The sequence below is a fragment of the Heterocephalus glaber genome, unplaced genomic scaffold (assembly GCF_053883595.1).
Source record: "Heterocephalus glaber isolate CG9 unplaced genomic scaffold, H.glaber_assembly_v1.0 deba00000331, whole genome shotgun sequence".
NCBI lineage: Eukaryota > Metazoa > Chordata > Mammalia > Rodentia > Bathyergidae > Heterocephalus > Heterocephalus glaber.
Genome location: NW_028258142.1, coordinates 49303631 through 49375719, shown reverse-complemented (window position 1 = coordinate 49375719; position 72089 = coordinate 49303631). Strand labels below are relative to the sequence as shown.

The 72089-nt window shown below is 35.7% G+C and overlaps 1 protein-coding gene across 1 annotated transcript; it reads left to right on the top strand.

Annotated features, from left to right (window-relative positions):
• Positions 1–14105: 14105 nt before the first annotated feature.
• Dsg1 (desmoglein 1) lies at positions 14106–52334 on the top strand. Its single transcript, XM_004853125.3, has 15 exons — positions 14106–14295; positions 23271–23306; positions 23639–23770; positions 25205–25360; positions 27878–28022; positions 29908–30074; positions 31688–31822; positions 32118–32303; positions 34459–34718; positions 36186–36325; positions 39614–39946; positions 42333–42466; positions 42766–42838; positions 45036–45241; positions 47442–52334. The coding sequence occupies exons 1-15, from the start codon at positions 14251–14253 to the stop codon at positions 48525–48527; spliced, it is 3234 nt and encodes a 1077-aa protein (XP_004853182.1). The 5' UTR covers positions 14106–14250; the 3' UTR covers positions 48528–52334.
• Positions 52335–72089: the final 19755 nt, after the last annotated feature.

Genomic DNA, 72089 nt, shown 5'->3' with positions numbered 1-72089 from the left:
CAGAAGAACTATTTGGATATCTCTAACACAATAAAGTCCATGAGATGAAAAACTAGAATTTGAAAAACTAATATCATCAGGTTCAAATGACTCCCATTGGCTATAAGACCATTCATAACCATATCTTTGGTTTCATCTCTTACCACTTCCATTTGCATGTTTCATTTCATCTTGATTGTACTACCAGGAGTTATACAAACTTGTCGTGATTTTTCATTCCCCTCATTTATTTCCCATAAACATTTCCTTATCTAGTAAACATGCTATCATCTCCATTTTTGAGATAAGGAAACCCAAGGCATTAGGTTTACTTTTAGTAGTATCTCTCCTGACTCTGTGTCTCACTATTACCGCCATATAAACTCTCCTTCATCATTACTTCTTGGACATTAGTTGATTTGACCAAAGTCTAACAGTGGAAGACCCAAGATTTGATCTTGGCTTTGTCTGATTCCAAAGCTTATCTTATTTGTCTCTAAGCCAAGAAATTGCCTCTAATTAACAAAAACATTTGAATTCTTGAGACTGTCATAAACTGGCAAAAGCAGCTTAAATAAAAGAATACTTTCAGATTCACTGTGTCTCTCTTCAATTTGTGTAACAGTTATGATATATATACCGGGACAACTTTAGAGATCAAATCTTCCTAAACATGTTTCTATGCCAGAGGTTCTCAAATTGAAGGTACTTCCCAATCACTCCAGGAACTTACTATAAATATGACTTCTTGGTCTCCTTTCTCTAGAAATATGGATTTAATAACATAATATGAGACTTTATAATCCACATTTTAAGCACATTTTCAAAAATACTTTTATACATAATTTATTAAGTGGATATCTACTACCAACAAATTTGATACCTCCATATAGAAGTAAATATTTTGATGGTAAAAGATTTGTTAAGATCCTGCAATTAATCCTTTATATTAGTTTGAGTTACTTCAAGTTATTATTCCTCAGGTTAATTTGACCCAATATTCCTGATAGAATTAGCATTACCATTCTATTTATTCTCCATTAATATCTCTGATGTATGTAGATTTTTCTGGGTGTTCTTCACACTGGCTATAAGTCTACCATGTGACTCATGATATACAAGTTTGACTGCTTGGATGTGCATTTCCAGAGGTTAGTCATCAGCATTTCATAGCACCTACCTGATTGTATCATGGAATTTTGATGATGTTTGCAGTTACTTGAGTTGAAAAACCCTCCCAACAACCAGAAGCATGTTTTAAAAACCTGTTCCCTGGTTTCTTATTGTAACTTTTGTAATAATTGCCAAGATTAATTTGATGTTCCCTGACTGCAAGTTAATTTTTTGAAGTCACCAACAGTAGGACAAAATCACACACAGGCACACACACACACACACACACACAACTCACTGCTCAAGTGAGATAAAGTGAGGAAGAAATGGATGCTTTAACAATTACAAACACTTCAACAAATACAAAAACTTCAACAAATACGAACACTAATGATGAAGTAGAGTTTATATGGAAGTAACAGTGAGACACAGAGTCGAGAGATACTACTAAAAGTAAAGTGGCAGAATTTCTGAAAAATAAGACTTTAATTCAATTTATATTAAAATATTTATTGCAGACATACTGGATCCTCATGCTAGGGAGCAGAGGAAGGGAGACATGTTTCTCAACTTTAAGGACCTTTTAACTTCCCTGGGAACATATATACAGGAACATCAAATCATCCTATCATAAACACCTGTTCCCATGGCATATCCCATACCTTATGATATCATTCTATTTTAAGCAAGAAAAGTCTAATATGAAGATTTAAAAACCACAATCTACTGTCCCTCTTAGTAAGAAATCTCATTCTTTTTACCTCATTGAGATCTCATAGAAGTATATCCTGCATTTCTTCAGAATTAATCACTTAGTGGACCTAGACTTCATTTCCTTCGCTTTCCAGAACACACTGCATAGTCAGATGTTTGAGTATTTTTGCCAATACCAACCTTTATGTCACTCAAGGTGCTTTTGAAATTCATCAAGATTCATCTATTTTCACATTTGATGGCTGCTTCTTAGTATTTTTCACCCTCTCAAATCTCTCAACAAAGTTTGAAACATATATCCTTTATTCTTGAGACCATTTTGCTTTAATACATTTATCCATTAATTCAAAAATATTTACTGGGCAATATCATACACTAGGTCTCCAGAATATGTTCCTATTCCTATGGACATAACAGTCTAGTGATAAGGGTGGAGAGTAAACAATCACACAAACACAAACTTGCAACTACAATAACTGCAAAGGAGGAGGGCTTCAGGACCATGAAAGTATCTTTTGCATAGAACGTAGTACAGGATGAACCTGGAGAGTTGGGTCAGTGTGAGATAATTCAGGATCTTATAGCCCAGCCCAGACTGAGACCATTTGTTCACCTTCATCCTCAAGGTCATTGAAAAATATTTTAAAGAGACTGATAGGCTCAAGTTTTCCCTTTGAAATAATTTCCAAAGACTAGTGCAATCAATAGACTGTGGGCTGGCCAGAACGAATACAGCCCTGCCTGTTGGGAAGTTAAAATCACAATTCTAGTGAGGGACAATAATGACTTGGATAGGACCGTGGTGCTCAAGATGGAAAAAAGAGTGAACTTGGGAGACATTTTGAATGTAAAATCAATAGACCTTAGTGATGGAAAAATAAGAAGAAAATTATCTAGATAATAGTATTGGGCTTCTGTCTCACACAATTAGCTAGAAAGTGGTCTTACTGCCTGAGAAGTAAACACTGGTAAAGATGAAAGCATGAGTTTTCAGTACATTCAGTCTGAATTGTATTTGAAACTTCTAAGAGAAATATCAAGTGAGCATTTAGATGTAGAAGTCTGAAATTTGGAGGAAAAAATCTCTAAATGACTATCATTATTGCATAAGATCACTCTTGAAGAAACTACAGAAGGGAAAAGAGGTAGAAAATCAAGATTTATGAGACAAAACCCCCCTTCCACAGCTAAAGACTACAAGGAACTGAGCAAAAGAGAAAAAAAAATGCTGTAAGACAGTGGGAGACAGGGAAGAGAACCGGTGGGGAGAGCAAGCTAAGCAACAGAGAGACCTGTAAGACTCAGAACACGGTTGCTCCCACAATGACTGCACCAGACATAGAAAAGAGCCAACCTAGTGGTCCAAGAAATTAATTTTGGTAGCTGCTTGAATACATATTAAATTTTGCAAAGCCATCTTTGCCTCTGTAAATGAATAGGATTTGAACTAAGTACAGAACCAAGTTGTTTTGCTCTGGATAAAAAGCAAGTGATGCCAGAAATTGCATTATCAGTTTAATTTGGTGTACATCTGGTGAACATTAACACACCTAAAGCAAATCAAAAGTCATGAGAAAATCTCTAGGATAATCCAACACCTTAAGATCAGAAGTCTTGATCACACTGTGTCAATAATAAACTATGCTAATTTTAATTCAGAATATTATACTTTTTGAAAAATTCTTCTGAAAAAGACCAGCATTTAATGAATCAATACTTTGATTATGACACCTACTAAGTAAACTTTTACCAAATTCTAGGCACCCCGTAAAATCCATGATACTATGAAAAAAAAAAAGATTTACGAGACAAACACATTGAAGAGGTGGTTAAGGAAGAACATGGTAGCAAAGAAATAGAAAAGTAATAACCAGAAAGTGGAGAAGAAAATCAGGAAAATGTTTGTGCTCTTGCAATTTTTCTCTTATCTTTAGGACTCTTCTGGAAACTTTTCATCTTGAAGCTCTGCCTTTGATTTAAATCACACTGGACAGAACTGGTTCTCTGAAGTACCTTTTCTGTCTTCTTTGCTGCCTCCTTTTCATTTCTACTAAGCAAATGTAAACATGTAAATTTACCCTTCAGATATTTTAATCTTTCTCTTCATGCCTTCTATAGATGATTTCCTCCATTATTACAATTTCAATAAAATCTTTAAAACTTTCACATATATGTCCCTAATATTCATCTCTTTGTCATCAGATGGAATGTTATATTATGCATAATGCAATAGCATGACAATTATGAAGCTTAAAACACTAGCATTTCTTATTATAGAATAAAGGCCTACTAATGCTAAACTATAGAAGTAGATCAGAAGGATAGAAAATTAAACATGTAAGTTTGTGTCCCGTAAAGAGTTTCATGTGTATAATTCTAGAAGTTTTCTATTAATATATAAAATTAGGCACACACAAAATATTTTTACTTTTATACAAAAGTGTTCATGTTGTGCACATTATTTTGGTTTTCACACATACTATAACTTAGGCATCTTTCTCTGTCAGTATATAGAGATGTATCATTTTTTTGTTCCATTACAAAAATGTACTCCAATTTACTTACTCAATTCTGTTTTGACATTTGGAATGTTACCAATCTTTCACTCTAAACAGAAATAATCCAATGAACATCCTTGGATGTAATTTTTCAACTGTATATATATTTTTAACATATATATATTTTTTCATATATATATATATATATATATATATATATTTTTTTTTTTTTTTTTTTTTTTTTTTGTACCAGGGATCGAAATTGGGACTTTCCACTTAGGAGGCAGGCAGCAGAACCACTGAGCTAAATCCCCGGCCCTCATCCGTATATATTTTGACTAATATATCTTGGGCTAAATTCAGAGCATAGAAAATTTTGTACCAAAGTGTGTATATATTCAAATTCTTGCTACCTATCATTAAATTGCTATTGTAAAAACTATATCAACTTATGCTTCCAAAGAGATGACTTCTTGTTTTCCCATTTTCTCTCCAATACTATCTAATATTTCTGTTACCAAATATCAACCTGGTAGGTGAAATATTTTTCTCTTGTTTTGGGGTCTTTGCTCCTGAGGTTAATCATCTTTCCTGTCTACTAGCCATTTCATTATCATTTTATTTTATCTATTTTTTTTCTTTTTTTTTTTTTTTTTTGGTAGTAGGGATCAAACTCAGGTCCTTGCTCTTGTGAGGCAGGCAGCTGAACCACTGAGCTAAATCCCTGGCCCTTATTATCATTTTTGAATAACAGACCTACACATGTCCTTTGACTCTTTTTGAATCATCAGCTTACAGATTTGCAAGAGCTCATTACATATTATAAAGCAGATCTTTGTTTGTTACACATGTAAAAAATATTGATCTAGTTTACCATCTTTGTGCTTATGCTTACTTACCATACACATATAGATCGATAGATAGAGATAGATGCATAGATCGATCTTCATTTTTATGTAAAATTTTATGTTAAAATTTATCAATCTTTATACTGTACATAGTGGTGCCTACCTGTAATCCCACCCCTTAGGAGGCTAAGGCAGGAGGATTGCCACAAGTTCAAGGCCAGCCTGGGCTGTGTAGTGAGTTCAAGGCCAGACTGAATTGCATAGCAAGACCTTATTCCAAAAAAAAATTAAATTTTTTAAAAAATAAAATCTATTAAGCCTTTTAATTTATGAGTTCTGGATTTAGATAGGAATTCTTCACTTCAAGATATTTAAAATTTTGACTCAGTTCTCTTCTTCTACAATGGACTTCCTTTTCAGTAAAATATTTTCTCCACAGGAAATTTTTTGGGTATAAGGAACAGGCTAATTTTGTTCTAAGTGGCTAGCTACATGTCTCAAAACCATCTTTTGAATTATGTACATTTTTCTTAGTGATATAAAAAGCCATCTTCTTTCCAGATCCAAGATCTTTTCTGAATATATATATATATATATATATATATATATATATATAAAATCTATTCCTAAAATCCTAGATCTATTTCATTGGCTTTTAAATTTATTTTTCAGTGCCAAATTGTTTACTTACTACAGTGTTCTAATGGTTAGTACATCATTAGATTTTCCTTCACTCAGTAACGTGCTTTTCCAGAAATTTCATTTCTATTGTTGATTGTATGGTATTCCATATGAGATATGAAATAGTTTTGTCAAATTTCACACCAAAAAGATTTGAATGTCTCTATGATATTACATCATTTGTATAAAAACAAAGTATCTCTGTTACTCATATCTTTATTTCCCTCAGAAAAGTTTTAAGTTTTTTCACACAAGCTTTATACATTTCCTCTCCGTTTTCTTAGACCTATTTTACACTTGATAGCTGCTACTTTGAGGAAGATATATTTTTTGATTATTCTCAACTAGAAATTACTTAGATTACTAAATTTTGTTTATTAATTAAGCACTTAACCACCTGAAAAAACTTTAGGTTGTTTGCAATAATAAATTTTTATTCTCTTAGAATTTCCATGTAGAAAAATGCATGGTCTCTAAATGACCATAATTTTGACCTCTTATAACATTTTTTCTAAGCCATTATTTCCAGAAAATATTGAGTGGTACAGTAGTGAGATTTTTTTCCTCACTTTAATAAGTATGTGTTTACCTCTTTGACACTAAGTATAATATAGACTTTTGTATGCTGCAATGTTTATTAAGTTAGTGACCATTCAGTTTATTTGTATTTCAATCTTTTATTTAAAGATAGATGACAACAGGAGGGACTAAGGATAGAGCCGAGTGGTAGAATGCTTGCCTAATTTGCTCACTGCTCTGAGTTCAATTCTCAGCACCAACAACAAAAAAGCAAAAAAACAAATGAATTATATCCAGCCTTTTAAAACACTTATATAATTTATTTTTTAATTTGAGTTCTTACAATGGTTAACTAATATAATAGATTTTGGTAGATTAAACTACCTTAGATTTCATAAGAGAATTCCAATTGGTCATGACTTATTCTTTTAATGTGTTCTATGAAACCATATATAAATATATGATTTCAAACTTCAGCAAGTATATTAGTGAATGCAATTGTATCACCCAGTTTATTATTGTGTAGCTCTCTTTTTTTTTTTGCTGTTTAATTTGCTTTCAGGATAATGTTTTTGTAATATGTCAATAACTAAACATATAAATTATTTTCTTTAAACATATGGTGCTATTTTATTTGATTCAAAAATGCTCAAAGGATTGTATCTTCACCACGAACTGCAACTTACATATTTTCTCTTTTAAAAATTTTATCTTGAAATTATTTTATCAATAACATAACAATACTCCTGCATTTGTGCACATTTGGTGCTGAAAATATTTAGAGCAATGAACATTAAAAGCGTGATCTTTTCTAGTACATAGAATTCTTGAAGTGAACATTGATAATTATCCTATAAAACATCTGTGACTGCTGTTTTTTATTGCTGTGAATGTACTATGATCCAACCATGGATCACATATTGTGTTTAAGTTTTATGTCTCTTTAGTCTCATTTAATCTAGTATAATCCCCTATTATATTTTGTATACTGAAACTTTCACATTTTTGAACACTCCAGGTCATTCTTAAAAGAATATCCCAAAATAGATTTTTTTCTGATTGCTTTCTCATTTGAAGAGTCAGGTCCATATTTTGAGAATAATACTATCCATGTACCACTGTATAGTTTCCTTTGCATCATAAAAAGAGGTGCACATGGTCACTTTACCGCATTATGAAGAGTGGTAAGTTTTATTAGTTGATAAAATAGTGTAATACTTTGAGTCCATGTGAATTCCTGGTTTCCCAATAAACCTCCATTCAGCACTATTAATACCCATTGATGGACGACCTTTGGCTGAATCTGTTATTATGTGGCTGGATGCAGTATCAAAATTTTCTACTTCTATTTTTCTCTGTATTTACTACATTCAATCTTTTCTAAAGAAGAGAACTCATGCATTCTTTTTCATTAACTATGTTATCGCTCATTGGCATCATTATTCTTTTTGTCACTTCTTGATCAGAGACATTTAAGGTATGATCAAGTAGCAAAAGTCTCAGTTATCCGAAGATACATACTATAGTATTTAGAAATAAACCAACATGATGTTCTTCACTCACTTTCAATTATTCCACAGAAACAAACAGAAAAATTTATGTACATGGAAAGAGAGGTATAGCTACTGTGGCCAAACGTTAACATATTGTAAATCTGGATGAAGTTCTGAATTTATTAACATTAAGTAGCAAAGGAAGAAAGGGCACAAGCAAACTAAATGTTGAAAATTTCATACAGATTTCTTTTACCTACAGACTTCTTGTTCTTTGTTAAAAAGTCCAGTAATTTCCCTTTGCATTTAATTGTAGGAGAAAAAGTTTCCCCCAAACTCATCCTTCTATTTCTTCCTCCCGTCCACTGAATCTGCCGTCTGTACTGTTTTAATCCTACCATGCCTCTATCACCTTTCCCCTTCCACTAAAATCATTTATTCCAGGCTCACTATCTAAACTGTTACGGCTGCCTCTAAACACATCTTTCTCTCTCTAATGTTGCTTGTCTATTTATTACAAGGCTTTAAGGACAAACCACACAGCTCGACTTTAACAAAGATGATACCTTATTGGAAAACCCACGGTGATTCTGCGTCTGCCATTGCTCATTGAGTCCTCCACACTCTGTCCCTGTTGTTCGTCCCTTGACCCATCCACACTGCTGCCTCTCACAATATTATACTCAGGTTTCACACGGCTCTTTTTGGACCTGAGTAAATATGTATTTTTTTCTGCTTCCTTTCCCATCTGCATCTCCATTTGTTGCAAATGTAGTCATCCTGAAAATTTCAAAATCTACCTTCCAAGAAGGGTTCTCCAGTTCCCTGAGAATGGAAATTATTTCCCTTTTGCGGGCTCATGGAGTACCATAGGGCTTTCTTGCAGAACGTGTGTCAGTGGGCTGTGTAGCAGAAATGAGCCTCATTGCCCTTTTAACATCCAGTCATGATTGTAGCCTTCTCAAAAATAAGAACTTTCCATTATCTATTTTTATCTCTCCCAACATCCAGCACAGTCCTTGGTAGGGTTCAAGAAATACTGATAGAATTAAATATTTAAAAGTACAGCCAACAACAATTTCTGAAAATGATGGAGTAAGCTGTTTACTTTCTAATGGACTATATACATTCTACTAAATGGAAAATATTCTGAACAAACCTCAGTTATTACTGAATAATCTGGAACACATTGATATCATCCCTGTCAAAAATACAGTCCTCACAAATGAAAAGTAAGTTGGGTGTGCTGGCACATACCTGTAATCCCAGCGCTCTGGAAGGCTGAGGCAGGAGGCTCTCAAGTTTGAGGCCAGCCTGGTTAATTTAGCAACTTGGCAAGACCCTGCCTAAAAAGAAGAAATTTAAAAATGGGTTGTTGACATAGCTCAGTTAAAAAAAAAATCCTAGGTTCAATCCCCAGCATAGAAGAAGGGAAGGGAAGGGGAGGGGAGGGGAGAAGAGAGAGAAAGAAAGAGAAAGCAAATCAACACCAAGATTTGTCAAGACTGTGGAAGGTGATGGGATTTGTTTTCACCACATCCAGTCAATGACCTGTAAACATAAATGTATCACCAAGGGATTATAATACTAAAACATTTGGAACCAGGAGGAGATATATATAATTATTGTACTTTCTTAAGAGGAGCTGTTATGTAAGAAAAATAACATTTTAGAAACTATTCTGGAAAAGGAATACAAGATGGACAAAAAGATTGGCTGCAAAAAGTGCAATCAGAAGTCCAGCACAGCAATGCAAGTTAAAGAAAGTATGAAGATGATCAACACTAGCAGAAATAAAGAGACAAAGGCAAAGTTGGGACAAAAGAAGATATAAAACTTAAAGTACAAAATGAGGAGTAAGTGAGCTACAAAGAAAGGAAGAAATCAAGTACTTTAGATATCAGTTCTATTCTGTCAGAAATACTACAGAACAGAACGGTATAAGGTTTCTCGGATGCTTTTTCCCACAACACTGGGCTAAGGGCTCCCTAAGCATCTTCCATGTGCTTCTGTTTAATAAATTGGGGGAAAAAAATTGTTATCTTTCTCATCCAAGCTACCCTGGGGCCACTTTTCAATAAGGATCACTCTGTGTCCATGTTCATAACCCCAGAGCCTAGTAGAGCACCAGGCACACATGTAGTAAGCAAAAGAAAACATGTTGAAGAACTGAACTGGTGTAGGAAGAAGAGGAGGGACTGAGCTTGCACGTGAAGTTGAAATATCGCCCTGGGGAGGAGCTCATCCAGAGATGCGTGAGCACCACAGGCTTTTAGGTGAAAGTCCAAATTCTTCTGTTTCACTAACTTGTGGCTTCGATGGAACAAGCTAGAAGGCAGAGTATTCTGAATACCGGACATCACCTAGCTCAGTAACGAACATGGAGAGAGTGGGTGCTTAATTAGAATTATTGTTTTTTAATCTGTGAAAGCACAAGCGCCAATAGTCTATTCTATGTCACCACTCCTGCTTTATTAGAAATACTTAAGTTTTAAGAAAGTCTGAGGTTCTCAAAATTATCTCAGATACTTCTCTGCTCATGAACATTCCTTCTGCATAAATATATAAAGATGTGATGCTATTGAATGAGCATTCTAGAATTTACTTGAAAATTAAAATTAAGGTTTTTCTTAAGTCTGCTTAAAAGAAAGAAAGAAGTATTTACCTGTTGACTAGTTGTTATAAAATCTTTCTGAAAATATAAAACTGGAAACAGTATAATTATCAAGACATCATTTCCTCAGTGATTAAATTCTTTAACCCTTCAAGGCCTAGTGTTCCAGCTTTGGAACATCCATAACAGCAGAACAATAAAATTTTTTCTCTTCAAATTCTTGATCTTTAAATTTCTAGGTAACATATGCAAAAGTTTCATGCAGAAGTTTGAAAAATTGTAATCTTCAGCATAAATATTCCTGATCATTTTTAGTCATCATAACTTTTCTTCACATCCTTCAGAACAACCTTGTGAAACTTCCTAAAATCAGCTGATTTCCTAATGAGTTCTGTTTCATGCCACCGTCTATAATCTATTCATCCAGTCCAAGAGTAGGCAAGCTTTCTCTGGAAAGGGCCAGAGAAGGACTTATTTTAGGCTCTGCAGGCTGTACAGTCTCCGTCACACTATTCAGTTCTGCTTTTGTAGAGTGAAAGTAACCATAGACAACGTACATGCAAATAAGTACGTCTGCATATTTAAAAACAAAACAAAACAAAAAATAGGCAGTGAGCCAGACTTGGTTCATGGCTATAATTTTGCAACCCCTACTGTAGTCCAGTATCTTTATTTTATTATGAAAATTTTCAATTATGTAATTAAGCAAATTTCTAAAAATAAACACATAATCTAATGAAATTTATAATTTTTGAATTACCCTTAGTACACTTATTTTGATTTCTCCTCCATTTTTAAGATTTATTTTTATTTTTCATATATTTTTTAAAACAAATGGCAAGGCTGATTAGGATAATTTCGACAAATACATGAAACCATAGTTTTACATGGTATGGGTACCCAGTAATGATGTTGGCTACAACAATCAGTTACTTTCATTAGACTTAAAAAAAATTCTAAGTGAGTAAAATTTATCACTGTTTTCAACTTTCCAAAAACTGTTGCAGTTTTCCCAGCTGTAAATAAATATAAAAATGCGGACTCTTGGGATGATGTTCAAGAGTTTGCAATGCCTTATTAAAGAGAGGAAAACCATCTTCTCAGGAGAACTTTGATCACTATTGGAAACTTTGTCATTTTACCAGGGAAATTCCAATAGAAAAATTACGCCAGATTTTGTCAAATCTCCACAGAATGAGAACCGTTGGTATGTATAGAGAAGTACACATACTAACCAGTACTGAGAACAGAAGCAGGATGTGGGTGCATGGACAAAAGCAGCTGCATGGAGAGCCTCTTGTGCTGCAATGTGGTGTGAGCTCACTGATGAGCCAACTGCAAGAAAGAACTGAGAAAGAAGAAGAAAGAACTAACCATGGAACGTGAGCTCGTGTTCCCAGTGCCTTAAAGTATTTTAATTCACAGGTATCAGGAAAGAGGATCAATAAGGAGTCAGGAAAAGCAATTGGAGTCCACTGAGACAAGAGGATTACACAAAGGTAAGGATTTTCAAAGGTGTAAATTAGAAACTGGAATGAAGGTAGAGCTAAGAAAAGAAATAAGGTAGGTTTGATTGAAGGGAGTTGCATTTTTAAAAATCAGAGGGAATTGAGTAAGAGAGAAGATAACAAAAGTTTTAACCCCACTGAACTGTCCATCAGGGTGGCCACTAGCCACGTGTGCTTATTTAAATGTAATTTAACTTAAATAAAGTTACAAATTTAGTTCCTCAGTCATATTAGCCATAATTCAAATGCTCGATAGTCACAGGAGCAAGTGGCTACCATTTTGAAAAGCACAGAGAATATTTGTACCTTGCAGAAAGTTCTACTGGACAGCACTATAGTAAGGACATTAAAATGAGTAAGAAGAAAAATACAGGGAAAGAGAGAAAGAAAGAAGGATAATGTTTCATAATTTCCCTCTCTCACTGTGCTTAATGTCACTAGCTATTATGCGACAATCAGGACTGCCACTGCACTGACGCACTGGGGTTCTGCCACACTCCCTCTCCAGAAAGCTGCCCCACAAATCTCTCTATTTGGTTGGGATTATTGGAGTAAGGCATTAAGTTAGGAGTGGAGCCAGGGCTGGGCTTCAGGGAGATAGATGAAGAGGGACCGAGAATCCAAGGAGGGTAAAGCACTCACTTGCCACTAGAAGGCTACAAGAGTAGATTCTTCTGTCCCAGTGAATCTTCTGTCAGAAATCCTACTAATACATTGCTCAGCCAAACTCACAGGTCCACGCTCACATTCTATTTTACTTGACTAATGAGAAATTTGGCCTGCTCATCTCCTTTTATTTTATTTATTCACATCAACCAATCCTTACAATTTTTATTCATTGCAAGCAAACCCAGGCAGCCTTCTATCTTCTCTCTGCACTCTATCATGTAGGACAAGGCATTTCAAACCACCATCGATCTTTGCCTCATCTGTAGTAAAATGGCAGCATCCTGCGGACTATCTGACCTCAGAAACACTTTCTCCCTCTCTGGGGCACTTTCAGCATCCTTTGAGTATAATCAGCATCTTATCAGATAGCTCTGTTTTTCCAGTGTAGCATTTCCAACTATGAAGCCATCCAGCACCTATAGGCTTTCTGCCACTCGCGATGTTTGTATCGCCAGGTGAGGAGAAGATGCGCCAATGTTGTGTTCAAGCACTGCCTTGTAAGGGTCACTATTCTCGGAAGCCTCGGGCTGCGTTCAGCTTTCCATCTGCATGTGTGGGCAGCTGTTTCCTCAGAGTGCTCCTTATGTTCTAATTGGCTCACTATGTGGATTCTTGGCTCTGTGCTTGGGAATCGGCGCTGACTTTTAACACACCTCACTTGAAGAAGGGCTTTCGGTGACTCCATTAGTATTGCAGGCACTGCACTTCATTTTTAAAATTGTCAACAGGATTTCATTGGTCTTTTATATTGCTTAGTTTGGATCTAGTTTAGTGACTAAATATTTTAAGTTTATTTTACTGTGTTTGAAAAGGATAGGATTCTTTCAAGGAGAAAAATAACTGGAGAGAGAAAATATTCATTTAGAGAAAAAATGGAGGCTTCTATGAGAGTCAGGCTGGCCACTTAAAGTAAATTGTGACTTGGCGTAGAAGAGCTAATAATTGTAAGTACCATAGGGTTGTTTGAGTGAATTAATGCTTTCCACACACAAAAAAATTTTAAAACTCCTCAGTCTCAACATTAGCAATTTTTTTGTCTCTTAGAAAATAACTAAATCTTTCCTAACATCTACTAAAATGGAAATCTTATAATTGTCTACCATGTCTGGAGGGGTAAGGTTGAACATGAGCCGGATAATCCTCTGAATTACATGACCACCCAAACTATCCCTCCCTTTTTAATATGGAAAGAGTTAAACAACTAGTAAATAAAGCCCAGGATGAGAAGTCCCTATGAATTGCATAACTCCATGTTTTGGTCACTTGACATGCCTGCCACTGAAAACCTTCAGCAGAGCTATGAATCTTCCTCACCCTGTGGAAAGCTGCTTTCAACTGGAAGAAGGGTGTGTCCCTAAGCTTTTACCTGGGAGCAATGATGATCTTGTCAAGTATTTCAGTGAGACCAGCCCAAGTTTTTAGGGTGGGGATCCAGACTGGTTATACGTACCTCAGTCCTTCTCCCAGGGGAAGGCAGAAACACCTCAAAGCCTGCATGTAAGAACATCTACTGAGAAATCATTTTAATCAGACACCTGTTGAGTGGGAGAAAGAAAAAGGAGAAGAACAAACAAAACTCCCTTGGTCTTGGATGTAAGGGACGCCACGGCAGCGATGGACTGGCCACCCTTCACAGCAGCTGTCCTGCTCCTCTGCCTGGTAAGTGGATCCTGCAGGGAATTCCTTCCGACCCATCCTCATCCAAAGCAAGTGAGAACTTTGCAGACAATGTTATTTAGTGGTACTTCTAACCTAAACCCATTAAAAGTTTATGCTAATGACAAGGTGATTTTATGAAGTGGATTTTTAAATAGTGTTTCTTACCTTAATTGAAGACTCCAGATCATATTAACCACATCTATGTCCATTCATCATATCATAAACCTGACATTGAAGTCACTGCTAAGTCACGCTGAGAAAATATTGAACTGAGGACGTTCCTTAGTTTCCTGTTTCAGATCCTCATGTGCAGGTGGACTTTTAAACGAAATGTTACAGGTGTCTCCTGATATTCAACCTAAACATTATCCTATTCTTTTGGTATCTTTGGTGGCAGGGTCACTATAATTTTTAAGACATGAAAACAGAATTCATACAAATTAAAATCATAGCAATCTGTGACTGTCTTCAGAATCTGAGCCATCTCACTAATTTATGTGCTGTTAGAATCCATACTACTAATATCAAAAGCCCCACATTGGGTAATGATAATTTGATTTAAAACAATAGTTTTATTTTAAAGTGACATATAGGAGATTTATAAATAGCAGAGTAGGTAAAGGATGGCTGTAATTAAAAAATAAACATAGCTATCACTGTACTTATTCTCACCACAGAAAGTCAGTGGTGACTTTAGTAGGAAAGGTGTATTCCGTGGTCAATGTAGTGAAATGCCTTATTAATCCCCCTCTTTCACGTTGCTAGTTCTGTCTTTTCAGAGGTGATGAATACTAAGTGCAACATCAATATTTTGTATCAATTTCACATTCAGCCAAAAGTTTAAAGTCAGAGTCTCTCTCACAGTAAGGTTCATGTAACCCAGAGGTCTGTGCCAGGTAAATCGCCCTCTAGCTTTGGCAGGATGTGGTGTGGATCTGCCTCCACTTGCTTGAGTTCTGAACTGGAAAGTTGGGTTTGTATAATGACAAGTTAGGTCTTTGATTCACGGTATGCTGGTTAGTTGATTACCTACGAGGGATCAAAACCAGTTATATACAAGCATCAGTGCCATGATGGCTTTAGTTCTAATGTTGCCCTTCAACAATTGCTCCTATTCCATGGACGTTTTAATGGCCTTTTAAGATTAGTTGATGTCACAAGTTGGGTTATGACTGGGATCAGTGAGCATTATACAGCATGCTGCCCATAGAACATTGTGTATTGCCAAACAATTGAATGTTTTTATTTCTAATTTTATATAAGTTTGACTCATTGATGATTATTGTATAGTTTGAATTGATGAAAGTTCTTTCAGATACTTTTACACTAAATTTCGTTGAATCTATATTTGACATATTTTTTAATTTATATAATTATTTCTAATGAATTACACCCTATAAAACTTCTTTAAACAGCCATTTCTAATTAGTCATTCTTCAGTAAAATCTATCACTTTACCAAAATTGTGTATCCTCACAGAACTTTCTGCATTTGGAGAGAGTTTTCTGGGGATTTGCATTTTATTTTCTGAGCCAGGATATGTTGTTTTGTTTGTTTGTGGATTGGCTTTGGAAGAGGGGGGGCATATTTCACTTTGGAATCACCCATTAGTTTCTCATATGCCTTGTGAAAATTATTTCTTTAAAAAATACAATGAACTCAGATGTCTTATTTTCACATTGATATCATAACGTTTTGTTAAACATTACACTTTCTAAGGCTTTGAAGATCACAATTTATTTTTACTGTTGATTTTACCAGACAGTTTTTGTAACTGTCCTTTGGAGTTAAATGTCTGTGTTTTGTTTTAAAATATTTTTTCCCTGAAGACAACTAGGACTACAGCAAATTCTTCCAGTTTCCTTTCCTCTAGTCTCAATATGAATGTTTCCTTTTACCAGAAAAAGAAAAAATGGTCTTCATGAAGAAATTATATTCTTCTCTGCTCAAAGTGGATAAATGGAAATTCATGTTAGGAATATAGTTGAAAAATTCATAGTATCTTTAAGGCAAAACATGTGAGAACTGGGCAACTGTCTGCTGTGAAATCTGCTCAGTCTATGTGAAAGCTTTATATCTTGTTCAGATTAGTGGGTTAGATCAGAAAGCATGAAGCAGAGGAGCTGGTGCAGTGGCCAATGCCTGTCATCCTAATTTAATCAATCTGGACTCTGAGACAGGAATTTCACAAGTTGGAGCCCAGCCTAGGCAACTTACCAAGGCTGTGTCTCCAAACGAACAAAAAAAAGTACTGTGGATGCAGCTTAGTGTTAGAGCGCCCTGGATTTAATCCTCAGTACAGCAAACAAAAGAAAACAAAACAAAAACAAAAGCAGAGGTGCTGCTCCTAAAGTGACTGAGATTGCTACATGAATATCGCATTATTCAGACAAGTCTTCAGAAAAGACAATAGCTCACCCCCACTATAACGCTGCAAGATAAGAACGATCTTTCTTTCTTTCTTTCTTTCTTTCTTTCTTTTTCTCTCTATAAAGTCAATGTATGGAGTGGAGGGAGGAGTTAGAACGTATTTTCTTTTAGCCAGAGAATGATGTTATCTATGCACCAAATGTAAGAAATCTGTGTGGATGGTTATAACAACGGTAAAATAAAGAACATGGTCACTGTGGGAAAGTAAAACAGAACCAGTAGAATTTCTAGAGTTCTAATGATTTCTGAAAATTGCTTGCAACATTGCCAGGTCCAATTAATCTATTAACATGTATACAATCTGAAAAACTGATTTTTATTTTTGCAGTACAGATTTAACCTAAGCCTTTTGCACTGAGCAACATCCCTAGTCTCCACTGCCCCCCCCCCCCGCTTTTTGAGACAGGGTCTCCCTAAGTTGCTAAATTGCCCACACTGGACATGAATTTGCAACCCTCCTGCCTCAGCCTCACAGAGTGCTGGGAATACCTGTGTGCACCACCATGCTGGGGCCTGACAAGATCTTTTTCTATAAAGGCAAACCTCTGTAGCTTAAGCTCAAAGAACAGATAAAACTATTTTTATCTATCAGCACAAATGATCTGATTTTTTTCATTTTATCATACTATCTTCTCCTTTTTCTATAGGTTAATATTTTCATTCAAAAAAATCTCTACCTGATTAACAAACTCCATAATTTGAACTTGATTGAAATCCTTTAGGGAATGAGCAATAGTTTTTCTAGTATTTCTCAACACACAGGCTAAAATGCATTGAAAATAACATTTATTTTTATATCGCTCATTGATTTATTTGAACGAGACAACTTAAGTTCCCTTAATTGTGTTCACCATCCCTCAAATCAAAGACCAAAGAGAAGACAACCCAGGAAGTACTCTTTATGTTTTCTTATGCATATATTTTAGTGCTGTACATTACAGAGATTAGTATATCAGCAAAATATTTTATAAAAAATGGAAACAGTATTTTTGTTCCCCTGTTCAGTGAAACTTACAAATTATATTTAAGCAAAATCACTTCCATTTAAAGTTCTATTATTTTCAATGCAGATTCAGGATCAGCATCTTCTTTCACCTTCACAAACACAGAGAATAGAAATTCATCACTACTCAATTTATTGGAGTTGCCACAGAGTTAAAACCTTTTGCCCTCTCCAGTAATAGGAAAGAACACTGAGGAATACTGTCATGTTAAATCTGAAGGCCTAGCCCTAAGGGACAAGACTTGCCTACTTTGAAGAGGCTCATCAATTTAAAAAAAATGACTCTCAGGCCTCTGCCCAGAGTACTTCATGTCTGTTGACTCTCCACTCCTTGTTCACCGGAGCCCTGCTGATGCGAATCCTTGTGTCCTACAGGCACTGTCTCAGGTAGAAGCAGGAAGCCTGCTCCGCATGGCATTGCACTTGTATTTCTTTTGCTGCCTCAACTGAGGTAACACCCTTCCCGAGTGCTGGGTCATGCCACCCTCGCAGATCATGCTTGGCACTCAGATTTCTTTAATGGACTTAGACAGGTCAGACTTCTTAAAATGTCATTGGCAGCTGATCCATGCTCTTAATTGGTCTACAAGAGCAGACCACAGTCTTTTACACTTGTCCAACTCCACAAATTAGTAGCTGCCCATTGCTTATGAAACTACTTGACTGTAAGTTATTTGAAGGCAGGATCTGGGTCTGATTCACCTTTGTACCCACTCAGCACCTTGCACCATGCAAGATTGCCCAACAAGTGCCTCATCACACACAGCAGGGGGATTGGGGGCTGGTTTATATTTCTCTTCTCACACGCACTCCTGACAACTGTCAAGGCATTAGCATGGAAATAATCATGTTGGATTTTCTTAACACTTTTGTGGGATAGTATTACATTTACTTGACACTTCATCTAAGGCTTACCATAATATTTTTAGAGTTAGCCCTTAAAAAATCTTAATGCAGCCTTGGATCCATTAAACACATAAACAATACATATTTATCAAAGAAATAAACCAATGAATAAATATGAGAAATCAAGCCACTGGATTATGGTCAGACCCAGACTAATAGCCTGTGTCAGAGCAGTCAAAAAGAAAGGCAAAAGAGGAAGTTTCCAAAAAGAAATAAATTATATTTTACTTTTCTTTCAAGTGCCTCCCTGTGACTTCCATAAGAATTAACAAATACATTAGAATTTGATATTTAACAAATTGTGACTACTTCACAATATTAGATGCAATAATTTTCCTTATAAAAATTTTCTCCAGTTTATTTTTATTATAAACAAAATAAACTTCAACATCAAAAATCGCTAAAATTAACTGTAACTAGGGAATCATTAAATTAACACTTTTGCATCCTGTGGCTTTAATAAAATAAACAAATGGATTGGTTCCTAAAACAGAGTTGAAAGGAAGAAGTCATTGAAAATTCACTTCAAGTGAGTTATTCACTGCTTCACAGAATTCTAGGTGTACAAAGGGTTTTGGGTGTCATACACAGGTGAGGAAACTGAGGCACAGATTGGCTAAGTGACTTCCCCAGTCCCCAAATCAGTAGGCGGAGAGCTGATATACATTCAGCTTGACCCCCTCCCATTCCCTGCTGAGTAAATCTCCATTCCAGCCTCCTTACACAGATTCCCAAATTGTTTCTGAACTCCAACCACTCCCTTCATTGTCAGAAAACAGCCTCACCCATGGGCCAGCGCCACCTGACAGGATCTAGGTCACTCCCAACAACGTACTTCAGCTTTCCTTTCCCAGTCACTTTACTGCAATCCCCATCCTTTCCCTACCCTCTGTCACCCAAGTCCTTTCATTTCTTCCTTTTCCCCTCTTCCTCTCCCCATCAACACCCCTACTGAGTATCTTTGTTTTGAATCTCTTTTCTTTCAGATCAAACTATCCTGCTCTCCTTTGTCAACTTTCCAAAATCTACAGATCTTCCAGATCAAAATTTCCTTGATACCTTCTTCTAATTCTATCATTTTGTGTTCCAGTTTCTTTTATCACCAAAGTTTTTGAAAAATGACTGTCTTTGTCCCTCTTTTTATTCCTAATCCTTTGCACCCAAATACTTCTTCCATCCAACTGGAAAAATTCTCCTAAAGATTGCTGAAAACCTCAGGCTTTCCTGAGGATTCACTCAGCTCAATTGTTTTTTTTTTTTTGTATCATGTGATACTGATATTTATGCCCACTCCATCCATCTTTCGGTTTTCCCCTCCTTTAACAGCTCCTATAATGCATGATATTTTCTCATTGTTTCTCTAGCTTCTCTCTTTGTTTCTTCTTGGTTATACTTGTTTCCAGTTCTACAAGTGTAGGAATTCCCCTACTGTCCTCCTCAGCCACAGGCTGTTTCTTTGCTGTAACCCCTACCTTAGGAATTTCAAATTCTACCATGATTTCCACTACTACCCTCCCTGAGCAGATGTTTCAAATCTGCATATCCAGGCTGGACTTTTGTTCAAAGTGCTAATGCTCATTTCAAACTGCTTAGTATCTTTACCTGAGCATTTCTCCGGCATCTCAAATTCAGTATGTTCTCATCTAAATGCTGCAACCGCTTTGTTTCCAGTCCCATTCTTAAAAACTGTCACCAGCTGAGATTCCCACTTCCTCTCCTGACTACCCCATCCCATCTGTCTTCAATTCCTGTCTATGCTATCCATCCAGTATGTCACCTTGATCTTTTTCTGTGGTTCCCATTGCTTGTGCTTCTGTTTACCCCCTCCTCGACACCAGCCTGACTTGCTACAGAAGATTCACTGCTCTCAGCCTGTGATCACACCCTCTGCCCACCACTCCTACCTACCATTGTCTGAGGAATCTCTTAAACCCACAATTTTAGCGTACCTTTCCCATGATCAAAATACTTCAGTATTGTCCTACTGTACACAAGGATTTGGTGTTTGACTAGAAAAGAAACTTTGTACATAAGCTAGTCTAACCCATATTACACATGAGCAAACTAAAGCTCAGAGAATTTGGAAAATACATTGAAAGTTTTCTTACTCTACCCTGTAATCTTTTCATTTCATTTTGCATTTGAAGGTTTGTATCAGAGTTTATTCTGGACCCCAAGCAAAAGGAAATAAGCTTAGGTCAACTAGCCACATCTTTAAGCAGACGTGGCAGTTTTTTAATTACCCATGCAATTGAGAGTCTGACACTATGGTGAAACCTACTTGGCCTTCTGCCTAAATCGCCTCTCATGGGAAAAAGAATGACCCAGCTTCATAAAGTCAGAAAGACTTCTTAGTCATCCGGCGTAGTGATCCAAAGCAAACAGCAGGCTCTGACACTTCACTGCGGGAAGAGAAGCACAAAGCAGGTAACAGATGTGTACATTGTGCTGTGCACGTGACTTCCAACCAGACAAGTGAGGCTTCCCCGCGCCCCCGTCATGCACCCACAAACTACACAGAGGGAAAACTGCGCATGACTTCACAGGTAGCAGAGAGACTGCCTTTGCATTAATGTCCTTTCCTTCTGCACTCAAAATGGACTCTACGGACAACTCTGCAGTTACCCGTGCCACCATCTGGGCCATTTAGCATCCCTTAGTCTCCCCTTTTATTTCTATTGTTGTTGTTATATGTAAACATGACTAAGGCAAGGATAACTTGAAATTTAATTAAAACCAGAATTTTTTTAGTTCTTAAAAATCCAATATTTATTCTCCATAGAATGTTTTACTTAGTAATTTAATTGAGAGAATAGTTCAGAGCCCAGATCTAAGCTGAAATTCATGGGATTGTATGCAGCTATAAGTTAATATCCAAGCTTCAATTTCTTCATCTGTAAAATAGAGATAAGAATGTATTGCAAAAATATACCCATAATTTTACAAAATAAAATGGACATACTAATAGTGCATTTGGTATGAAGAGTAAATTCACATATTTTTCTGAAAACATTATCATTATCAGTGAATTATAACTGTGATAATTATAATGACTAGTATTATATCATGACTAAATAATTCTCTCTTTACACTGCTCACATTAGCCATAAATTCTTGGTTTCTCAAATTAACACTCATGACAATTTTTAAAAATATGTACTTGTAGACTAAAATGTTATATTTTCTTTAAGGGTAAAATTGAAACCAACCATAAAAAAAGTAATTTACTATATTTAAAAATTACCACTATTGGTATTTTTTAAATGCAACATAATTGTCTTGTGTTAGTGATGCAAATAAAGTCTGATTGTGAAAAAATTTTAATTACGAATTGAACATCTCTTAATTAGGAAGAAATAAAAAACTAAAGATATACTTTTTTAATAGATTCTGAAATTTGAAATTTTTAAAAATGCAAACTAGTTCAATTGAAATTTCAATACATGTGAACTAGGCTTCGAGTCCACTCTTAGTTTTCAAAATATACACTTTATATAGGCACTTTAGGCTCCATATGTGAAATCTGTGTTTTAAGAAAGGCCTGTGTTTTTGAAAGAAAAATAATTTAAATTATCCTTATGTTTCACTACAAGTCATATAAGAAGATCAAGGCCAGCTTAAAGTAGCCAGAGCTCTTCTTGACTAGCACACTTGTTTGACCAGGGAAATTGTTTAACACAGGAGAAAAGACTCCCTACACTCTGTGTTTTCCTCTCCTTGCTATGGTAGGATGAATTTATATCATCTATTTTGGTTTTAGTGCTCACAATAAAACACCAAACATGAATTCATTTTCACATAAAGGAAATTATTTAGTATCAGAACTTTTTTTTCATATTTCAAAGAAGGTGAAAAAAATATATCATCTTAAAATTTTCAAGAGTACTATGGGGCCGGGGATTTAGCTCAGTGGTTCTGCCACCTGCCTCACAAGCTCAAGGTGGGGAGTTCAATCCCGGGTATGAAAAAATAAATAAATAAAAATTTAAAAATATAAAAAAAAATTTTAAATAAATAAGTACGAGGTACTTATGCATAAGACCAATAAAAGATAGGGAATACTTTCAGGAAGAAAACTTTAAAAAAAATTTTAAAAAAAGAATACTAGAAAATCTTCCCTCTAGGATTGGCATGTGAAGGAACAATCATTCTGAAGTTTTCTGAATGTTTCCACTTCATATTCCTTCTTCACTCTGAACACTTTTTTCTATTTCCATGTACCCTTGTTCAGACCCTGAAACTAATGAAATGCTTTAGCATCACACCTGCAAATTACGGAAACCGCTGAATACCATCTGAGTAACTCGCACTTTCCAGACCAGGGTTTACTAGGAGAGCTTGAGTTTCTGACCTTAATTCTCTCTGAGTTGTAGCTTCAGATATGCTACCCATATGATTATGAGTATCAACACAGGCTAAGAATGAAATGGAAAAAGGAAAGCAAAACTGAGATGTAAAAACAAAAAAAATTCTTAACTTAGCATCAGGCCCAAGACATAAGCCAGATCCACTTGCTCTTCAGACTGATAAATAATTCTAATAACTCACAAGAATGTTGTTTGATTTTTAAATGATTTAATAATTTCAAACCATCCAATTAAAAATTAACTATTGTGATTATCTTGTTTTTTTATAGGTCATGGCTGAAGTTAACAGTGAATTTCGAATCCAGGTAATGTATAACAAATCCATTTACTCCAAATTTTAAAAAAATAATGGTTTGGGGGCTGAGGATTTAGCTTAGTGGTGCCACCACCTGCCTCACAAGCACAAGGTCCCAAGTTTGATCCCTGGTACCCAACTGCCCCCCCAAAAAAGGTTTGGGAATAACATGTTTTACAAAGGAAATTCATTCTTATAAATAAAGTTAATAGACTATCAAAATTATCAATTTTCCTACTTAAATATCCTCTCTGATATAATTATTCCATCTCCAAAATATCCAGTGGAATATGAATCATAAATAAAATTAATACATATTATTACTTTACCGTACTTATCAAGGTAAGAGATCATAATGCTAAAAATGGCACCATCAAGTGGCATTCAATCAGAAGACAAAAGCGTGAATGGATCAAGTTTGCTGCAGCCTGCCGCGAAGGCGAAGACAACTCCAAGAGAAACCCAATTGCCAAAGTAAGTGATAGCCCCAAAGCCTAGATGTGATACTTAAATTGGGTGGGTTGAAGTTCCAAAAGAACCAGTCTTTGAAATAATTTGTGAGCATATCTTATTGAGAAGTTACGATATAGAGCTATAATCATTTAAATTATGAAAATTAAAGTTCCAAAAAAGACAAATTTTTAAAAATTATATATTCAGATAAACAGTTAAACATCAGCTCACCTTACTGGCAAAACTAATAAACATGAGCATATGTCACCCTGAATGCTGAATGAAAAAAAAAATGAATTAAAGAATGAATTTAGCACTTAGCATACACAGAGGAATTTCAACATGTACCATTTCTGCTTCATAATCTGTTAGGATTGAGCGTTACTTCTGTGCTTACTTATGAACATTCATACTGTACCCCTTTCATACTGACTTTTTACTTTTATTTTCCTATCTTCCTCTAAAAACACACGTGCACACATACACACACACATATAGTTAGTTATGAACACAAATACAGACATTCACACAGATATACACACTTCCCAGTAAGATTTGCTTAGTCATATAACACTGTATTTCAAGAAAAGTGGACTGACCTCTTTCCTTTTCTGCTAATACATCACCCCTATCTTCAGAATTAAAACCTTCCACATAGAGTCAAGTAACTTTTGTTACCTATATAAATTCACTTAAAATTTTGTGCTAACACTTTATACTTTTTTAAGTTTTTTAAGCTGAAGACTAAGTGAGTTCTGCTCCTGCAACCAAGTCGTTAAATGATTGGTTGCTGAATAAGGTATTGTATGTAGTAGTATGCATATTACAAAATTCAGAGTAAAAAAATGGTCAAAAGATGACTTTGCTTTTATTTGCATAACTCTCACATGCAGTGCTGTAATGTATACAGAACATAAAACTACAGTACTGTACTATATAATGCAATCAGCAAAAAATTACAGTTTTGCATAAACAAGATGTACTGTACAAAAATGACACTGAGGCTTTATAAACAAGATGTGTCCAACTGTGCAAAAAAAAAGAAGGGCTATAAGTCCAAGCAGCAAGTCATAAGTCCGAACAGTCTTTAAACAGGGATGTCATTAAATGAGGAATGTCTGAAAACAGACTGAAATTATAAATGTTGAGTGAATGATGACTGCATGGACTTAGATTTGTTAGGGTGATAGCTTATATTTTTATTGTTTGGGAGAAATAGAAATTGAACTTCTTTTATTACATTGCCAATTACTGTTAAAAATACTGCACTTTTTATACAGTCATTACTGAAAATTCTATAATTATTATACACATCTAACAAAACAATGCTTTGTTTTCAATGTTTCCCAAATAACAAGGACAGCACATTGAACAATTCTCAAGAAAGATACCTATTATCTATAAGATGTAGGGTTATTTCCTTTCTGTAATATTTCTACTGTGTTCCTTCTGCAGATTCATTCAGATTGTGCTGCAAACCAGCAAGTTACCTACCGCATCTCTGGAGTAGGAATTGATCAGCCACCTTATGGAATCTTTGTAATTAATCAAAAAACTGGTGAAATTAATATAACATCTATAGTTGATCGAGAGGTCACTCCTTATTTCATTGTAAGTGGGTTTCATGTCAGCATATATGTTCTTGGGAAAATCTTGGAATTTTTCTTGGAAAATCTTAAACTCATATCATGCTTGATTGATTTCAAGAGTCATAATATGGGCATTTTTGCTTGTCTCAATTTAGAATCATCTCAATAGATAGATACAAAGAAAATTAAGAGAAAGGGGAATATTTTTTTCTGAGGTGTTAGCAAAAATATCACTCAACCCTCATAGGACACCAGAATATTTGTTTGGAAAGACAAGTGACCAACTCTTAATATTTTATTTTAATTTTTTTTCAAATTGAAAATGCCGCTTCCTTTGAACTTGATTGCCTAGCTATGATTCTGGAACTACCACAGGATTCTTTTCTGACTGAACATACTTTATTATAACTTTGCTTGGGCTCACCTGAGCTCTAAATGAGCCTTGGAAATGCATCTGTCCTTCTCTGCATCTCCCTCCATTCTTCACAGGAACTGTCACACAGCCTAAACACCCTCTGCCTTCCAACCCCCAACCCCATTTCACTTTAAGGCACTTCATTTGAAAGGCTGAGGCCACTTATCACAAATTCCCACAATACTCTCTCCTCCAGAAGTGTTATTCATTCAGTCTAGAAGCATATTCAGTTTTTCACTGTTTCCCACAGTGTACCTCAAGACATTCTCATTGTCCCTTAATTACTTATTTCTTCAGGAACCTTATTCCCTCAACTTTGTTTTATCATCTCTCTTCTGCTTACCCCATTGACTGCTTCCATTTCCACCCATCGTGGTGGCCAACACTTCTTAATACTTAAAAGAAAAAAAGAAAAAGAAAGGAATAAAAATCCCTTCTTTGATCTTGTATTCTCTTCTATTAAAACTACTTCTAGTCTCCTGATAGCTTTTACCGTGAACAGCTATAGAATTTAGTCCAATACTTTTTCTCCAACTAGTGACAGGATCATATGGCTTTTTCCTTTCCTCTGTTAACATGATGACTTTTAGGGGTGGATCTTCCAATGCTGAACCAACACTGCTATCCCTATAACAAAACCACTTTCTACATACTGCCAGGTCTGACTTCTAATAGTTTGTTTTGTTAAACAAATTTCTATTTACATTCATACTTTTTTCTGCTATAATCTTTATCCAGTTTTAGGATTAGCACAATGTTGATTTCCTAAAATGAGGGGAGAAGTCTTCCTTCTTTTTTCTGCTGTAATTGTTTGATATAATTTATCAGTTAAAATGTATATGAGCCTGCTTTTGTCATATAGGTAGGTTTTCAAGCTAGGAATATACTTTCTTTAATAGGTGCTATTCAAATTTTATATTTCCTCCAGAGTCAGTTTCATTAATTTGTCTTCCAAGGTACTTCTTAGAAGCTGTCAAATTTATTTCAAAACAGATTTTTTGAAATATGCTTTTATATCCTTTTAAATTCTGTAAAATCTGTGGTAATGTCTCCTAGATCTTGATATTGTAATTTTAAAAATGTATAATTGATATTGTGTAACAGGAAGAAAAGGTCTAAAGGTGCAGGGGAAGTGGGAGGGGTAGGGGAAAGGAAAAAAAGGAAAAGAAAAAATATGAGAAAAGAAAAAAATGGAAACAAAGTCTTTGCAAATAGGGAAGGGTAGAGTGGGTGAAGGGAGGGCAGGGGAAGGGGGGAAAAAAAGAACCAAGAAACTCATGTAATGGTACAAGATCCCAATGATGAATGTAACTGTATTTTATACCTAAAATGTACCAATAAACTTAATTGGGAAAAAAAACCCCAAGCAATCCATATCCCAAAACACCTTCAAATAGTAAACTGCATTTGCTGCTCTTGCACATACTTCTCATTCCTGGGACTACTTTAATTCCCTAGATTTTAATTCCTTTTAATTTATCTACAGTTCTACCTTTTACTCCATATGTTTCCCCACAATCTCTCCAAATCAGCCACCCAATCTATTGGCTTTTATTAAAGCATAATATTTTTATACAAAATATACAATATATGTGAAATAGTACACATGGTACTTATGCACACTTCAGATAATAATAATAAACACCCACAAAGGCACTACGTAGTTTAAGAGTGCTACATTTCTTTGAAGTTCCCATGGGACCCTCCTTTACAACATTTTCACCACTCCCACCATAACCCTTATTCCTATTTTCTAATGCAACTTTTGCATCATTCCATTTCTTTCCTGATAAGAACCCCTTTGCTTGGAACACCTTGCCAATTTCCAGATCTATCTATTGAAATTCTCTTTCAAGATTTATTTCAATCATTATATTCTGCTACAAAATCAGAATACTTTTGTTCTTCCTAGTACAGCTTATCATGTGTTGCCTTTTTAAAAATCACTTTGCATTTATGTTTGCCCTCCCTCATTGATTATATATATTACTTGTGCCTATATTCTAATAGGAAATAATAATATGTATTATTTCTCTTTTAATTTCCCACATCGCAAAATACCGCTCCAAAAGTGGAACTTAATAAATATGTGTTTCACCATATAACCATTTTTTTCTCTCCTAGATTGTTTGCCGGGCTTTGAATTCACAAGGTCAAGATTTAGAGAGGCCACTTGAGCTCAGAGTCAGGGTTTTGGATATAAATGACAACCCTCCAGTGTTTTCCATGGCTACATTTATAGGACAAATAGAAGAAAATTCTAATGCAAGTACGTAATCTATTTTTTTAGGTAAACAAGAATATATAGGCCTCAAGATCATTCTTAACACCCAGGCAACTACAGACTAAATTGTGTCAAACATCATGAATGTTAAAACATACGCTGCAGGAAAACATTCCAATCAGAAAGTCTATCCCTTCAGCTATGGAAGTAGCTCCAATGTGTCATATACAATGAACAAAAGAAACAAGGACAATTTACTCATGTGACTCATATACTCGCTCTTAGGGAGATTCCTAACTAGAAATTCCAAGAGTATTTTGCACAGTAGTGGCAGGGGCATAAGGTGAGAAGTAGCCTCCCAGCCTTGCTGCATTGCTGCCCACTTATTTCTGATCATGTGGCTTTCAGTCAGCCTTTTTATTGAGAGTTAACATCTGTACATTTTTATGAAGTACATCATGACAGTTCAATGCATGTAACAATATGTGATAATCAAATCAGAATAAGCATGTTCACCTCATTAACCATTAATCTATTCATCTTTTCTAGTTATTTTGAAATATATCTCTCTTTTTTTGTACTGGGAATTGAACTCAGGACCTTGCACTTGTGAGGCAGGCATGGTGACGGAGCTAAATCTCCAGCCCTAACATGGATTGTTTTAACCAATAATCCTGCTATGCTAACCAGAACTAACTCATCCACTCTGAATTTTTGTTGCCCCTTATTGAACTTCTTGGAGGTCGTTGTTGTTAAGGGAAACCAACCACAGAGAGATAAATACCACATGTTCTCATTCATGTGTGGAAACCAGTGAGAACAGAAGAGGATAAGGTCACTAAAATCTGGGAGAAGAAAAGAAGGAAGGGACAGAAAGAAGTTATATATCTTAAAGTCTCTCATAGAAATCAGCTCCACACTATCTATGTTGCAGCAGATGCCTTTGTTGGCAGCAAACAAATGTAAAATATTTCCTGTTTTCCCCCTTTCTTAAATATGATTTAATAAAGAGAGAAAGAGAATGAGGAGAGGGAAGAAGAAAGGAGGAAGAGGAGAAAGACAAAGAGAAGACAAGATGCCCTGGCTCACGTATAGAAAGACTGATTGTACTTAAAACATTTTGGAGGGTAGAAAAGAATTCTACTTTATGAATGAATACTGGCAACTTTTCTCCTTCTCCGGTATCCTTCAACAAAACTACTTATAAAATTAGTTGAAAATAAAGGGGGCCGGGGATTTAGCTCAGTGGTTCCTTCGCCTGCTTCACAAGCGCAAGGTGCCAAGTTCGATCCCCGATACCAAAAAAAACAAAAGAAAGAAAAGAAAAGAAAGGATAGGATAGTGTATATGGTCAAAACAAACATTTCTTTAAATTTACTAGCTACTCAGCATTTAAATAGGGACCACCTGAAACAAAACAATAATATATATTTATTAAAAGTCCATTATTCTAAAGAACTTTTATATATGCTTCTCTTACAAGCTATTTAACTGTTGCATGAACTTAATGAAGATGGTATTATCATCCCCAGTTAGAGATATGGACAAAATCATACATCTAAAAAGTGTTAAAGTCAGGAAAAAATTGATCTGGCCTTAATATAATTAAGTTTTATTGAAAGTATCCTGAACAAACAAAAGAACAAATTATACAAAAATAAGAAATAGAAAGCCAGAGTAATAAATTTCCTTTGATTCCTAACTATAGTAATGTCTAGGTTCCTAGGAAAATGTGATCTTTTGATGAAGACAAAGGTAAAGAAAGGAGCTAAGATAGCCATATGGTGAAGAAATAGAGAGGGAAGATAGTAAAATACACATTCCATGGACCAACTGACTTTAACATTTTGCTAGAAAGGTAGTATGCCATAATGTATGATTCACAGAAATATAAATTATTCATTTGCAACAAATTTGCTTTGATTCCTAGATACTTTGGTGATGAAACTCAATGCTACTGATGCCGATGAACCAAACAACTTGAATTCAAAAATCGCCTTCAAGATTATAAGACAGGAACCTTCTGACTCTCCAATGTTCATCATCAACCGATATACTGGAGAAATTCGAACAATGAACAATTTTCTAGACAGAGAGGTTAATTTTTTCTTTAAGTGGGTTTTTTACTTGAAGTGACTGATTCTGAAATCAAGGTTTTAAAATTTTAATTATATAAACATTTCACAAAATGTTAATGATAAGAAATATTTCAAATGAGAAAATGCAGATTATTAAGTTACATTTTATTCCTACATCTTTCATTTAATCAACTGATTAGGATTTGCTTCAAGTTGAGAAAACTATATTGGGAATGCACATTAAAATTTGCAGAGGGCAGAGACAAAAATTCCATTTTTTAAAAGGTGTGTTCTGTAAGGAAATAAATATAGAAATATTTGCTATTATTTCCCAATCTTGATGAATCATAACACATGTGAACATGGTGGAGGCTCCAAGAATATTTACAGTTCTTTTGACAGCAAAACTATTTTCTGTATCCTTTTTATGTAACTCTTATTAACAAGTCAATGACTGATACTTTTGGAATCAGAAAAATAGATAGTCACTAACATTCAGACCAAATTTACAAATGATAACTAGTGATTGTTAAAGTATTAGAAATAGCATTATATGGCTTCTATCATGTTATGGGGTCCCATTTCTTTATTTTAAAATCCCTATTTTTTCTTTTTTTTAATAAAGAAAATATCTTTAAATATAAAGTAGAAAACCTATACGCACATTAGGGATATGAGAGAGGATGTTTTACTTTCTAACTGATATTCAATGAAATTTTATTTTAATTATTATAGTCATTTTAAAATGGCAATTTCTCTATTAATGACTCATAGGTTTAAATAAATCAGATTATTTTTATATTTTTAATGGTCCAAGTGTGATTGGCTTCTAAGTTAGCTAAACATTCTTTTTTACTTGTTCGAGGGTTCCTATTAGAAGAAAATGATTATTTAGCTTTTTCAATCTTTCTTAAGCAGACCAGTAAGATTCCTTTAATACTCTTTAATACTCAAGGTTCAAAGTGGGGGGGCGGTATCTGAACTAAAGGAACTTTGCTGTTATTGGGAACCCTGGAGCCATAAAGCAATCTCAAGGTTTCTTTAAATATGAATGCCCAAAATTTACACTGATAATTTTGAATGAGTGTACACTTACGCATGAGCCTTGGAAAGGCTCCAAAGCTTTTGCCAGCTTTTAAAAAGGTCGGCACCATTGAAGAGAATAAAAAATAGACACATCATCAATTACCTCAATTGTTACAACTCTGCACTTCCCCAAAATACAAACCAGTTGTGATCTCTATTTTTCTGGCACACTCAGGGACGGGCTTATATTAAGTATGGAATTTTCGTGCCATAAACCTTTGGTAAAATGATGTCTCCTTGATCATTCTGATCCATTTCATATATTATAAACTTTTCCAACCTATGCACATGTTATGCTTAATAAGAAATGAGGCCTTGAAGAAATACTTTTGCTTTTAAATGATGCTGGATAAACATTGTTGGAAATGCAAGTGATAACTTCAGTTGTGATTTGAAAGAGATGTGTGGATTTTCAAGAATCTGTGTTACCCTGACTCCATCATAGATTTATATAAATATTGAGCCCATATTCTCAAAGAACTTTACATAGGACAGAGTGAAGTTGTCTGTGTCAAGCGTGATATTGTTTCTGATGTGTTTTTGCAGCAATATGGCCAGTATTCTCTTGCTGTAAAAGGCTCAGACCGAGATGGTGGGGCAGACGGCATGTCAGCGGAGTGCGACTGTAACATTAAAATCCTTGATGTCAATGATAACATCCCCTACCTGGAGAAATCTTCAGTAAGTATTTGTTCTTGAAATTTTAAATTTAGTAACTTTTAAGTTCATTACACTTTAAAATGTATACAAACAATTGTGTTTGCTGATGTACTTTTTATGTTTGCTGACATCCAAGTGAAGTATAGAAACTTTTTTTGTTTACACAAAAGGAAAAAAATGGATTTAAGCAAAGAAAAGTGAGATTATAAGCATAGATATCATTTCTAAATGGTAAATAACTGTTAGCATTTCAGTTTTATCCTAGTACAGTTCTTCTCTCAAACTATTTTCATTTTATTTTTACTTCTCATTTCAGTACAGCATAGAAATTGAAGAAAATGCTCTACACTCAGACTTGGACCAGATTAGAGTCATTGATTTGGATGAAGAGTACACAGATAACTGGGTGGCAGTAATTTTCTTCATCTCCGGAAATGAGGGAAATTGGTTTGAGATAGAAATGAATGAAAAAACGAATGTGGGAATTCTGAAAGTTGTTAAGGTATGCTGTCATTATCTTAAATTCTGTTGCTTTGTTTCTTGGTCTTTTTTTCAAAATGTTAAGTTTTAAATAATATGAGAGTAACATTTTAAAAACTTGAATCAGTGAGAGGATAAACGTTACTATGTTTTAAAATTATATATGACATAAAACTTTATCACATGAAATCCTTCTGCTTTTATCATTCCAGGAAAATAGGTATCTAACTTTAACTTCAAACTTTTCCCCAGTACAGTACTTCCAAAAGACAATACAAATTGAAAACATTTTTAAAATCTTATTTTATGCTTACAATAAAGTAAGCTTAATCCTTGAGGTGAATGTTTTATGTGTATTTTAAAGCAAATTTTTAAAATGTGCATGTCAGCATTATATGTCAACTGCATGCACTAAGAATATTTGTCACATAAATTGAAAGTTTATTCCTCCAATGTGTTTTTATATAATTAAAATTAAGTTATTGTAATTGTTGAATTACCATATTCACTTTTCACTGTGGCTACTGACCAAGGTTTATTAGAAAAATATACTAGAGATTTAGTCCTAATGATCCACCACTCTTACCCACAGAAGAATTACCTCTGAGATGTGAGGGGGAAATAGCTAACTCCTAACAAACAGATAGCACAGGCTTCACCCTAATCTATAGACTCAGACTTAATATTTTAAATCTATAATAGCTGTCCACAGATTATACGTAATGCACACAATATGTGTTCTTCACAGTAAAATAAAATCCCTCTTTGACTAGTTCTTTCTTTCAGAATAGCCCTGGGAAATTGACTTTCAAAAAATTCTGTTCCTATAGGAATGTGTGGGCTTTTGCCTCCTTTATTTTCATGAAGTGTCACCATGCTGACAGCTTCCGTTTACTTCAAACGGTACAGATGTGTTAGTTTCTCTCACAAAGCACTCCAAAACATTAGGCTTTATCACACCCCTATTGCAATAAAGAGATGGAGGTTCAAGGAGAGATGTAAATCACTCAAGTTCCCATAGCTATTCATTAAGTGGAACAATCACCATTCACATCTAGGCTTCCCAGCTATGAAATTCACATTCTTTCATTACTAGGGCAATTGGATCTTACTCTTCTTCTCCCCATATCATAATATTATTTTAATAAGTTACTTAATCCAGTAGTTCTCAGTATCTCTGTCTGTAAAATGGGATGATAATCATTCTCAGATGTAATGCCATATATTCAATCATTTGTTAGAATTATAAAGAGATGTTTGGAATATGTATGCTAATATAGCCAGCTATTCTTTAAACTATAAATAAAACCAACATTACAGCAAAGATTCAAAATTTTAGCTAAATAAGAGAGGTCAATGTGTAAATCTCTGTTTGTATCTAAATTACTGTACTCTCATGTGAAAATTCAGAAAAATATAGTAGGTACCTAAGGGCATAATGGGATAGTTGTTTTGTAGATTTTCTGAGTTATGATTTTTTTGTGTGTGCCAGGGATGGAACTCAGGACCTTGTGCTTGCGAGGCAGGCACCAGAACCAGTGAGCTAAATCCCCTACCCCTGAGTTATGATTTTTGACATCACCTTTCATAATGAAAATCATTACTTAATTATTTTATAATGTAAAATCAGTTTTTTTCTAGAATAGGTTGAAGAAAAAGAGGATTTCTTCATACTGTATGTATAATAACATTCTATTACCTAACATTCAAAAAGTCACATTTACAAAAGCAAAATCTCTTCTAAATAATTCTTTATGGATAAAACTAGTCAAATGATCAAACCTCAAATGTCATTGACCCAGTCTTTGTTATAAATAGAGCTACTTTCTGAGAAACATGAAATGATAAATGCTAACATAAATTGTGCACTACAAAATTCATGAGTTTGATCATCTGTGCTTTTTTAAGTTTTTAGTTTGGTGGGCAATTAGAGCTCATGTCACATATTTTCTTCAAATTTTTCAACAATGGATATAGCACAACTGGATTTTTTTCTTCTTATGTTGCATTTGCATGTATTACATTGAACTGAAGATTAAGAAGGTAATAAATTGGATATTTGTATGCTTTTATCTTTAATTATAAAAAATATAAGAAATTATTTTTACTATTCTGAAAAGAATCATTCGTCCAGAATGTTTTCTTGTAGTAAAACTATTTCACTCTGTGTTTTCTAGCCCCTAGATTACGAAACGATGAACAATCTGCAACTCAGTATTGGTGTTAGAAATAAAGCTGAATTTCATCATTCAATTATGGCTCAATATAAACTCACAGCTACTGTAATCTCTGTGTCTGTGAAAAATGTAGTTGAAGGCTCAGTGTTTCGCCCAGGTTCAAAGACATACGTGGTAACAAGTAACATGGGAGCAAATTCTAAAGTGGGAGACTTCATAGCTACTGACCTGGACACAGGTTTAGCTTCAACAACTGTTAGGTAAGAGTGATAGTTTTCAACTTTCACCACATATTGAACTTAAATACACATGTTGTTTTTAGGAATTTTACATATCTGAATTAAAACATTTTCCATTATTTTTGGCACCATCATTCAATTTGCAAAAAAGCATTGACTACTGAATTGCTACTTACAGTGTTTTCTTTTTAAATATAAAAATGTGTGCAAGATGTAAGATGTGAAACTGTGAAGATATAATATATGAAAAATATTCTAGAAAGTTTGGGCACAGCTGTGTTTATGTATCTCATTGATCAATTAGCTGATTACCATATGCTACAGTCTTCCCCATCTCCCACCCCAACCCCATCCACCTCCCAGCCAGAGAAAATTTTATAGGACTGATTTTCCCATTGCAAAGTTGCTTGGCTTGAAATTGACTAGACCTAGTTAACTCACTTTGGTTGTTTTCTTCATTTTAATCAGCACCAAATATTGGTCAGCAATTTTACTTTGAAAAACTAGTTATCTTGAAAAAATAGGCTGTGCCATTTTAAAAATCCTTTATGTCCAAGTCTTTCACTTAATATGAAGTATATTTGTGCCCTCATGTATGTGTGTGTGCGCCTGTGTGCGTGCATTTACCGTCACCTGCGACTGTGATCATGAACAATAGGAAAAAGACCTCACCAACGAGGTCACCAACAATGGGAGTTCTTTCTTCACAGTCTCTTCATCCAGTGTATGTTTGTCCTCACTGTTGTCCCACTGGATCACTGTTGTTAATTGGCCTCCTTGTAACCCAAGCAGTGAGTTCACTGAGGGTAGGCTCACCCTCACCCTAGGTTCTTCTCAAAGTTCTGCTCTCTGTGCTTAGCACAATGCCTGAGACAGACAGTTACCTATCCGTGTTTGTTTCACAAGTATGTGGATGAGAAGGGAAACAGCGAGGTCAAAGATGAGAGAAGAATAGGATGGATTCACAAGTCAAGAACAGAGTTTGCAATTGGAGAAGAATCTTGCAAAGTCACTGTGCAAGGGAGGAGGCGCAAACACAGGGAGGGAATACAGGCTAAGGTGATGAAGATGAAGGCATAGTAATCGTTGTTGCTGTTGTTGTTGTTGTTGTTGTTGTTGTTGTTATAAGAGAATAGTTTAGATTAGGCCCAGCCCAGGAAATCCCAGGGTCTAGATCTTCTGGGATAGTTCTGCTGCCACCAAACATCAATGAGAGTGAAAACATAAAAGGAGTATTCTGCCACCCAGGTGGATATAAAAAGATATTCCATCAGAAATGATGGTTCAGTAATTATTCTTTCTTAGATCGTTCATCTGCTTCTGAATAGATGCATATAAGTGGTACTGCTTTCAAAAAGTAATCCTTTAATAATTAATTAAAAAGTATATCTACAGTTTATATCTACTGACCTGAGGAATGCAATTTATAATTCAGAAGTCTTTTTTAGATAGTTGACATTAATTTGTACTGTTTTCTTTCAAATACAGATATGTAATGGGAAATAATCCAGCTGACCTGCTAGCTGTTGACTCAAAAACAGGCATACTCACTTTAAGAAATAGAGTTACCATGGAACAGTATCAAATGCTTAACAAAAGATACCAAGGAACAATTTTATCTATAGATGGTAAGACATCAGTTTAACTTCTTTTTCTTCTAGAGGATGCTATATGGAAATATACTCATATATTAAAATTTTCATTGTTGCATTTTAAAGAAACTTTTTTCCTGTAAAAGTTATCATATTGGGCATTATAAATTCAAAATTTTAATGCTATTAGACAGTGTAATTTAGTGGCTAAAATCTGAAATGAGACTGGACTGGTATCTTGTACCATCATTTATAGTTATAGAATCTTAGTGAAGTTATTTAACTCATCTATAGATCAGTCTTCTGTTAAATGGGACAATATAAATTTAGAAGGAAGGATGATAGTGATAAAAATAACAAAAACAATAACAATAGTATGACTGAAACATCACAGGATTTTATATCATATAGATTGGGTTTAAACCTACCACTGTTGGAGACATCTGGAGATTTTTTATTCAGACAATACAAAATCTTAATAAAATATCAGTCATTGCACCAAGTCCTAGTGTTATATTAATGAAAAGTCAGACAACTGAACTTACATCTGTGTAACAGCACTAACCAAAATAACCTTAAACAAATGATATTTTTACCCAATAATTACATTTCCAAAAATCTTAGGAAGCATGCTAAATATAAAAGGCTTAATGTACAAAGATGCTAACTACAGCACTATCTTTAATAATTAAATATTGCCAGCAATTCCAGTAAGTAACTGAGCAGGTGAACCATGGCCCACTTAATATAAGGTCATGTTCCTTGAGAAAACAATCCAAAAATTCATTTGGAACAAGAAGAGACCTAGAATAGCAAAACCAATTCTAGGTAACAGAGACATGGCAGGGGGTATCACAATCCCCAACCTGCAACTCTACTACAAAGCTACTGTGATAAAAACAGCATGGTACTGGCAAAGAAACAGACCTGAGGACCAGTGGAACAGATTAGAAGATGCAGAAACAACGCCAGACTCACTCAGCCATCTCATCTTCGACAAAAGAGCCAAACACCCTCACTGGAGGAAAGATAGCCTCTTTAATAAATGGTGCTGGAAAAATTGGGCTTCAACTTGTCAAAGATTAAAACTAGACCTATATCTCTCACCATGCACTAAACTAAAATCAAAATGGATTAAAGATCTAAATATTAAAATAGAAACTCTGAACCAGTTGGAATAGAGGTTAGGTAGAACCCTTGAAGACATTGGTGTAGGAAAAGATTTTATGAACAAAACCTCAGTTGCCTGTGACCTAGCACAAACAATCAACAAATGGGATCTCTTCTTATTAAAAGGCTTCTGCACAGCAAGAGAAACCACCAGCAGTGTGAAGAGATAACCCACAATGTGGGGAAAAAATCTTCACCTGCTCTTCCTCAGACAAAGGACTACTATCTCAAATCTATAAAGAATTTTAAAAGATCAGACCTCCCAAATTTAAAGACCCAATCGAAAAATGGGCATCTGAAATGAATAGACATTTCTCAGACAAAGAAGTAGAAATAGCAAATAAATACATGAAAAAATGTTCAACATCACTGGTCATTTGAGAGATGCAAATGAAAACAACACTGAGATTCCACTTCACTCCAGAAAGAATGGCTGCTATCATGAAATCAACCAATAACAAATGCTGGTGGGGCTGTGGGGAAAGAGGAACCCTGCTCCACTGCTGGTGGGAGTGTAGACTGGGGCAAGCACTGTGGAAATCAGTATGGAGATACCTCAAAGAACTAGGACTGGAAGTCCCATTTGACCCTGCTATTCCACTGCTGGGGATCTTCCCCAAAGAATTAAAAGGATCATACCACAGTGATATATGTGCACCCATGTTCATAGCAGCACAGTTTGTAATAGCTAAAACCTGGTAACAGTCCAAATGCCCATCAACCGGAGACTGGATAAAGAAAATGTGGCTTTTTATAAAATGGAGTACTACTCAGCCACAAAAAATGAGAAATTAGAGACATTTATAGCTAAGTGGATGCACATTGAGGCGATAATCTTAAGTGAAATAAATAGGACACAGATGTGTAAATACTGAATAGTTTCTCTGGTGTGAGAAACTGAAAGTGTAAATAAGGACTAAATGTATAATAGGTAATGTGGAATAGGAAGAAAAGGGGCAAAGGGGAAGGAAGTGGGAGGGCTAGGGGAAAGGATAGAAGGGAATGGGATTAATATGAGAAAATGGAAAAATAGGAACAAAATCTTTGTAAATAGAGAGGACTGGAGGGGTTGAAGGGAGGGCTGGGCAAAGGTGAAAAATAAGAACCAAGAGAGACTATGTAAAGGTGCAAATTTCCAATGATGAATGTCATTAGATTGTATACCTAAAATGTACCATTGATTAGAATGAATAATCGATAATGTAAAATAGGAAGAAAAGGTCCAAAGGGGTAGGGGTAGTGGGAGGGGCAGGGGAAAGGAAAGAAGGGAAAGGAAAAAATGCTGAGAAATGGAACAAATGGAAATAAAGTCTTTGTAAATAGGGAAGGGTGGAGGGGGTGAAGGGAGGGCTAGAAATGGGGAAAAAATAAGAACCAAGATGCATTATGTAAAGGTACAATTCCCAATGAGAAATGTAATTGTGTTGTATACCTACAATGCACCAATAAAAGAATTATAAAAAAATAAGGTCATGTAGCCATTAGAAAATATGTTAATGAAAACTGTATTAAAATATGAAAGAATGCTTACAGCTTTATAGTTAAAAAATATAATACGGAATGAACCATATGGTCATATCAATGTAACATAAATAATAAACAACCTTTAGAAATTATAATTAAGGGCAAAAGATTATCCCCCCCAAAAAATCAATAGAAGTTGTCCTTGGTTTTCCTTGCCTATGATGGTTTGTGGTTTTAGTTTGCCTCTTCTTATAATTTTCAACTTATATGTACTGTCCAACTACTTAAAATGTAAAGAAATAATCGAATAATGTTACTAACAATAATAATGTTAGTTATAACAACATAATAATTGATTGACTTTAAAAACGGAATAAACTGGGCACGGTGGCGCACATCTGTAATCCCAGTACTGGAGAGGCTGAGGCAGGAGGATCGCTGCAAGTTCAAATTCAACCTGGGCTAAATAGCAAGGTCAGCGTGAACTGCATAGCAAGATCCTGTCTCAAAAAAAAAAACAAAAAACAAAAAACTGAGTCATAGATAAGGGATAATTTCAGACATTACTGAATCAATGGGAATAAAAACATTGAAGTCAGTATTGATGCAAGAAGAAAATAGTTCTGTATTACTCGGCAACCATTACACTACATGTATAAAACATTTCTTCCCTTTTAAACCTTGTTACAGATTCTCTTCATAGAACTTGTACTGGTACAATTATTATTGACCTTGAAGGTTCTGGCTGGGTAACAGAAGATAGCAGCAGTACACAGGGTGGCAGCAGCAACACAGGCACTACTTCAGAAAACACTACCGAAGACAGCAGTGGAGGTGGCACTAGTACCAACACCGGTGGACAATCTTCCAGTGATGATACTGATGTCAACAACGAAGAAAATGGTGACAAAAATGGTGGTGCATATAATGGTGGTGAAGCATTTGAAAATGGAATTGCAGATAATGTGCACTTTGGCCCTGCGGGCATTGGACTACTCATCATGGGATTCCTAGTCCTGGGATGTAAGTACTTTAATAATTCTAGTTGTATGTGGAGGAAATACGCCTTCTGATTCTTCGATGAAATATATCTTACAAATTCTTAATTTGAGCAGTTATGAAGACAATTCTATTCTTGGTACTGGGTTCATAAAATGAAAAAATGGAGCTTCTTGACCCCCTGTAGAACAGTGCGGGGTCAAACCTTGTTTGTAATCTATCTCAGTGTAAGAGGAAAGTCCCATGGCAAGCAAGCTCAAATTGCTATGTGAGTGAAGACAACCAGAGATAACTTATTGAAACAATCAGAAAAGGCTACTTAGAGAAAGTAAACTCTAAGTTGAGTTTTAACACATGAGAAAGAGGCTGCCGGACAAGAGAAAGGGAACACACTATAAAGAGAAAAAAATCTATGCAAAAGCCTCAACAAATGAGAAAGCAAGGTACTACAATAAAAGCTACCCGTGTGAAGAGAAGAAAGGATGCACTTGACTAGAAAGACGGAGGCTGGATACTTTGAAGTGGTAGAAGGGAGCACCACATAGACCTAGGGTTGAAATCCGTTCCTAAAAACTTCATCGTCTGAACCTCTTTGAGCCTTGCTTTTGTCATCTATTAAACAATACTATTTATATCTCACAAAATCGCTATGATGAGGGGGAAAAAACCAGAAAAAGTATTGTACATGAAGCATTGAGCACATCTTAAGGCCACGAGAGTAGCCTGAGCCAAGGATCGAGTCATGGGGTAGAATCCAGGGAATTCTCCAGGTGGTCTCTCATTGGCTGGGATGATAATGGAAATAAGCTGGTGATGAGTCACATGCCTCAGTCTGAGGAATGAAAAGGGAACTGGGAAGTAAGTAGGGTGGTATGTGGAAGCAAACATTGCATAACAATTTCATAAAATCTTGGTGTCAGAATTAAAACACATCAAATCTCAGTCCAGAGCCATTAGATATGAAACATTTTTTTTCTTATCTTCATTTCTCTTAATACACGAATGGCTATCAATACACACAATACTAAATTTATCTGAAAAACAGATTTTCCCTCACTAAATAACTCATCTTCTTGAACATTTCAATCAATATTAATTCACCTAAACCACTGAGTTTCAACATGCTGATGGCACAGTTGGGGCTCTTTCCCCTAATCTAAAAATGCTCCAAAAGTGAAAGTTCTATATTAAGTAATAGGAGTTCTTATTGCCCCATAAAAAGTTGAAATAATGACCAGGAAATGTTCTGTGAAAGGAGGGACAAGTTTCAAACAAAAATATTCTCATCAAAATGAACAAAGCCAAGAAAAATACAAAAACTCCAGCAAACTGACAGAATGTAACATAAAATATATAGGAGAACATATAATTCTTTAATTGTTTAGCTGTATTGATTATCAATCAACATTAAAAAACTAAAACTTATTACTTTATGAAAGTAACTTAAATACCCAGGTACTAATTATTATAACTATCAATTATATCTAACTTTAACTTTGAGTTAGTTTTTATATTGGTGACTCACATTTTAAAATTATATATGGGACTTAAAGTTAATATTGCTAAATTTAAAGTTTTATTTTAGTCTAGCAGATTTTCAAAAATGCAAAAGACAAGTGGCTCTATTCCTTTTGTCTTCTCTCCATTTTTCCTTGATTTTTCTATTTTCTTTCTTTTCTATTTTCTAATTTCTTTCAAGCGATCTCCTTGCTTTCTTCCTTTTTCCTCCTTCTTTCCTCCATTTTTACTTGCACATTCTTCCTTTCATCCATCCATGCATTCAAAACCATTGATCAAGATTATATAACACAAAAAAGATGATTTAAATAAAATAGTAAAAGGATAATAAAAATGGATATTTAAATAGATGAATGAGAAAACTGATTAACAGAAAAACTCATAGGAAATTATGTGATTATTTTCTAGTTGTGTAAGAATAACTTAAGGAAAAGGTATCTGTGTAGGGGAAAATATGAGCCTCATAAGAATAATTGCTCAATGCATGCGTGAGATTTTACTATTAAAATAAAGGCAGGCATGTGTGAAAGCCTAAAAATAACAAAGGGCATGAAGGAGAAAACAGAAGAATCAAACATTTTGCCTGGCTTCTCCAGCTTTCTTTGTTCTCTTCTTTGCTACTTTCCTGAGTAATGACAGGGGAAAGATTTATCTACTTTCATCATATAATACTATTTATAATTTTAATACCATAAAAACTTAAATTGACTAGTATGTTAAAGCTTGCATTTATTTTGGTGTCTGCCAATGATAGTTTATTTTCTGAAATTTTCATCATAATTTTAAAATCAAATGCAGTTCTATTAAGAATTCAAATTTAGCCAGTAGTAAAAGCAGATTGTTTTAATATGGTCCTCTGTTGACTCCAGAATTTCTGTCTTTCCACCGCCAGTGGTCCCATTCTTGTTGATCTGTTGTGATTGCGGAGGTGCCCCTGGGGGCGGCGCTGGCTTTGAGCCTGTCCCTGAATGTTCCGATGGAGCGATTCATTCCTGGGCAGTAGAAGGACCACAGCCTGAACCCCACGTAAGTGCTGAGCTGTAAGACTGAGACCTAACTCTGTCTCCACAGATGAACCTGTCACTCGGTCTACACTGTTCTTTGTTCTGGAATAGCTAAGGGGGGCAGGAAGAGGGATCAAAAGCACATCAAAATTAGGAGGGATGACCAGAGAAGACTTTCTGAGGGAGGTTCAAGCTTTAAGCGGATTTCAAAAGATTCTGAGATACTAGTTGTTTAGGAAATCTGAAGTAATTCATTAAAACCATGACTATAGAAAGAAAAGACTCGTTACAAATAGAAAAATGTTGCTTCCTGTGTTTTAGGATTTGGCCACTATCTGTGTGCCACAAATACCACCCGGTGGTGCAACCATGATGGAATGCATTGACAACTCAGGTGAGAAAAAATTTTAACAGCTCCAATCACTAAGAAGGAACTCTGCTCTCTCTTAGTATATCTTAGTGGGGTTTTTTGATGGCCTTATTTGTCTTTGAAGTGTTTATATAATTCCCTTTTCAGTGACTAATTTCTAAATTAAAGAAAACCCACTCTACTATTCTTATGCCCTATACTTTTTAACTCTTCTTCAATCATCAGAACATAATTAAGACCTCTATACTAGAAGTACTGAATCATAATTAAGCCCTCTATACTAGAAGTACTGAATTATAACCATGAGTCAATTTTGTCAAGGGTTTTTAATCTAACAAAAAATTTCATTTACCCAAATAATTACATATATGACTATATGTATATGACTTTACATATATATGTATATGACTGTATATATGATTAAAATTATAGTGCAACCTAATTAAAATAGAGGTGCTCATTTATTGAGGTTACAATCTTCTTCCACAACTTAATAATTCAAAATTGTTCAGACTTTAGCTGCTTATTATGACAAAGAAAAACTACATTGGTTCTCAGAATCAGCATAAATGGTGACCTGAAAAAATTTTATCCAATTTCTTAAATTGAAGGTCAATAGACAAAATATTATAAAAAGCTTGCAAAGTAAGATTGTGGGCACATAGTGGATATTCTGCTTATATAGGAGTAAGACTGTAAATACAGCTTACCTCCAAATCAGAGTCAAGACCAGTTCACAGGCAGAAGCTGGAGAACAATTAGAATCTCACAGTAAGTGGGTAACTACCACTACAATAAAAAGAACAATGAAATTCACAAGTCCATGAAAATAGTTACACCTTACTACTCTTTTCAAGGCAAATGTTACTGATTCTCTTATTTTTCTCTTAGTCTTTTTCTTTTTTTTAACTTTTTGTTTTATTACTACATGTTTGCAGCATTATCTTGGGGAGCGGGCGCGTGTACATACTACAGCTTGTTTCCTTTTCTTTTTAATACCCCTCTCCTCCCCTCCCACCTTCCTCCCTCTTCCTCTAATTCCTCTATCCTGATATTCATTCTTGTTGATATTATTAATCATAGCACATGTTGTGGCATGTAATGTTTACATTCACTGAGATTATTAGGTTCCTGTACAGGGCACATTTTTATTCTACTCATTTCCCCTTCCCCTCTTCCTCACCCCTCATCCTTGTTCCCTTGGGACACTTCCCTATTCTTAGTCTTCTGCAAACTAATAATTATTACTTTCCTACTTTGAGCACTGTAAAATGTAACAGGCATAGAAATGTTTATAACTTGTAGAACTAATATGTTATTCAAAGAAGTGGAATACACTAGTCTTTAAACCTATTTCTTCTCCTGATCCATCCATTTTTATGAATGATGCCAGTATCTTCCCACCTCAAAAGCAGAAATGATTGGTAGAATCTCTCTTTTCATTGGTGTCCAATCAGTTCTCAAGACTTGTCAAAAAGTCAAATCCACCAGTATATCCTTGTGCAATTATTCCCACATCAAGTCTACAAACCTTTGCACAAATCTTGAGCAAAGCCTCATAGAAGGCACCAGAGTCATTGAAATATAAAAGATATATATATATATAGATATATAGATACATACTGTCCCCAAACTCAAGACCTTTAGAACATTAAAGCCACAGAACACCTGTCCTTAAGTGAATATTCTCCCTTCCATGGCACTTCCATACTCCCAGCTACCACCTTACACCACTTACCTTGAATATTATGGCAAGCTTCTACACACCCCTCTCATCCCAGTGCAAATCTAAGACTCTCCATGGAGACTTTCCTCAATGGTTCTTACACCTTCTGAACACCCTGCATGTCCAATAACACATTTGGGTTTAACTTAGGCTGCTCTTTTGCCTTTTAAATGAGTATTTTACCCCCCCAACTTTCCTCAGTTTGAAGTCAAACTCTTTAGAACGTAAGTTTTTGTAACTTCTCTGCAGCACCCTCTTCCAGCACACTATACAGTAGCCTCTCAGCAGATAATGACCAAGTTAACAACAGATTAATAGCATTATTTTGAACTCAATATCAATTATAGTTCTCTCTTCTTTATATGTCATCTTCATTTTATTTCTTTGCTCAGAAATGCATATCTGAATGAGGAAACTCTGTATTATAGTAAGTTGTTAGTTTTTGGTTCACAATACACTAGAGAAAATAAATTTAACATTATCAAACACTTTTAGGTGTTTATACAAATGACTATTGTGCCAGAGAAATGCAAGACCTGGGAGGAGGAGAAAGAATGACAGGATTTGAACTAATTGAGGGAGTTAAAACACCAGCTGCACCTGAGATATGCCAAGAATATTCCGGAACATTACGAAGAAACTCTATGAGGGAATGTAGAGAGGGTCTGAATATGAATTTCATGGAAAACTACTTCTGTCAGGTAAGGCTTCTAGCCATCTGGCTTCCTCACTACCACTGTATTCAAAGCTTTTAATAATTCCCATTAGCGGTTTGGTGGGAAGCTTAGATTCCCAGCTTCTAGCCTTTATGCCCAATGATCCATATTGGTGCTGAGTCATATTTCTAAAGTTCTGGTTTAAGCACCTTACTCTGCAATTTGGAAATTGGTCAATGGCTTCCAGCTCTATTTTGTCAATAACATGAAGTCGAAACTCCTTAACATGGCAATTAAGTTTATTCACATATTGTCCCCTCCCTACCTCTTTTGCCTTATTCACAGAAGACTTTTCACCTCCGTTTATGCTGAGTGCCTCCTTGAATGCTTTTAATGCCATCCTCTTATAAACTCCTACGCATCTTTCAAGACTCTGTTCAAATATCTCTGCCTCTCTGAAATTTTTACAGTCAACTCTCTCATCTGGTTTCCGATCTGTATTTTTGTAACACGTTGTTTACTCATTTGATAAAACTTATCACTTGTAAAATCTGTTAGCTTGTATGTTGACTACCATTTTTAGGGTCTCATCCATTTATTCTCTATGTTATATAGCTGGTACCCAGCTCAGTGCCGGGCACATAGAAAACATTCATAGTATACTTCCAGAACATTCCAAAACAACCTGCAAGTGATACAAGAGTGTGAGGGCTTAGAGAAGCAGCAGGAGAATTAACTTTGCCATTCTTGGGCAGAGCCCCAGTTGCTCATGGTTATAAACCATGCGCTTGATCAACCTTCAGCAAGTTCCCATCCCTTATGCTAACTGAAAATACATTTCCTTTTGTGTTCTGATCCAAAATACTTCGCTAACTTCCCTGCCAGATCTGTCCAACCTGCAGCCCACCTTTTTTGCTTCTTTTTTTAATGTCATAAGAAAAAATATTTTTAAAAGGGAAGTTTTTTATGTATGTTAACCCTATTATATATTTATTTTTAGCCTAAGACAATTCCTCTTCATTTAAAAAAAGAGGGCAAAAACAATGTAAACCACAGATTGGGCAATTTAGAGGATAGCTGATATTTTTAAACAAAATTTTGGTCAAAGTCTTTCAAATAGTAGTACAAAAAAATGAGACTTGTTACTGAAATACATGGGAACACTTCCTGTTTGTGTCCCTACCTATGAATATAGTGTCTTGAGAAGGAGAATTCTGCCTGGAAACTTTTGCACTTACCTCCCACTAGCTAGAACACTATCACTTCACTGCAATCTCCAAACACCACTTTATCAAGGATACCTTCATTCAGCTCCCTCTCTGAAAGAACAACTTCCATCACTTTCTATTCCTTTTCTCCGTATCTACCACTCCCTGATGTAACATGTTTATGTGTTCTCTATCTTGCCCAAATATAAGTCCTAGGAGAGAAGGATTTTATCTCCTTATGTTCATTACCGCATAGCCTAATTTACAACAGAGTATCTGCCCAACAGCAAGGACTGAATAAATATTTTTAACCAAATGGTATAATAAGTTGGCCTGCTATAAGATGTTTCCGATAGCCTGAAAGTTTGCAATCCAGGACTACGAACTGCAAAGGCAACATGAAAGTGCACCTCTGTGGGTTTTCAGAACAGTGTTGACAGAGATTCTATTTTTTAAAATCGTCTATAATCACCTTCAATTTTGAATCCAAAAGTGGCATAGAACCAAAGTCAGTTTTTCCTGTTGTACTGAAAAAGCCACATTAAAATAAACCTTCATGGAACTATCACATTCATTCCACCTGAAGAAAAGAAAATACAATGCTGAGTGAATTTATAATCTATGAACTGCATTTTTAGACTGAAACTAATACACATTTTTGTGTACTTTCTTATAACTTTTTTATATATTTTTGTGTACTTCCTAACTTCTTCACATGCACATATCTTTATGTATCTCCTTCTGACTTGGTAAGTTTTTGTATGTGATTGTATGCAAAGTGCACTATTTTTGTAAAGTCCATGTAAGTACATTTTAAAATTCAAAATGTATTGTTAGTTACAATTAAAATGACTTGTAATCAAATTATTTCAAGCAATTACAAAATGATTTGCAAAGCATCTCTTGTGGATATTAGAATTTTATTTTATATATTCTTCTTTGGTAATGCTTTGAAAAGAAATATAATGATAAAGACTGTTGTGTTATCATTAAGCATGTATTCATAATTCCATTTTTTCTTTCCTCTATAAATCCAGAAAGCATATGCCTATGCTGATGAGGATGAAGGACGCCCATCCAAAGATTGTTTGCTCATATATGATAATGAAGGTGTAGATTCCCCTGCTGGCTCTGTGGGTTGTTGTAGTTTCATTGGTGAAGACTTGGATGAAAGCTTCTTGGAGACTCTTGGGCCTAAATTTAAGAAGTTGGCAGATATCACCCTGGGAAAAGAAACCGTATGCTATCCAGACCCTGATCCCTCTTGGCCTCCTCAGAACACTGAACCAATCTACCCTCAGCAAACAACGGGGCTAGTGGCTAGTGGACACCAGCAAGTCTCCCAGCACGTTGGCGCTACCACAGTAATTTCTGAGAATACCTATCCCTCGGGACCTGCTGTACATCATCCTATGCCTATTCCTGACCCTCTGGGCTACGGTAATGTCACTGTGACCGAGTCCTACACCACCTCTGGTGCTCTGAAGCCCTCTGTCCACCTTCATGATAACCTGCATGCACCCAATGTGGTGGTGACAGAGAGGGTGGTAGGCCCCATCTCAGGTGCTGATTTGCATGGAATGTTAGAGATGCCTGACTTGAGAGATGGGTCAAATGTTATAGTGACAGAAAGGGTCATAGCACCAGGTTCAAGTCTACCCACCTCCCTGACTATCCCTACTCCTATAGAGCCTTCAAATGTGGTAGTTACAGAAAGAGTAATTCAACCAACTTCTGGTATGATGGGCAATCTAAGTATGCACCCAGATTTATCAAATGCCCACAATGTGATTGTGACAGAGAGGGTTGTTTCCGGTGCTGGCATTAGTGGAATTAGTGGTGCAGCTGGGTTAAGTGGTGGCGTAGGCAGCAGTGGCCTGGTTAGCACCAACATGGGTGTCAGTGGCAGTGGCCTGAGTGGAGCTGGAGTAAGTGGTGGTGGCATCGGGCTGGGAAGCCTGGGTGGAGGTGGAGGCCTGAGTGGCACCATGGGTGGGACAGCCACCATTAGCCACATGAGGAATTCCTCTGACCATCACTTTACCCAGCCCCTGGGATCTGCCTCCCCTAGCACAACCCGAAGTCGAATCACAAAGTACAGTACAGTACAATATACCAAGTAGTTGGTATCCCGAAGCACTTGCTCACGGTGATTATGGCTTAGATTCAATTCCCACCACCCAAAATCTAATAATGTAACTTAGGATGCACAGCTAGGTGGTAAGAGCTTCACTTTGCTGTGAGAAACCACAATGAGAAAAATAAATGGAAACATTGCCATGGGGGAGAGAGTTCTCTGTACATTTGTGAAGTGTTTCCTTATATTAATATTAATGACCTCATGACAGTGGACTAAAACTAGAGGCCTGACGTCTTTGTACCTATGTGGCCTGTAGTTTACAGCCAGTATGTGGAGTAAATTAAATGTGGTCATGTAAAAGTACTACCCCTAGCATGGCATTTGGCATTGTTTTCCTGTAATTTGCCATGTAACTCAGGCAGTATTCAAAAATAACTAACCATGCAATATACTGCCATATGTAATCTGAAATTTTGCCCCATCAATTTCATAGATGATGCAAATAACACTCCAACCACAGATTCAGACCAGGGTTAGCTATTTAAGAACCTAATTACCTAATCAAGCCTACAGCCACCAAGCTCTGTTACCTTGACTGTACTTAACTGCACTAGAGGAAATAAACATCAGATTAGGAAATGCTTCCCAAGAGAAAAATTCCATTAGAAACTACCAGTAGAATGAGATTTGTCCAGGGTAAACTGGCAGAGTCTGAGCCTGAACCTCAAGGTGAGGCTTCAGCTAAAAGTTAAGGACTTTCCTGCTCCCTGTTTGGGGTTAATGGTAGATGTGAGCTTGAAGAATATTGCCCACTGGGGAGGTTATGAGGCATCACACTCATTTTTCTCTTTACCACTGTGGTTGTGAATTAATATTAAGGGAAAATGTCTCAGGTTCAGTGAAGGGACAGGTGACGGGTTTGTCATCACTAGTGGTAAATACCTTCGCAGCTAAGCAGATACAAACTGCACTGCATTGTCAGATTGTTTTCAGCAAGTGTTAGTCATGCACATCCAGCTTTTTGTTACCTTGCTCCAAAGTTAAAATGACTTACTTAAGCTGAGCTGTGGGGGAAGAAGCTAGCAGCATGGTTAAGCTATGGGGAAGTTTTCTAAGGGGATCTTAAAAAAATGTTTTTAGAACATTTAAACTTTTAAATGGGGAAAGTTAGAAAAGAATTGTTCAGTAAAGCACTATCGAACTAATTATTAGCTTTGAGTTTAGTACTTTCTTTTAACAACCCTCTGCTGCCATTTTGAATTCCTCAACCATGAACCTTTTACAGTTAATGATACTGTGTTGGAAAGAATAAAAAAGTACTAGACAAACTCATTTCTTTCACTCCCTAACAACTAAATTTTTTCACTAGCATAAATTTTAAAATCATGATTTGACTTGTCAATAAATTCCTGGCTTATAAATGCTCTGATGTATAGATAATTCCTAAAGAGTATAAAAGGACATATTCTTCTAGTTTCAAAACATAGTAATGTGCTATTTATGATATATTATTTCTGTGTACTTGCTATATAATGTGTCCTGAATACAAATCTCTAAAGAGAACCAACACATTCCAAGAAATAGGTATATTTACCATTGTATGGTAGAGGAGTTGTTTGGGGGTTTTTTTGTTTTGTTTTGTTTTGTTTTGTTTTGTTTTTGGTCTTTTTAAAGTTCATTGTTAATATAAGCTCACTAAAGTGAGACTGCATACAACAAAATAAAACTAGGAAACAATTCTTCCTCCTGGAGTTGTGAATTATATACTTTAAAAGATTTTTTTCCTAGTCAACTACTCAAATTTTCCAGGATGTTACAAGATCAAAGAATCATTATTCAACTTCCAACACTTGTCAAAGAGGGATGGGAGTGAATGACTTTACCTAGAGCTATTTTGCTCAATATAATAGCAGATGGGGTTAATATGATAAAAGCCACAATATACATCTTACATTAGCTCTGTAGAATATGTAAAATTTTGATAATCTGTAATATGTCAAAATGCAGAAGTGTAAATAAAGTTATTCAAAGGGAGTCTTTCTTTTCTTTGGTACCCGGGATCAAAATCAGGACCTTGCACTTTCGAGGCAGGCGGCAGCACCCCTGAGCTAAATCCCCAGCTCGGGAGTCTTTCTTTTATTTTTTCTGTCATTTAGGGGATTATGTTAAGAATGGGAAATATTTTTCCAGAAGTAAAGTAAAAAAGTTTATTGAAATATACTTGTGCATGCCTGGGTCCAGGAATTTGAAGGAATACAAATACTTGTTAATTATTTTTATATTACTTAATTAAAGGGAATGATATTTGACCACAGGAAACGTATGTGTTGTCCTGATATATCATCATACATCTTTTCTTAAGAAAACTGATACTTTCCAGATATATTTTGGGGGGTTGTCTAACAAATGACAGAGTGACTATCTTTAAAAACCGTCATTGTTATGATCCTTTAGTTATAAACCATGGGAAATCCAAATTTTAAGTGGTAGAATTAATTGTCCATGTTTCTAGGAAGATGCTTTCAAATAAAAATTTTTTTCAGGGTTAGACAATGATGTTCTGTTTAGCCCTAAATTTTGAAATTACTTTAAGACATCAACCATTCTAAGACTCATTTAAAGGCATGTTTCCAGTGGGCAGGCTTTGTTCCTGTCTTTAGATGCTTTAACTCATGTGCATCATTTCATACACCTAGAAAAATCATGGGAACCATTTTATAAATAAATAGCTCTAATTTAAGTACATACTGCAAGTTAAATCTTAGGTCAACTGGCTCTTAACAAAAGGTAGAACAAATATCAATTTAATGTTAATGCTACACATATATGGTTTGCTAACAAACCATAATATTTATACATCTAAATTTCTAAATAAATAATTCTCAGGGGCAAAAATTAACGTATCACAAATACTGTACCATTCAATATCAATGAAAATACTATAAAGTTAATTTGACATTGAATTTCAGATATATCTGCTACTTATTGTGTACCTCCATGCATGAGGCCTGATACAACTGTATTTGCACTGAAAATTTTACAGAACCCTAACTTTTTAGGGTTACTTATCTATTTCTTCTCAATATCTATTCTACATTTATGTATAAAGTTTTTAGCACTGTACTATAATTTTCATTCCATATAATATTCTGACAAAATTTTGTCTTCAAAAATTACATTTTTATATTAAGTGGATGCTTTTAGTAACACAATTTATTTCAGAATTCATAAGAAAATGTGATTGTAAGCCAAGGCATAACATTTATGATACCTTTTGACTTCTGTAAGAGATTAAAGATATACTCAGTAGCAAAAATTACCATGGCTTTCTTGGAAATACATTTAAAACCAAAACAAACTTTTAAAAGTACTACACACACTTTCTCATGCATATTTAATAATTTTTAACCTTTTGTGGGAATTTCTGGCATTTTTAAGGCCTACTCTGTATTGTCCCAGAATATACCAATCCACAGTAGATAGTTGCCATGAAGTCAAATGTGTCTTCAGTTCTAGTTTGTTCAGTTTGTTAGGATGCCTGAATGAATAATTTATTTTTTAATTCTCTACATCTTCTTCCATCCAGTTATATTTAAGTTACTAAATACTATATGATCAAACTATGTTTAGTCTTATTTTTCTTTTTCTGTCTATTTTCCAAGCATTTTAAAACTCTGATATTCATCTTTGGTGATGTAAAAAACAAGATGCTTTCCTTTGAGTTTCAGTATAAAAGGTTTTGGAATATTTGGGTGCTAGTTCCTTGCTTCATCATCTGTTGCCTATTTTAAGATGGTCTGTATTTCCAAACAGTTGTGTCTACAGTAATAAAATGCTTGATATGCCTCCATTATCTTTTCTTGAATTACAAGGTGGGGGAGGTTTAGAGACTGTAAGAAATAATTAGGAGTTCACTTCTACTTGGTATTTTCATTCCATATTCAAAGAGATCATTATTTTCTTTTCACAGTGTTAAAATGTGTTTTCATTCTCCTTTTCCTAACTTCCTCTCTTTCCCCATTCCCTGAGGAGGCTTCTTGTGCAGTCCCTCATGGAGATGTCAGGGCTCTGCCTTGGCCCACTAGTTACCCTCACTCACATGGACAGATGTTTTATTGTTTGTTTTGGTTTTTTTGGTACCAGGGATCAAACTCAGAACCTTGTGCTTGTGAGGCAGGCAGCAGAACCACTGAGCTAAATCCCCGGCAGATGCTTTTTTTTTTTAAAGATCGCACTTTAAACTTTTATATTTTTAGCATTTTACCTTTATTTTGTGCTTCTACTTTTTTCTTTCATACTCTAACTTTTTAAAGTTTATCTATACTAGCATTCTGCTTCTGTTGTAATGACTTTTCTTATTTGTTATAAAATCATGCGCTCTCATCTTTAAGCAAGCCATGTGGCTATTTGGGCACAAGACACATGCAACAGAGGGGTATTCAAGAAAGCACAAGGATGCTTATGGGTCTGGAGAGAGTAAACAAAGGGCAGCAGGACAGAGGAGGCCTCACAGAAAACCAGGGGTGAGGTTGAGTTTGGCTTTGCAGGACATCATAAGCCTCTGCTACTCTGCATGTAATGTAGATCCACTGGAAAGAGTGGGGCGAACAGTGCTCTGCTCAGATTTGTATTTCTAAAATACCTCTCTATCTACAGTGTTGACACTCATGGAAGGAAATCACAGAATCAAGGAGATTGGCTAGAAGGCTACTCCAGTAATCCAAATGAGTGGTTGGACCATAACAGCTTGGTAGCAAAACAAGTGACAAAGACAACACAAAAATTCCGGATAGGTCAGGAGAGCAGCAGAGAGAAAGAAATTGGACATAAGGTCACTGGGCAATAGATTAAATTTTAATCTTATTATAAACTGCCTTTAAAAAATCAAGTATAGTAAGTCCAAATGGAGACTATTAAACCTATTAAACAGATCAAAAAGTTTGAAAATGATGCCATCTTCTAGTCATGTACTTCGTGATTGAGTTCAAATAAGACAAATTCCTGCAGACTATGGGATATTTATTTTTCCTAGTTGGACACAGGTGATGAGCTTGCTGTATCACAATCTGTGCCTATTTTTCAGTCATATCCCTTCTTTCTTAGCTTCTTATATAAATCCTAGGAGGAAGAGATCCTACCTCTCTGCTTGCCGATCTTATTCTTACTGAAGATCACCTTAGTGTGACCCAGAATGTACATTTTTTTCAAATGAAAATACTTTCAGTGGGTCATGGTAGCACACACTTATAATCCCAGCATTCTTGGAGTCCGAGGCAAGAAGATCACAAATTCAAACCCAGCCTAGGCAACTTAGCCAAACCCCGTCTCAAAAAATAAAATGTAAAAAAGGGGCTGGGGATGTAACTCAGTGCAAAGGACTTGAGTTCAACTGTTCAATTCCTGGTAAGAAAAGAAAAGGGGGGAGGGAGGAAAAAGAGAAAAGAGAAAAGGGAAAAGAAGGAAGAGAGACAGAGGAGGGAGGGAGGGAGACAAGGGGAGAGAGAGAGAGAGGGAGAGAGAGAGAGGCTTTTTTCTGTCCAACTTAACAGATATCTCTTGCAAAATATATACCCGTTTCTGCTCAATAAATTGCAGGTCTGGAGTTCTCGGTTCATTTTGATCCCTGTCTTACAGTAGGTTCACCAGAAGCAGACCCAGAGATGGGATTTGAAGACAGTTTTGAAGGAAGTTTTAAAAAATAAATAATAGTAGAAAATGGAGAGAGAAACAGAAAAGGGAACACAACACTATCAAGCCAATTATAACCATGGGCACGTGAAGCCCTGTCCTCCTGGGAAACATGCTGGGAGGAACCAATGTATAGAGAAGGCAGTGCAGAATTAAGCCATCCGAATAGTGAGGGAGGTGGTATATTTATGTGCATTAGCTGCCACCAGCTAATACTCTGGGCCACCTCTGAGCACAGTCATTACCTGAGCCTGCTGAACACATGGGTAAAGTAGTTTTGGCATCAAGTAAGAAATGCAGGGGTTAACTGACTAGGTGGGTGAACACTGACTGAACTAGTAAGAGAGAAATATGGAGGGGACTCCTTCAAGGTCTGATAGTCACTGGCGTCTCTGAGAGCTCTGGTGAAACAGTGCTTATAAGAAACTGCAGAAGTTTCTTAATGGACACCACTTTCTTGAACCTTCCCCTATAAATCGGAATGAGTTCTGAGTCAATCTATCTATATAGTGATAGATACGGTAACAAACCCCAATGATGTACAATAGGAAAGTCTTCAGGCCTTCCTTGTCATTGATTTGTGATTTTATATCATTTCTGTTAATTAATGCTTGTCCCCCTAGAGTGTTTAAACATATAATCTTTCTGCTATAATACATGGCTTGACTTTACTGATACAACTTCAGGAGTGACCTGAGAAAGTAATTGTTCTCATATCTATTTGCTTCCAGAAATAAATGCTATCAGTTCACTGAAGTTATCATTTTTATAAACCTAACATTTGCGAACAACATCATACAAATTCACCTTGTCCTTGAGACGCGTTCATGCACCTGGCTTATTTTAAAGGATTCACTAACAAAATTATAGTGCCTTGAGTTGAATCTGCAGGCAATTAAATACCAAATTTTGAATCAATGTGTGATACACCAAGGTCAGCACAGGAGCCAGCAGAAATTCATTACTTGTTGAACACAGGAACAAATGCAGTCCATTCACCACAACAGTTGTTCTGAAATCTATCCCTCTATTGACAGTCTGTATGGAAACTGAATCCCTAGATTACACATTGTTTCCCAAATTTCCACCATTCTAAATAAAGCTTCCTTTTCTAAATTTCTTTTTTGATGTGATAAGTCCTCTCTAAACTGTAACAAAATGATTTAAGTCAAACAATGTGTCTTGACCATTTGTCTTAAATATGTTTCAGGAAAAGATGAGATACATGGAAATTTAGACCTAACTAGTTTTCGTAAAAGTCATAGTATAAACTAGAGGAAAGCAATTTTGTTTACAAATATCAGTAAACTTTTTCCAAATATTTGAAAAATAGAGTCCAAAAGAAAAAAATCCTAAAACAATATGAATTTATTCACACAAGGTCATGGTGGCCATCGTAGTTTGGGGAGAAATATGTTCCCAATATTCTGTGAGATTGATTAAAAAAAACAATATATAAAAGACTACCAATGAAATTAAATATATGGAAAAGTTCTGAAATTTTTCACATGCTGTTCACTGGGAAAATAAACAAAACTATTTCCTCTCCTGAGGCAAAATTGTTTTGATAAATACTCTTGCACCTTAGATGAAGGGTATTATTAAATATGCAACCATCTTTGCTCTCTATTCATAACCAATACATATTTGGACAGCTGTCTTGATTGTTCAGGCAAGTAAAAGGCATTTTCTGCAGAGTGAACATGAACTTTATACTCATCATTCATGCATAGAGTCATTACACACTGCAAATGAATAAATTAGTATCTTGCTTTATACATCATCTTCTATAAGCTTGATTATTTAGAAATCATCAGCAAGAACACTAATTTATTTTCAATTTAAGAACAAAAATTAATGTGATATCATGGAAAATGGAAATATAAATCTGGCAATGGGGGGATTCCAGTCTGGTGAGGTAATTAGTGGGTCCATTACAGGTTGGGCTCAGTCCTCCTTAGAAAATCCCTGGGAGCCTTCTGGCTGGATTTCTTTTTGCAACAGTCTTATCATTAACAGCCTAAAAGCCTCCCTTCTATGATATTATTGTTTGTGAAGAAAGGAAGATGAACCAAAATTTTAAAAGATGTATAATGTCTTTTAAAAGCTATTACAGCCAAAAGTCATTACAGATTAAAAATACAATGAAATAGAATAAAATTTAAAATATGGGTAGAAAATTGTCAAGAATTAGGTGTTATGAACTACAGTACCAAACAGAAAGAAAAATCATATTTAATGACTATCGTTAAAAATCATATATTAAGATATAGGAAAACCCTTACATCCATATCTAGTTCCGTGAGCTTTAATAAATAGCAAGGGTATTAAAGATATAAACACTCAAGGAATTTTGAAAGGAAGACTATCACCCAGGGACTTGAGTACATATAAATTTCTTTATATAAATGTACCTAATTTTAATCTCCCAAAATCCAGGAAGGGAAATAGATGAAGAAATTGTAATTTAGGAACAAAATTAACTTAAGGTTAGAAACAAACCAAATTAATGGAACTTGTAGAATTTGAGTTAGATTTAACTCTTCGATCCAGTGTATACCACACTGGCATAGCATGCTTAAAGGCAAAGAGGAATATAATTGTACGACTATTGACAAGTTAGAAGCTATAATTAAGAATAAGCTAAAATATAAGAATAGATTTTAACTTCTACAACAATAAAAACTGAAAATAGTAAAAATGAAGATATTGAGGATTTTCATTAAATGATAGCAGAGCCAAGATATTTTTACTCTGCTAGGCTCCATAAAACCAAATTTAAACATTAGTAGGATAAGAATAGAAAGTAAACCATCCTCAAGAAGAATTTTAAAATGATAACCAGCACAAACACACACAAAATAATAAACAATGTCTCCTAAATAAAATTGAAGCCAAACTAGAAAGGTCTAGAGCTAGTGAATACTTCTTCAGATCTATTTCAGAGTTGTTATTGTCTGGATACTTGTGCCTCCACCAAATGTAATATATAACCCAAGGTGATGATATTAAAAGGTGGGGATTTTAGAGGGTGATTAGGTCAGAGGGCTGAACCCTCATGAATAGGATAATTACTTTGATAAACGAGGCCAACAAGAGCTCCATCACCCCTTCCAGCACATAAGCACACAACAAGAAGATGCCTTCTGTATACCTTAGAATAGCCCCTCACCACACAATGAATCTGCCAGAGCCTTGATCTGGGACTTCTCAGCCTCAGAACTTTGAGAAATAAATTTCATTTGTTCATTATCTACTCATATCTACTCTGGTATTTTGTTTCAGGAACCCAGATACAATAAAACAAGAGTAGAGATTTCTCATCAGTAAGACATCAGTAACAGGAGAGAAAAAAGGAAAAAGAAAGTAAACACTTCGCATAGGAAGAAACAGAAAGGGCCAATATCTCCCCTCCCCCACACACATTAAGAGACACTGCTCTTAGAAAAATACCCTTGTTTACTAGTGTAAGAAATTTCTATTTCTTACATTACAAATGTCCATTTCTCCCTGTGCCATTCACAAGACCGGGAAATCACTTTGACTCAATAGTTCTGAACTTTATCCTGAAACCCTAGAATTACCTGGAAAATATATTAAGAATAAGTAATTCTTGACAACAGCATCCAAAAAAATAAGGGCCAGGGATTTAGCTCAGTGGTTCCACCTCTTGCCTTGCAAGCACAAGGTCTCAAGTTTGATCTCTGGTACAAAAAAAAAAAAGCATCCAAAAAAATGAAATATCTCAGAATCCATCTAACAAAGGAAGCAAAAGACCTCTACATTGAGAACTACAACACTGAAAAAAGAGATAGAAGAGGATATAAGAAAATGGGAAAACATCCCTTGTTCCTGGGAAGGAAGAACCAATATAGTGAAAATGGCCATACTTCCAAAGCTGCTATACAGATTTAATGCACTCCCGATTGAAATCCCAACAGTATATTTCACGGATATAGAGAAAACTGTCGAAAAATTCATTTGGAACCACAAGAGACCTAGAATAGTAAAAGCAATTCTAAGCAACAGAGACATGGCAGGGGGTATCACAATCCCCAACTTGAAATTATACTACAAAGCTACTGTGATAGAAACAGCATGGTACTGGCAAAGAAACAGACCCTAGGATCAGGATCAGTGTAATAGACTAGAAGATACAGAAACAACTCCAGACATACTCAGCTACCTCATCTTTGACAAAGGAGCCAATCATCCTCACTGGAAGAAAGATAGCCTCTTTAATAAATGATGCTGGAAAAACTGGATTTCAACTTGCCAAAGATTAAAACTAGACCCCTATCTTTCACCATGCACAAAACTAAAATCTAAGTGGAATAAAGATCTAAATATTAAAACAGAAACACTAAACTTGCTGAAAGATAGGTTAGGTAGAACTCTTGAAGACAATGGCATAGGAAAAAACTTTATGAACAAATCCTCAGTAACATGGGAACTAGCACAAAGAATCAACAATTGAGATCTCATCTTATTAAAAAGCTTCTGGAGTGCAAGAGAAACCACCAACAGAGCTAAGAGACAACCTACAATGTGGGCAAAAATTTTTACCAGCTGTTCCTCAGACAAAGGTCTACTAACTACAATATATAAAAAACTCAAAAAAATCAGACCCCCCGAATATAAAGACCCAATTCCAAAATGGGCATCTGAAATGAACAGACATTTCTGAGACAAAGAAGTAAAAGCAGCAAATAAGCATATGAAAAAATGTTCAACATCACTGGTCATTTGAGAGATGCAGATGAAAACAACACTGAGATTCCACTTCACCCCAGAAATAATGGCTGCTGTCAAGAAATCAACCAATAACAAATGCTGGCAGGGTTGTGGGGAGAGAAGAACCCTTCTTCATTGTTGGTGGGAGTGCAAACAGGTGCAACCACTGTGGAAATCAATATGGTGATACCTCAAACAACTAGGATTAGAAGTTCCATTTGACCCAGCTATTCCTCTGCTGGGTATCTTCCCAGAACTAAAAGAATCATACCACAGTGACATGTGCTCACCCATGTTTATAGCGGCAGAGTTTGTAAAAGCTAAAACTTGGAAACAGCCCAAATGCCCATCAACTGGAAACTGGATAAAGAAGATGTGGTTTTTCTATAAAATGGAGTACTACTCAGCCATAAAGAACAAGAAACTAGAGACATTTATAGCTAAATGGATGCACATTGAGGACATACCCTTAAGTGAAATAAATAGGATGCACATATGTAAATACCAAATAGTTTCTCTGGTTTGAAAAACTAAAAGTGCAAATAAGGATCAAAATGTATAATTAATATTGTGAAATAGGAAGAAAAGGTCCAAAGGAGTAGGAGAAGTGGGAGGGGTAGGGGAAAGAAAAGAAGGGAAAAGAAAAAATATGAGAAAAGGATAAAATGGAAACAAAGTCTTTGTAAATAGGAAAGAGAGGAGGGGGTGAAGGGAGGGCAGGGGAATGAGGAAAATATAAGAACCAAGATACATCATGTAAAGGTACAAGATCCCAATGATGAATGTAACTGTATTGTATACCTAAATGTACCAGTAAACTTAAGGAAAAAAAAAAACAATAAGTAATTCTTGGTCTCATCCCCAGAAATTCTGGTTCAGTAAATCTGGAGCCAAGAAATCTCTATTTTCTTCATACTGGCCCAATAAATACATTTCAAAAAGCACTGCCTACCTTGTAACCTTCTATTAAGATTTCTTCTCCCAAACAACCTGAGATCCCCAGGTCCTATATCTGAGTTGCCCACATACATGACTAACAGCATCAAAGGTGAACCATATATATACTGTACCACTCTGTCCAAGAGGGCATTGCCAGTATCCTCAAAGTTGCCAGAGTGATACTTTAGCAATCCTCACACTGTGGTAGGGTGCCACTGTCACAATTGGGAGTGAGTAGGCAGACTAAGATGACAGTTCCCAGAATAAGTGTATATCAAGTATGTAATAAGTAGTACGTAGCACATGTTAATTAACACAGGACTTGCAGTCAGATGACTCAGTCTCTGTGTTTTGGAAGGCATCCCACACTGATGACGTGATGTCACAGACAGAAATAACAAGGAACCTCTGTTAGTGTGGCAGTATGATTTTAGGGTGCAAACTATGGCATTAACATAACTCTTTCAGAAACTGACATTTAATAGCTATGATTTTTGAATGTCCACTAAATAACCTGGTTGGCTGCCCCCTTGTTGCCATACCTAAATTGGCCTTAATGAGGGACAGGATGTTCATCTTCAGTGCTGTAGATGAACCATCAGACATGTATTCACAGCACCCACTCTAGGTCAAAACTAAGACAAGCCTGTTTACCTTTTGTCCATCCCCCCAGGTCCAGGCTAATGAAAACCCTTCTGCTTGTGTCACCTCTAGAAACGATTGCACTACATCTGACAAACATAGTATAGGACCATAAATATTTTTACATTTCCTTTCCTCTGGTTTTAAGAAATACAGCTGGCCTGAGGAGGAGGCTTCTGGGACACTGTACCACCTGTCCCAGTGCAGAGGAGGATGCTTCCGGACCACCACAGCACCTCTCCCAGAGCCAAAGAGGTGAGCGGTGGGCACCAACAGCACCAACCCCAACCACAGCAAAATGAGAAGACACTCAAACAAGCCTCAAAATCCGACTTCCAGATCATCTATAGCAACCCCAAAGGGAAAAAAGATGGAACACTCTGATACTCAATCACCTGGACACCCTGAACTGGCAATAAAAGAGGATCTGGAAAAAATGAAATCAGAAATAATCTCTCACATAACAGCAGCGATTGTGCCCATAGTGCAAGACATTATTAATGATTCTAAAGAGGACACAGATTTAAAAAAAAAAAAAAAAAAAAAAAGGAGCTGAGGAACATGATGGAATCCATAAAACAGGTGCAAACAGATTTCCAGGAGATTAAAAATTCCATTGAAAGTTTGCACAACTGAATGAGCCAATGTGAGGACAGAATTGCAGGTACAGAAGATAAGACTGCAATTAGTGACCAGGAAAAGATAAATTTCTTTAAAATTGTAAGGGACCATGAGAAATCAACCCAGCAGCTGCTAGATGATGCAAAGAAGAATAACATAAGACTCATTGGAGTCAATGACGAAACAGGAGAGAGTGCAGATGACATAAAAAAACTCTTCACAGAAATAATGGCAGAAAACTTCCCAAGCAGGGGAAAAGAGCTTGACATACAGATAAGTGAGGCATATAGGACTCCAAATAGCCTTAATCAAAAAAAATCTACACATAGGCATATAATTGTTAAGATTCCAGAAACCTAACAGAAGAACAAAATTCTACAAGCACTTAGAGAAAAGAAACAAATCACATACAAAGGAAAGCCTATCAGAATCACAGCAGACTTCTCAACACAAACCCTCAAGGCAAGAAGAGGTTGGAGTGGTGTATTTCAAGCCCTAAAGGAAAAGAGCCTCCAACCCAGATTGATGTACCCTGCAAAATTATCTTTAAAAGTTGATGGAGAAATAAGATACTTTCATGACAAAGAACACCTTAGGAACTTTATGAATACCAAACCAGCACTCCAAAAAATTTTAGACGGTATCCTAGGAAAAGGTAATGAGGATCACAACCCAAGGAAGCACAGCAGAATGAATCTGTCGGGTGCAACAAGAAACTAAACACAAAGGGGGAGATTTCAGTGAAAAGAAAAGGTCATGACAATGATAAATCAATAAGTATCAGATATAACCATCAATGTTAATGGTCTCAATTCACCAATCAAAAGAAATAGACTGGCAGAATGGGTCAAGAAGCAAGATCCAACAATATGCTGCATACAAGAAACACACTTAATTCAAAAGGAAACTCATAGACTGAAAGTTAAAGGGTAGGAAACAATACTCCATGTGACAGGAACCAAGAAAAAAAGCAGTAGTAGCTATCCTCTTTGCACATCAAGTGGATTTCAAACCAACACTTCTTAAGAGAGATAAAGAAAGACACTATATCCTTCCTTAGAAAGAGAACAATCCAAGAGGAAGACATGACAATCATAAATACCTATGCACCAGACACTAGTGCACCCAACTATATAAAACAAATACTAATGGACATGAAAAATCATATAAGCACTAATACAATAGTAGCAGGGGACCTCAATACACCACTGTCACAAAGAGATCAACTAGACAAAAATAAGCAACAAAATACTAGAACTCAATCAAATTCTTGAACAAATGAACTTAACAGATGTTTACAGAGAGTTCCACCCCACAAAATCAGAATGCACATTCTTTTCAGCTGCACACATGTCATTTTCCCAAATAGACCACATACTCACTCATAGAACATATTCAAATAAGTGCAAAGGAATTGAAGTTATCCCCTGTATGTTATCAGACTATAGCACAATGAAATTGGAGATCAATACCAAAAGAAACCGCAAGAATTTCATAAACACATGGAAACTGAACAACACACTTCTGAATAACCAATAGGTCACAGAGGAAATTAAAGAAGAAATCGGACAGTTCCTTCAGTTAAATGAAATGACATTATAACATATGGGAATCTATGGGACACAAAGAAAGCAGTCTTATGAGGGAAATTCATAGCAGTGAATATTCATATGAGGAAGACAGAGCAAGCCCAATTAAACAACCTGATGCTAAACCTCAAGCTTCTAGAAAAAGAAGAGCAGGACAAACCTAAAGCTCAAAAAAGGGAGGAAATTATAAAGATCAGAAGAGAAATCAATGCAGTGGAGGCTAAGAGAATGATACAAAAAATCAATGAAGCCAAGAGTTGATTCTTCAAAACAATAAACAAAATTGACAAACTCTTAGCCAACCTTGTCAGAAAAAGGAAAGAAAAGGCCCAAATCCATACAATTAGGAATGAAAAGGATGAAATTACAATGGACCCAGCAGAAATCCAAAGGATCATCAATACTTACTTCCAGAACCTATACATCAGTAAGATGGACAACACAGAAGAAATGGACGGACTCCTAGAAATGTATGAATTACCAAACTTGAATGAAGAAGACCTAAAAATTCTAAACGACCCGATATCAATCAATGAAATTGAAAATGTGCTTAAAAACTTACCAACTAAGAAAAACCCAGGTCCTGAGGCCTTCACTGCTGAATTGCACAACACATTTAGAGAGGAACTACTGCCACTACTTTTTAAACTCTTCAATGAAATTGAAAGGGAAGTAATACTCCTGAATTCATTCCTGGAAGCAAGCATCACCTTGATCCCCAAAGCAGAGAAACACCCAACTGAAAAAGGGAACTATAGGCCAATCTCACTAAAGAACATAGGTGCAAAAATCCTTAATAAGATACTGGCAAATAGAATGCAGAAAATCATCAAGAAGATCATACACCTTGACCAAGTGGGATTCATCCCAGGGATGCAGGGATGGTTCAGCATATGCAAATCAATAAATGCAATACACTCTATCAAGAGAGCCAAGGACAAAAACCTTATGATCATCTCAATAGGTGCAGAAAAAGCATTTGACAAAATCCAACATGCATTTATGATAAAAACCCTACAAAAAATTGGAATAGATGGTCTCTACCTCAATATGATAAAAGCCACCTATGAAAAACCAAGAGCCAATATTATACTAAATGGTCAAAAACTGAAATCCTTCACACTAAAATTAGGAACAAGACAAGGATGTCCACTATCACCACTCCTGTTCAATATAGTTTTGGAAACATTAGCCACAGCAATTAGACAAGAGAGAGAAATAAAAGGAATAAAGATAGGAAATGAAGAAGTCAAATTGTCATTATTTCCAGATGATATGATACTCTATATAGAAGACCCCCAAGAACTCCACCAAAAGTTAAAATCAGTAAAGTAGCTGTATACAAGATCAACACACAAAAATCAATAGCTTTTCTGTACATGAACAACAGACTCACTGAGAGAGAAATAGGGCAAATAATTCCTTTCACAATAGCATCCAAAAAACTGAAATACCTAGGAATCAACCTAACAAAAGAAATCAAAGACCTCTTCTCTGAAAATTATAGCACTCTGAACAGAGAGATTGAAGATGATATCAGAAAATGGAAAGACATCCCTTGCTCCTGGGTGGGAAGGATCAACATAGTGAAAATGGCCATACTTGCAAAACTGCTATATAGATTCAATGCAATTCCAGTTGAAATCTGAGCAGCATAGTTCATGGACCTTGAAAAAACAATCAAAAAGTTCATTTGGAACCAAAAGAGACCTAGAATAGTAAAAGCAATTCTAGGCAACAGTGACATGGCAGGGATATCACAACCCTCAACTTGAAACTATACTACAAAGCTACTGTGATAAAAACAGCATGGTACTGGCAAAGAAACAGACATGAGGATCAGTGGAACAGATTAGCAGATGTAGAAACAACTCCAGACACACTCAGCCACCTCATCTTCAACAAAGGAGCCAAACACCCTCACTGGAGGTAAGATAGCCTCTTTAATAAAGCGTGCTGGAAAAATTGGGTTTCAATTTGCCAAAGATTAAAACTAGACCTATATATCTCACCATGCACTAAACTAAAATCAAAATGGATTAAAGATTTAAATATTAATATAGAAATGCTGAACCAGCTGAAGCAGAGGTTAGGTAGAACTCTTGAAGACATTGGTACAGGAAAAGATTTTATGAACAAAATCTCAGTTGCCCATGAACTAGCACAAACAATCAACAAGTGGTATCTCTTCTTATTAAAAAGCTTCTGCACAGCAAGAGAAACAGAATGAAGAGACAATCTACAATGTGGGAAAAAATTTTCACCTGCTGTTCCTCAGACAAAGGTCTACTATCTAGAATATATAAAGAACTTAAAAAAATCAGACCTCCCAAATTCAAAGACCCAATCCTAAAATGGGCGTCTGAAATGAACAGACATTTCTCAGACAAAGAAGTAGAAATAGCAAATAAACATATGAAAAAATGTTCAACATCACTGGTCATTTGAGAGATGCAAATGAAAACAACACTGAGATTCCACCTCACCCCAGAAAGAATGACTGCTATCATGAAATCAACCAATAACAAATGCTGGCAGGGCTGTGGGGAAAGAGGAACCCTGCTCCACTGCTGGTGGGAGTGTAGACTGGTGCAAGCACTGTGGAAATCAGTATGGAGATACCTCAAAGAACTAGGACTGGAAGTCCCATTTGACCCAGCTATTCCCCTGCTGCATATCTTCCCCAAAGAATTAAAAGAATCATATCACAGTGATACATGTGCACCCCTGTTTATAGCAGCACAGTTTGTAATAACTAAAACTTGGAAACAGCCCGAATGCCCATCAACTGAAGACTGGATAAAGAAAATGTGCGTTTTTTTAATAAAATTGAGTACTACTCAGACATAAAAATGAGAAATTAGAGACATTTATAGCTAAATGGATGTACATTGAGGCAATACTCTTAAGTAAAATAAACAGGACACACATGTGTAAATACTAAACACTTTCTCTGGTGTGAGAAACTGAGAGTGTAAATAAGGACTAAAAGGTATAATAGATAATGTGAAATAGGAAGAAAAGGTCTAAAGGAGTAGGGGAAGTGGGAGGGGTAGGAGAAAGGAAAGAAGGAAATGGAATTAATATGAGAAAATGAAAAAATGGAAACAAAGTCTTTATAAATAGGGAGGGATGGAGTGGTTGAAGGGAGGGCAGAGGAATGGGGATAAAATAAGAACCAAGAGAGACTATGTAAAGGTGCAAATTTCCAATGAAGAATGTCATTATATTGTATACCTAAAATATACCAGTAAAATTAAATTTAAACAAAAAGAAATACAGCTGCCCTTACTACTTAAGTAATACCTACTAGCAGGCTTATACTATGAAAATTTGATGGAAAACTTTGTCCTAAAATTTCTATAGTATCTTTGCCTATTTAGATTCCACTTCTTTTTTCAAAGATAACATGTGCTGGCACATAATGAATTGGCTGTGGCATTACTTTGAAAAATACAAAAGTTAAAGTTTTCACTGTGTTCTAAATGGCTGTGATGTGCGGAATGAAAATATGCTGCTATTTTGGACAATATTACAGGAGCAAAAGAACAGTAATTAAATACACAGACCATCCCTGAATTCAAAGTACAGTTTTGGCTAAGCAAATGAAACGCCCCTGCCTTGTAATCATAGATAAATAGTGTGAAGAACTAATTAAAAATATTCTCTTATATAAGAATTCTCATATAAACAACTACTAAACTCAAAAGTTTAGCAATGCACACAGTATGGTAAACTTTTTTTAACTAAAAATACTCAGTCATCAACTATTTTCTCTTCACATTGTAGCCAACACTGGAAAACGGCTTGTATTTATGTAAACTAACTGTGAATCAGGAGGTGGAATTCTTCCCCTACCTTTGGCCTATCTGGGATACAGCCATAACAAGGATAAAAGAGAAGGAAGAGAGATCGGATTTTAAAATCTTCATAAGATAGCTTAGGTATGAATATTTCCTGCTATGTTTCCAGAGTGACCGGAAGTACTCAAAAGAAACAGAAGTAGCTGCTCTTTATCTACTCAAGCTCAGAATCCTGACCAAGCTTTGTCTTTGGGGATTGCATGTTAAGATCATGCCCACAACTCTCCTAAAGAATAAGTATAAATTAGGTGATGTAGCAGGTGGTCATTTCTTAGTTCTTATAGAATTTGTTAAATCTGCTTGCTATGGACTGGATGTTACCTGAGTGTGCCATCAGAGGTTGATGCGCTGGAAGTGTGATCCCAACACAAGTAGTGGTATTGAGGTGGTGAAAGCTTACGAGATGGGGCACAGTGGGAGATGGCAAGGTCACTGAAGACCCCATCCTTGGAAGACAGTAATGTATTTCTTGAGTGACCTTCATTAGTTTCCAAGGCAGAAAATTGTTACAGAAAGACCAGGGTGGCCGCTGAATCTTGTTTGCTTTCTATCTTGCCATGTGGCTGCATTCTCCCTCATATATATGCTGTGCCATGACACCATCTGCCATGTTGTGATGTCACTAGAAGGTCCTCATTACAAACCACCCTGATGGGGTCATCTGACCTTGGACTTCCAGCTTACCAAAGTGTGAGCCAAATAAATCTCTTTTCTCTATATATATATTACTCCTCAGATATTTTGTTACAGCAACAGAAAATGGTCTATTTTACTTTCATGGTAATAATCTCCAGATTCAAATTCTGGGACCCCATTGAAATCAGGAGTTAAAAATGGAAGACCACACCTGAGTAATCGAGTATCCATTTCTGTTGTTTGCTGTTTTCTCGTTAAATTCATCTTATGAATAGCATTCCTGAAGGTAGAAAATATTATACTTCAGAAAAAATCAGCTACTCATAGCAAAAACAAGAGTGGAAACCTTTGTAAAATACCTCAATTAGAGCATTAGAGAAGAATTTTGTTTTCCTCTTGTGAACATCAATGTTACATAAGATCTAAACTTGTTTCATTAATTCTTCTAGGAAAATAAAATCATTCTAATTCAATATTACCTGAAATAAAACAAAAATACACTTCTTTAGTTGGCTAAACAATGACCAACTTTCAAATGATATGTACTAATAAAATACATGTTGTGTGTTGCCCCTGAGCCTACAATAACTTCTTGGAAGTCATTGCAGGTAGACATGACAGACACTGACTTCTCCCTGGTCTCCAAGTTACTTCTAACCCTCTGACTGGCCCATTATGGATCATCATCAATCCACCAACACTTTTCTGTTGGCTTTTCCCATTCTCTGCTGTCCTACATTGATTCCTACAGCAAACAAAGGTCTCCCGTGTTTATTTTTGGTTGGTGACCCCACAGTATAGTGCTGGAAAAGCAATGAAGCCTCTGTATACGTTCCACCATCCTCTCAGATTTCAATTTTGAGACACATACCAAAAAGTGTTTCATATGCATAGGCAATAATGAACTGATCAGTTTCAAAAAAGGGGGTGTCAGCCATATCTTACTAATCCTAAAAGTCCATTAACTTGAGACAATTTATATCCTTCTCCTCCATTTCTGTGATTCAATTGAAAATTAAATTTCCATAAGATACAAGACATTGCACATCTTTTTGTAGTATGTCTCTAGGGATAGACATATATACTAAGCTGTCAGCCAAGGAGTAGCCCCACTCACTAATGCAGTCAAATTCTTACTGTACTTCTTCATTCCCAAATTAACCAAGTACTCCATACAATAATTTTTTAAAAGATCTATAGTAAGATTACAGCCAATAGATCTTGGCAAAACACCTTACCCTGTCTCTTAGAAATGGTCTCAGGTATTATAAGCTTCTCATGCATTGAGAAGCAAGAACTTCCCCCCATGTCCCTAGATACCATAGTGCACCAGCACTATGACAGAGGGTACAACTCATGAGCAGAAATAACCAAATGCTGGTCTGACACACATGTAAAAGAAAAATTTTCTATGATAAATACAATTGTCACCTTTCAAACTTTGGGCCCTCCCCCAAAAAATCATGAAAACAAAAAATGATGTCAGCTTAGTTGGATATAAAATACAAAAAAAGTTGTTCAAATAATTATTTACTCTAGCATAATTTTTCATAAGTGTCTGGTTTTGAAGAACTAGGTAGCACACAATGAACAGTAAGTTAATAATTCATTCAGCAAATGTAGGTTACATTAGCATTTGAGATAACCTGTCACCAAATACAGTGTCAACCCAAGTACTAGTTCTAGTACTGAAATGCACTGAAATTAACTGCTAATTACTGCCAATTCCAAGTCAACTTTTTATGTCCTTCCAGAGACATTTGTTGAGATACTGCATTTAGGACTCTGATTGGAAATCCTTTCTTTAAAATTCTCTTTTGGTAGACCCCATTGCTTCAAATAGCCTTGGGGACTACCTGAAGAAATATGTCAAAAAAATAATAGCAAATGTGCTTTATCTGGTCACATTGTATATATTTTAATTGGGCAGATATTTCCAAATTTAAGATTTGTTTCAGATAGTTATGTTCACATACGCCACATTATACCAACCATTTTGCTCCATTGCCTAAATACAATTTCCTTCTCTCTTTCTCATAAATACCCTCAACGTATAATTCATTTTTCTTCATTTTGGGATACAATGCCAGCCCTCTAATTGTCTAGACTCTTTCCTTTGCTTCCAAAAGTGACAAACTAAGTTTCTCAAGACACCAAGTGCTACTTAGCATACATTCCATTGCTAGAGTCCGCCTTGTTTCTGAATTACAGCAATGGGGTAGGAAGAAGCAGTTTTCCTTTGAAATTCCCCATCCAACCTAGATTAGCAATTAGAGAGCATTTAACTGCATTTTCTTTTAATGTTTGTTGATGCTACTGACAACCTGCAATTTTTTCATGAGGAGACTTAATGCCCTATTCAAAACCTAACTAACAATAGGGAAAAGAGAAATTAAAAAAGCAAAAGTATATCAAAAATATCCAGATGCTGCTCTGGTTTTTTGTTTTTTCTTCAATTTTCAGGTTTCCACTTGAAGCTTCTCCTTAGTAATCATTTGTGGCAGTTTAAAATTTGTTCCTCATTCATATTCTAGATTTTGTTAATCACTGGAAATGCCATGAGGTGTGAAGAAACTCTACTGTAACTTTAAAACAATTCCATAAATATAATAACACAGAGATTCAATTATATAATCAGGTGAAAGGTGCCAGATTTGGAAACAAACACACTGGTACTAGTTCAATGGGAGTTTGCTTCAATTTAACCATGTTATTCCTGAACATCTTTAAAACTGATAGCATAGTTCAACCATAGAACTTCTTATAAAAGGAAGTAGGAGTTAGCTAAATTAAGAAGGTTTCATTGTTGTGTCCTTCCTGTGCCACACTTTCAGTCTGCGCCTTTTCATGATGCCCTCTGCCAAAAGTGTCCATTCCCCAAAGTTGATTCTGTAGTGGACTTTTGTGTGTGTGTGTGTGTGTGTGTGTGTGTTGTCAGTATATGTAATTTTGCTTTTACAATGTTGGCAGTAAGAAACAGCCTTCTAATTTTATTCAGCCTGATGATAGGCCCTAGCGTTTTAATTATTTTTCATGTTGTGAGTAATTCATTATTCACTGGGTATCTTCCTTGTAAATCTTGCCCTCACTCTGTAAGATTTTTCTTTGGTGTCCAACAAAGGGTTTCATTGCAATAAGACTGAAGGTGTGTCTACATCCCTACCCAGAGCCCAAACAATGCCAGCCTTCCAGGTGAGCCCAGGAGGAGCTTGGGGTGGGGAAACAGAGTCATTAGAGAGTATCTTCAGCCCTCGGCCTAGAGAGCACCAGAGCCACCACTGATGCCCTTCTAAAAGGGCATCTCCAAGCACATCTCCCTGCAGAGCCAAGTTCGGGGCCAAGAAGAACCAGACTAAAATTGAGTCTCCCTGGTGTTCGTGTGCAAGAGATTCCCAAAGCAATGGATTGGCTCCTTTTCAGAAACATTTGCCTTCTGATCATCCTAATGGTAAGTAGAACTTCAAGGCTTGGGAAGGGTGTCTTGTCTCTTCTGTCCACTATCAAGCTTTCTACATGGGATTTGTTCCATTTTCTAATCCTCATTCTGTAAAAAGCTGTCTAGGAGTTCAGCCATTGCTAATTTCAAAGGATCCTGGCTGCCTGGGGGACCCCATAACACAGACAAGCCAAGTAAGAATCTAGTTGAATTAGACTTAAATGGCCTCAGAGACACAACCTAATTCAGATTAAATGCTAGGACAATTCTAAAGTTCATAATTGAAAATAAAATTCTGTTTCCTGCATTTTTTTACTTAAATCAGGCAGATTGCTCTGAAAATTCCCAGGGCAAATGGATCTGAAATTTGAGGGCAAGTTATCAAGCCTGTTTTTAAAACAGTTATTTCCCTGTGAGTCTCTCTCAAGGTAGAGGGATGTCAGCTCTGTCAAAAGTATGTTGTATCTAATTATGTGATACTTAAGTCACATTATTAAAACACTCCTATAGTCCAAGAAAGAAACATATAAGTGATATATTCTTTTAAAGCAAGCATGGCATTTTGGGTTTACATTATTTTCTTTCAACCTTGCAGTGGACAAATGTAAAAGAGACACCATGAATAAAACTTCCTACCTTTGAGAGAGGCAAGGCAGCAGCTTCTAATTCTAGGTCCACAGAGGGATAAAGACTGGGTTGATTAATTCACTAGGCTATTGCAAATTCAATTAGAAAAGTTTATTTAAAGGATTTATTATGGCTAGGTTGGATTAGCTTAGACTAAGTCCACTGATGATAAAATGGCTGAACAAATCAGTCAAAATACACAAAAAATTTTGAAAGGATAAAGAAGGAGATTATTAGGAAAGTGTAAACTTTTTTCAAAGCAAATCGAGGCAAATAACACATAGAGTACTCTGCTGCACATCATTCTTCAGGAGTGTTGTCAGGAGTGCTGCCACCTAAGGTTGGAAAATGACGCCCATGCTATTCTTAAGCAAGTGACATTGTGCCAACTCATCTGAACATCAGTCTCAAAGCACAGCAGTGGGGCTGGTATAGTAAGCATTATTCTTCTAGAGTTTAAGTGGCTACGAACTTCAAAAGCAGTGCAGGAACTCAACACTCCCCAAGGCCACACACCTGCAGCCTTCTCCAAGTTTAAGAGATAGATTATTACACAATACCATTTTTTTATTTAAAACACAAAATACCAAGAAGAAGTGTGATGACCTGTTATAATGATGCTCATTTATTTACTAAATTCAAAAGTTCCTAGAGAAAGAGGGAAGAAAGACAATTAAAGACTTGATCTTTAATAGAACTAGTAAGGTACCCATCTATACTTTTTGTTACACTTCTGTAGGGTATCTCTGTGCTTTTCTCAGATCAACCTTTTTTTTCTGCAAAGAAAACTGCATGTGTTAATACTTCAGAAGCAACTTAAAAGCAGTGAA

What these genes read in the sequence shown, in the direction of transcription:
- Dsg1 (XM_004853125.3), top strand. Translation starts at nt 14,251, where the DNA reads ATGGACTGGCCACCCTTCACAGCAGCTGTCCTGCTCCTCTGCCTG. An exon ending in AGGTCACTCCTTATTTCATT is followed by an intron (nt 25,361 to 27,877) that starts GTAAGTGGGTTT and finishes TTTCTCTCCTAG; the next exon opens with ATTGTTTGCCGGGCTTTGAA. An exon ending in GAATTCTGAAAGTTGTTAAG is followed by an intron (nt 32,304 to 34,458) that starts GTATGCTGTCAT and finishes TGTGTTTTCTAG; the next exon opens with CCCCTAGATTACGAAACGAT.